This window comes from Triticum aestivum, chromosome 3A (assembly GCF_018294505.1).
Source record: "Triticum aestivum cultivar Chinese Spring chromosome 3A, IWGSC CS RefSeq v2.1, whole genome shotgun sequence".
Lineage (NCBI taxonomy): Eukaryota > Viridiplantae > Streptophyta > Magnoliopsida > Poales > Poaceae > Triticum > Triticum aestivum.
The window spans coordinates 96,697,694-96,769,782 of NC_057800.1; positions in this window are offsets into that span (position 1 = coordinate 96,697,694).

Genomic DNA, 72,089 nt, shown 5'->3' on the forward strand with positions numbered 1-72,089 from the left:
TACAAGGAGAATCCTTGTAATGATTTAGATGTATCTCCGTGATGATATAATTGCGAGAGCTTGGAACTCCAAAAAAAATATAAGATGAACAATCCGGATCAAGAATTTGGATGAACCTTCGGAATAAGGAATTAACCATATAGGTGAATCAAGAATAAGAATTACATTATGCTAATCCTTCACCAATTAAATTGAGGACAATCAACGGATTTGACATATCACTTATTCTCGTAAAAGATCAAGAGAGATATAACATAAACTTGGAAAGGTCTTCAACGCACCACCGACAGAATTGAAACAATGAATGAATTGATATGATAAACAAGGAAGAGAAATCTTGAACGAACCACCGTAAGAATTGAACAACGAATGAAGTACAAGGATGAATCGCCGTTAAGAATGAGCAAATGAACGAACATACTTGAGACAATCTAGATACATGAGAACGAAGAGATCACGAACTGATTAGAGATCACTTGAACGATGCACCGGTAAGATTTGAGAATGATAACTAAAAGTTGAGAATGAATAATATTTGAAAAGATGGCCTTCGGAGGAAAGAAATGGAAAACAACTCATGAAATGCTCCGGATGGGTGGAAAGAATTCTCACAATCAAAACAATTCTGAGAGGATGGCAACAAGCTAGCACCATGAATCTTGAAGAGAATGGAGCAAGATTAAAGAGAAACTCTTCTCCGGTCTTCAAAATCTGAGAATGACGACGAGAAACACCACCATGAATCGTTGAGACACTCTGGAATGATTAAAAGAGGAGAGGTTGAGCCAAAGATGAAAAGAATTTGAAAGATCTTGGAGAAAAACATATGACAGATGATGAATCATTCTTACGTCAAACTTTAAAAGAATTTGAGGATAGCTCCGGGAAAATAAGAAAAGTCAGGTAAGATCCTGGGAAAAGACCTGTGGGTTAGGGCCCACTCAAAAGAAACACCGTTGAATGATTTAAAAGATAGATTTCACCGGTTGAATTAAATGGCTTAAATGATATAACATCCTCAAAAGAGTTTGAACGAAAGCAGAGTGGTAACAAGAATCTTCGAAATATCTTGAGCACTCCGAAACAAATGAATAGCGAGGAGTAGATGATTTAGAGGTGCACCGGGATGAGAAGGTATTAAAATGAGGGGAAAAATATGATCAGCAAAGCTTGACTTGTAACCACCGGAGAAGATAAAAGAAAGAAGAAAGATGAACTTGAGGTTCCGTTAGAATCTTCATGAGAATCACCGGATACAGACATTGAAGGGAAAGAATGGAGAGCCTTCACATCAATAAGATGGATACTCGATTAAGAAGTCTGAGTCCTTAAAGAAAAACAAGGGAGGGAGGGCGGGAAAACAAAGGCAGCTTGGGACGAATGAAATGAACACCGTTGAGAGGACTTGAGTTGATATTGCGGATGTTGACAAAGATTGGAACCACTTGAAGAGAAACACGCCGGTTGAAAAGGATTGACAGCACAATCTCGATGATCAAGAAGGATTGGTATTCACATCGAAGTATGAGAACACCACTTAGACAAGGGATGGAATCAACATTTGACTTCGAAGCAACTCGAATAACACAACTCAAAACAAAAACAAAGGATTGGGTTGCAGAATAAGCCAGAACAAACATATGATAGAGATTTCGTCCGAAGTTTTCGTGGTGGGGCCTACACGAGCTCGATCGTACATCACCATCATGTACAAGGCAGTGCACATGACATACGAAGCGTCCCCGAGTCGGCATAGCCAAGGACTCATTAAGACACAACGAGACCACTGTAAAACCGACCGTGAATAGGCGGACCACTAGACGTCGAACCCCAATTTCATATCATACATCTATCGGAAATATATCCTAAGAGCTACTTGAATTCCCACCTATGAAACTCCCGAAATTTTCCGGTTATGCAATCAGGTGTTGGGGATACAGGGGAAGCATTATATCTCACCCAAACTAACAAATCCTACATCCAGCTGTATCCATCCTTCAACACATAACCAAGAAACCTTCGGAAATCATCTACCTCAACCTTCGAAAAGCATCCGTTATACAAGTTATGGCAATACTCCCGAACGCCCGCCCCAGTACTGGGTGGCGTCGAGGTTATCCCACCAACGAACTGTATAAAAGAGATTTTCGATGTCGGCGTACTAAACTCAGGTATTCCAGAACTGCAACGATAAAATTGTGACAACAACACCTCGGAGCTCAACTCCCCGGGACACTTCCACAAAACCACTGACAGGAGGCACCAAGACAATGTTCTCATCACAAAACCATCAGAACGATTCCAAGATACCCGCATGATCCTAAAAAAAATTTAGTGAAATTTGAGAAGAGAAGAGTCAAAACTCTACGTCAGGATGCCTTACCAGAGCGATGAGGAGACTGGGAAGTAAAAGAATTCCTAGACTCTCTGATATATAATTCCTAAAGGACTCAAAACATTTTCTAGACTCAACTCGTCCACTAATTCAATCAAGCAGTGGGGCTCCTAAGGTCGGGGAAGGCTCTGATACCAACTTGTAACGCCCTCGATGCGGCTATATCTCCCACGTGTCGAAGCACGACTTAGAGGCATAACCGCATTGAAAGCAATGTCACAAGTGAGGTAATCTTCACACAACCCATGTAATACACAAGGGAAAGAGATACATAGTTGGCTTACAATCGCCACTTCACACAATTACATGAATAAAGCATTACAACATCCAAATACAATCAAGGTCCGACTACGGAACCAAAATAAAAGAAGAACCCCAAATGCGACAAAGGTCCCCGATCAACCCCAACTGGGCTCCACTACTGATCAGCTAGAACGAAACCACACAAAGGACAAGATCTTCATCGAGCTCCTCCTGAGCTTGGTTACATCACCTGCTCGGTTCAACGGCACCTGCAAACTGGTTTTGGAAGTAACTGTGAGTCACGGGGACTCAGCAATCTCGCACCCTCACGATCAAGACTATTTAAGCTTATGGGTAAGGTAAAGGTATGAGGTGGAGCTGCAGCAAGCGACTAGCATATATGGTGGCTAACATACGCAAAAGAGAGCGAGAAGAGAAGGCAAAGCACGATCGATAAACTATGATCAAGAAGTGATCCTAGAACAACCTACGTTAAACACAACTCCAACACCGTGTTCACTTCCCGGACTCCACCGGAAAGAGACCATCACGGTTACACACGCAGTTGATTCATTTTAATTAAGGTCAAGTTCAGGTTTTCTACAACCGGACATTAACAAATTCCCATCTGCCCATAACCACGGGCACGGCTTTTGAAAGTTCAAAACCCTGCAGGGGTGTCCCAACTTAGCCCATGACAAGCTCTCACGGTCAACGAAGGAATAGACCTCCTCCCGAGACATTCCGATCAGACTCGGTATCCCGGTTCTTCAAGACACTTCGACAAGTTAAAACAAATCCAGCAACACCGCCCGAATGTGTCGACAAATCCCGATAGGAGCTGCACATATCTCGTTCTCAGGGCACACTTAGATGAGACATCCTACGAGTAAAACCAACCCTCAAGTTGCCCCGAGGTGGCCCTGCAGTCTGCTCGGTCGGACCAACACTCAGAGGAGCACTGGCCCCGGGGGGGGGGGGTAGAATAAAGATGACCCTTGAGTCTGCAGAACCCAAGGGAAGGTGGTAGGTTGTTAGTGCAAATGGTAAAACCAAGGTTGGGCATTGCTGGAGGAGTTTTATTCAAGGCAAACTGTCAAGGGGTTCCCATTATAGCCCAACCGCGTAAGGAACGCAAAATCCGGGAACATAACACCGATATGAAGGAAACTAGGGCGGCAAGAGTGGAACAAAACACCAGGCATAAGGCCGAGCCTTCCATCCTTTACCAAGTATATAGATGCATTAATTAAATAAGATATATAGTGATATACCAACAAGTAAACATGTTCCAACAAGGAACAACATCTCCATGTTCCAACAAGGAACAAACTTCAATCTTCACCTACAACTAACAATGCTATAAGAGGGGCTAAGCGAAGCGGTAACATAGCCAATCAACGGTTTGCTAGGACAAGGTGGGTTAGAGGCTTGGTTCAACAATATGGGAGGCATGATAAGCAAGTGGTAGGTATCGCAGCATAGGCATAGCAAAAGAGCGAGCATCTAGCAAGCGAAGATAGAAGTGATTTCGAGGGTATGGTCATCTTGCCTGAAATCCCGCAAGGAAGAAGAACGAGTCCATGAAGAAAACAAACGAACATAGTCGAACGGATCCTCACAAACACGACGTTATCGGAACCAACCCGAAGAAGCAAACACCGGAAAAGAAGCACACAACATAGTAAACCACCAACACATGAACATGGTATGATATGCGGGATGCAGTATGCGATGCATATGCATGATTTGACAAGGAATGCATGAACCTGGCCTCAACTTGGAAATCCAAGTGTGCCATTGGAAATGTGAGATGAAATTCGCTTGAAAATGATATAAAGATCGCCGGAATCGGAGTTACGGTTTGGAAATGGCAAGCGATTCAAAAATGACACCGGTCTGCGATTTACAGCAAGTAGCCATCTAAATGCAATGAGATGAACATACTACAGCACCCAAACATGACAACAAAATACATGACAGGGATGCATACAAGATGCTTAACAAAAGTCTAGCACTGAGCTACGGCCAATTCATCCATTAACAGGTTCAAACAAGCATGGCAAAAATGCATATGGTAAACAGATCTCAGACTTGGTGAAATTAACACTTGTCTGGAATTTCAGATCAGGTAGCACTCTTCGGAGCAACAAAACTACATGCTACAGGACCTGAACATGGCAAAGTAAAGCATGGCATGGAGCTACTCAAAGATCTTAACAAAAGTCCCTTAGTGACCTTGAGCCAAAAGGGATCAGAAAACACAGTTGCAAGCATGTGAACATAGCAAAAACATAATCAGTTCACAGACTTAGTGAAAACTGGAGCATGCTGAAAACAGATAGCAAGTAGGCATGTTTACGAGCTCGATGCACTCACCACAGAGCAAGTCATGGCAAACTAAGCATACATCCATTAAGAACACACAAAATGCAAGCTAGACATGGCAAGAACAATAACATAGCGTGCACGGATCAACTACAACATCATCGGCAAAATTGCAAACAAGTTGACAATCTGCCCAGATTCACAAAGTAGCAAAAGTAGAGCTCGATTAACTCAAGCTAGGGTGCTCCATAATTGCAAACAAAGACATGGATGGATAGAGCACTACAATATTAACAAAACATCCTTACTGATCATCCTCAAAATAGGCACAGATCACTAGGAAACAACATGAACATATGGCACCATGAGATAAACAGGTCAAGGACTTAGTGGAATTGCTAAGTCCCTGAAAACAGAATTACCGAGTGCACCACTTTGCAAGCTTGCACTAGTCACCACACACATTACAAAATTACATGGGTTGCACCTCTGGAAAGATGACAAAACCCTTAACGAAACATATGTTGAACATCAGGGCATATCATGCACACATTAATCATGGCAAAAATGACAAAAAGCTAAATGGAGCAGCAGATCTGACAAATAACTCAAGTAGCCCTCTTCTAACAGCATTTCGGGCATCAAGATGAACTCAAATGAAAAAGTTGCAATGGAATGAAATGATGTACTCTCTGGGATGAACATTTTGATATGCTATATGCATGAAGCGGAGCCACGGATGCAAAGTTACGATGCGATGAACAGAGGCACATGGATCTGGGAATTCTGAGGACTTAGAAGAAATTTATACCCTGTGCAAAAAGTCAACGGGACGAGGATATCCCGGGACGGAGGGATCTGGGCGGCGCGAGGTTGTTTGGTTCGGGACCGGGTGGATCTCATCCCACCCGGCCAGATCTGGGACGGGGCGGCGGCCGGGTCCGACGAGGTCGCTGGAGGACTCTGGCGAGGGCGGGGCGGCGCCGAGGTGGTGATGAAGCTCGGCCAGGGCGGTGGGGGGTCGCCGGAGGCGGCGGTTGAGGTCGGAGGAGGCGGCGGCCTGCTTGGGTGGCGCGGTGGTGGAGTCCGGCGAGGCGCGGGCTGGCGGCGAGCGGCGGCGGAGGCGCATGGCGGCGAGGCGGCCGGCGGCGATGCCGGTCGCGGGCGGGGCGGCGCCGCGGTTGAAGGCGGCGGGGCGACCGGCCGGGCGGCGGAGATCCCGAGCGGCGGTGGCCCGGTCTGGCCCGGGGCAGGCCCGATCTGGGCTCCCTCGGGCCGGCGGCGAGGAGAGAGAAGGGCAGGTGGCGCGCGGGATTGGCCTGTAGCGGCAGCGGGGCGACGTGGCGGCTCCCCATTGGTGGGAGTGAGGTGGCGGCGGGCGGTGGACACGTCCGGCGCGGTGTGGACACGTCCGGCGGCGCGAGAGGAGGAGTTTTTTAGGGTTCATCCGCGAAAATTTCGGGGATGGCCACATATTTATAGGTAGAGGGAGCTAGGAGAGTCCAAATGAGGTGCGGTTTTCGGCCACGCGATCGTGATCGAACACTCTAGATGATGGAGAAGGCTTAGGTGGGTTTTGGGCCAAATTGGAGGGGTGTTGGGCTGCAACACACACGAGGCCTTTTCGGTCCCTCGGTTAACCGTTGGAGTATCAAACGAAGTCCAAATGGTACGAAACTTGACAGGCGGTCTACCGGTAGTAAACCAAGGACACTTGGCAAGTCTCGGTCCAATCCGGAAATGTTTAATCCCCACACACGAAGAAAGGTAGAAATGACCACCGGAGGAGAACGAAGCGCCGGAATGCAAAACGGACAACGGGGAAAATGCTCGGATGCATGAGACGAACATGTATGCAAATGAAATGCACATGATGAGATGAAAAGATGCAACACGCAAGCAAATGACATGGCAACAACAGCGAATAACTAGAGGACACCTGGCACATCGGTCTCGGGGCGTTACACTTACATTGGGTTTCTTATCAGTGAGGAGTTCATAGGCAGTCTTCTTGAAGAATTTGTGAAGATATACTCTATTGATGATGTGGCACACAGTATCAATTGCCTCAATCCAGAAATGATGAGGCGTTTTGTATTCATCAAGCATAGTGCGAGCCATCTCAGCAAGAGTCCTGTTCTTGCACTCCATGACGCCATTCTGCCGAGGAGTATAAGGAGCAGATAACTCATGAGTGGTACCAAGTTCATCAAGATAGTCATCAAGACCAGAATTCTTGAACTCAGTTCCATTGTCACTTCTGATGTGCTTAATCTTCACACCAAAGTTGGTTGAAGCCCTCGAGGAAAATCGTTTGAAGACTTCCTACACTTCATGTTTGTAAGTGACAATGTGTACCCATGTGTAACGAGAGTAATCATCAACAATAACAAAGCCATATAGAGATGCATCTTTTGTAACAGCAGAATAATGATTAGGGCCAAAGAGATCCATATGAAGCAATTCGAATGGTCGAGTGGTAGTCATGATTGTCTTCGCTGGATGCTTGGCCTTGGTCATCTTTCCAGCTTCACAGGCTCCCCATAAGTGATCCTTGAGGATTTTGACATTCTCAATGCTAATGACATGCTTCTTCTTCGCAAGCGTGTGCAAATTCCTCATGCCTGCATGACCAAGTCGTCGATGCCAGAGCCAGCCTTCTGAAGCTTTTGCAAGTAGGCACACTGCTGGTTGTGGTCCTGTAGAGAAATCAACAATATACAAGTCTCCTCTCCTAAAGCCTTCGAATACTTTGGAATTGTCAACTTCCATGATCACAACACAATGATACTTGCCAAAGACAACTACCATATCAAGATCGCAAAGCATTGAGACAGATATGAGGTTGTATCCTAAGGACTCGACAAGCATGACTTTGTCCATGTGTCGATCCTTTGAAATCACAACCTTACCTAGACCCAATACCTGACTTTTGCCTTTGTCAGCGAAGATGATATGCTTCAGATGCGATGGTGATAAGGGAGCATCCATCAATAGATTCTTGTCACCAGTCATGTGATTTGTACATCCACTATCGAGGACCCACTCAGTGGCTTTGGGTTGATCATCGTGGAGATGAATTAGTGCAACTTACGAACTCATATACTTCACCAGTGAAGAATATGGCATAAATTCATCAGATCAATTTCATCAAGCAAGAGAACAGATAAAACATTATGAGGACGTGAGAAATGAAAGTTCATTTCTTCATGATTAGCCTGCGTCCTTTCAGGCACACTCAGGTCTCCAGCAAATTCTTCAGACGATTACGTACGTCTGGAGACCTGACCCTGCAGAAAAGATTAGTTCTTTTTCTTCACCACCCACATCTGAAGGGGTGGCAACGAGTTCATCACTCTGCGAGCTCCATACGAGAAAGGTGGCATAGAGGCCAGTCCATTTCGTTTCACATAAGAGGAGTTAGGATAAGCATATGAATAAGCAAAGAAATTCTCCAAGGACTTATGAACATAATGATTAGAAGAAGAATGCCTATATTCATAGCCCTTAGCTCTTCCCTACGAAACAGAGTTGTTAGCACGATGATATTCATATGAGGACTTTGATCCTTTTGAGGAATTTGGTCCATATGAAGAATTTGATCTAGGGTTCCTATTCTTCACAGGTGGTGTCCGGAGGACATTCACCTGAAGACTTTCAAGGCACCTTTTGGGAACCCAGATTTTCTTCATAGGAGGACCGTTCCTGCAGTTAGTGCCAACATATCTAGCAAATACTTCACCATTCTGATTTTTGAACAGTTCATAGTTGGAGTCAAATGACTCATCATCAGAACGAGGAGATTCACATGCAAAGCTAGATAAGTTAGATTGATCAACTGGAGGTCCCTTTGCAGCAACCCATGAGGTTTTGGGGTACTGCTCAGGCTTCCAATATGTACCATCAGCATTGAGTTTCCTCTCAAAGGCAATACCCTCTTTCCTAGGATTCCTGTTGAGGATCTGCTTTCTAAGCACATCACAAAGAGTCTGATGCCCTTTGAGGCTTTTGTACATGCCTGTCATGTACAATTCCTTCAGCCCTGCATCTTCAGTGATACTAGCAATGTCCTCAGATGAGGGATTAGTGATAGCAGAGGCAAGCGAAGAATTTGAAACATTAGCAACATTTGAACATTCAGGTGAAGAATTAGTAGATTCACGTTCAATGCACTTCAAGCATGGAGGAACAAATTCTTCCTGAGATGCGCTGATTTGTTGAGCAAGTAATGAATCACGCTCCTTCTGAAGATCTTCATAACTCACTGTTAGCTTTTCAAGATCTTGCTTTCTTTGAAGAAATTCATAAGAAAGCTTCTCATGATCAGATAAGAGAGTGTTATGTTGATCTTGAAGGGAGTCATACTTAGTATGAAGTCTTTGAAGACTTTCAGCCAAAGCTTTTGACTGATCCATTTCTTCACCCAACATATCATCACTCCTATTTAGCATGTATTGAACTTTTTCCAAAGCTCTTTGTTGTTTAGTGGAAAGGGAAGCAAGTTTGACATAGCTGGGTCCAAATTCATCACCAGATTCATCATCACTAGATTCAGATAGATAGCATTCAGTTACCTTAGCGTCTTTTGCCATAAGGCATGATGCAGAAGATGATGATTCTGGTTCGAATGTCATCGCTTTGAGAGATTCCTTAAAGTCCTCAAACCAAGGATCATGACGAGTTTGATGACCTTCATAGACCTCAGAGAGACGGTCCCAAATAAGCTTCGCATGATCGAGATGCATGATATTCCTAAACTAATTTTGAGACAAACAGGAGCAGATGACATCCTTCGCCATGAGGTTGAGAAGAGTGTACTTGCGAATGTCATCAGCTTCCGCCATCTTGCACAGATCTGTCAGACCAATCTCAGTGACGGTCCGCAGCTCGCTGTTCATCGCCATGAGGCGCTTCTTCATCATGGCCTTCCACTTGGGATACTCGTGACCGTCAAAGATGGGGCATGACACAGTCTTCATTCCCGTGGTCGACATAACTAAAACTCTAGGCGGTTAAACCAAAATCACACAGAACAAGGGAGTACCTTGCTCTAATCTAATATGCCCATTGGTGTTCCAAAAGTACCTTACCGGATTCCCGGAGATGAAGAAGCGACTTGGGTTGACTTATACAATGTTATGTATCGAGAAAGGACACTTTTTTTTAGTTCACTGCCCTATACATAGAAAGAAGTGCTTTTCCACCGGTATCAACATTACCAATTGAAAGTGCGTTATATCGACTAGAGAGGGGGGGGGGTGAATAGGCGATTTTTATGAATTCTTCACTGAGGAATTTGTAGGTGACTAAATTCCTTAACGAAGAACTACTAGCAGCGGAATAAGTACTCAAAAGTAAACATAACAGAACACAAGCATAGTCATCATGATGAAATGAAGACAAGCACTGAGTACATAAAGCATAAACACAGGATGAAGACAAATAGACTGAAGAAATTGAGAAAGTCTTCAGTCAAAGTCTTCAAACACAGATACGAACAAGCACTCAACACAGTTATGAGGAAATGAAAGAGTTGAGGAAATAGAACTAGTAAGCTTGGTGAAGACAATGATTTGGCACACCAGTTCCAGCTGCTGTCTCAGTTGTACATCTAGTTGGAGCGGCTAGGTATTTAAACCTGAGGACACACAGTCCCGGACACACAGTCCTCACCGTATTCTCCTTGAGCTAAGGTCACACAGACCTCACCCAATCACTCGTGGTAAGTCTTTAGGTGACTTCCGAACCTTCACAAACTTGGTCACTCGGCGATCCACAATTCCTCTTGGATGCTCTAGACCTTGACGCCTAACCATCTGGAAGAAGCACAATCTTCAAAGGTAACAAGTGTCGGATCCACGCAGGATCAATCTGTTCAGTGATGCTCAATCACTTGGGGTTTGTAGGTGTTTGGGTTTGGGTTTGGGTTTTCCTCACATGATGATTTTCGCTCAAAGTCCTCGGAGGATGGGATGCTCTCAAATGACAAGTGTCAGTTTCTCTCAGAGCAGCCGACCAGCTAGTGGTTGTAGGGGGTGGCTATTTATAGCCTAGGGAGTAGCCTGACATGATAAGACATAAATGCCCTTCAATGACATGACCGTTAGGTGGATAGATATTTTGGGACAGCTGGCACAAAGCACAGCAACGGTCGGAAATTTGAGTATCAAATTCCTCAGGGCTATCATGTTCCTCACTGTGTAGGCAATCCGCACTGGCGAATTCCTAACTCCTTAGTCAGAACAAATTCCTCAGAGACCAGAAGAACTTCGTCTCTATCACTGAAGAATATGACTGAACTGTACGAGATTTCCAATGGCTTCACTCGAAGGGATTGGTAGGTGTAGGATATTGAGTTGAGCATCACATGGAAATTTTTCCTTAGTATTTCCTCGACCCCCTTTAACAGCACGGTGTTTCCTATGACTCAAGAAAGAGAAAATGAAACTACGAAAACAAAAGTCTTCACGCTTCATGTTCCTCGAATGAATACCAAGTCTTCAGGATTGCACCAATTTCTTCACTTTCGAAGTCTTCAGAAAGTCTTCAGAAATCCGAAGTCTTCAGTCGAAGAACTTCATTTTTAGGGGCCGACTTTCTCTGTAAATATCAAACTCCTCATAGACTTATAGACCTGTGTACCCTCAAAAACACATTAGTCCCTTAACCTATAAGTCTTCAATACACCAAAATCACGAAGGGGCACTAGATGCACTTACAGATATTGATGTAATTCCTCTTGCATAGCTTGAGTCCACTCAGGCTCCAGAAATGCTTCATCTACCTTAGTGGGCTCTGTGATAGAGACGAAAGCAAAGTGCCCACAAAAGTTAGATAAATGTGAAGCTCTTGAGCGTGTGAGAGGACCTGGAATGTTGATGTCGTTGATGATTTTCTCAATTTGCACTTTATTTGCAACGTGAGGATGAGCGGGTTGTCGTTGAGGAATTTGATCTGCATTTTCTTCAGCACCATTTTCCTCAGGTGCATCAGCATGACGTTCTTCATGTTCTAGAATGACTTCTTCAGCAGATTCTTCGGTAGGAATGACATCCTCATTAGCTTTGAACTTAATAGATTCCTCGAGAGGTATTTCATCTGTCACAGGAGGTAGGTGCTCTCTTTGCGAGCCATTAGTTTCATCAAACCGCACATCTACAGTTTCAAGGTGTTGAAGACTCCGTAGGTGTGTGAGTCCTTACCTTGTGGCTTTGGGTTGATCATCCTGCAGATGAATTAGTGCAACTTACGAACTCATATACTTCATCAGTGAAGAATATGATATCAATTTCATAAGATCAATTTCATCAAGCAATAGAACATATAAAGCAGTATGAGGACATGAGAAATGAAAATTCATTTCGTCATGATGATCTTGTGTCCTTTCAAGCACATTCAGGTCTCCAGCAAATTCCTCAAACGATTAAGTTCGTCTAGAGACCTGACCCTGCATAAGAGATTAGTTCTTGTTCTTCACCACCCACATCTGAAGGGGTGGCAAAGAGTTCATCATTCTGCGAGCTCCATAAGAGAAAGGTGGCATAGATGCCAATCCACTTCGTTTCACATAACAAGGATTAGGGTAAGCATAGGAGTAAGCAGAGAAATTCTTCAAGGATTTATGAACATAATGATTTGAAGAATAATGCACATATCCATAATCCTTAGATCTTCCCTGCGAAACAGACGGGTTAGGATGATGATGCTTATATGAGGACTTTGATCCTTTTGAGGAATTTGGTCCGTATGAGGAATTGGATCCATATGAAGAATTTGATTCATATGAAGAATTTGATCTGGGGTTCCTATTATTCACAGGTGGGGTCATGATGACATTCACGTGAAGATTTTCAAGGCACCTTTTGGGAACCCAGATTTTCTTCATAGGAGGACCGTTCATGTAGTTAGTGCCAACATATCTAGCAAATACTTCACCATTCTGATTTTTGAACAGTTTATAATTGGAGTCAGATGACTCATCAGAAGAATATGAAGATTCACATGTAAAGCCAGATAAAGTAGATGGATCCACTGAAGGTCCCTTTGCAGCAACACATGAGGTTTTGGGATACTGCTCGGGTTTCCAGTAGGTCCCATCAGCATTGAGTTTCCTCTCAAAGGTAATACCCTATTTCCTAGGGTTCCTGTTGAGGATCTGCTTTTTAAGCACGTCACAAAGAGCCTGATGCCATTTGAGGCTTTTGTACATGCCTGTCATATACAATTCCTTCAGCCCTGCATCATTAGTGATACTTGCAATGTCCTCAGACGAGGAATTAGTGATAGCAGAGGTAGTTGAAGAATTTGCAGCAATGGAAGTATTTGAGCATTCTGGTGAAGAATTAGCAGTTTCACATTCAATGCACTTCAAACATGGAGAAACAAATTCATCCTGAGTAGCGCTGATATGTTGAGCAAGTAATGAATCACGCTCCTTCTGAAGATCTTCATAACTCACTCTTAACTGCTCAAGATCTTGCAATGACGACCTTTGTAAGTGCATCTAGTGCCCCTTAGTGATTTTGGTGCATTAAAGACTTATAGGTTAAGGGACCAATGCGTTTGTGAGTGTACACATGTCTATAAGTCTATGAGGAGTTTGATATTTACAGAGAAAGTCGACCCCTAAAAATAAAGTTCTTTGACTGAAGACTTTGTATTTCTGAAGACTTTCTGAAGACTTTGAAAGTGAAGAAATTGGTGTAATCCTGAAGACTTGGTATTCGTTCAAGGAACATGAAGCATGAAGACTTTTGTTTCCGTAGTTTCATTTTCTCTTTCTTGAGTCATAGGAAACACCGTACTGTTAAAGGGGGTCGAGGAAATACTAAGGAAAAAATTTCCAAGTGATGCTCAACTCAAATCTTACACCTACCAATCCCTTCGAGTGAAGCCATTGGAAATCTCACACAGTTCAGTCAATTTCTTCAGTGATAGAAACGAAGTTCTTCTGGTCTCTAAGGAATTTGTTCTGACTGAGGAGTTAGGAATTCGCCAGTGCGGATTTCCTACACAGTGAGGAACATGATAGCCCTGAGGAATTTGATACTCAAAATTCCGACCGTTGTTATGCTATGCGCTAGCTGTCCCAAAATATCTACCCACCTAACGGTCATATCATTGAAGGGCATTTATATCTTATCATGTTGGGCTGCTCCCTAGGCTATAAATAGCCGCCCCCTACAACCACTAGCTGGTTGGCTGCTCCAAGAGAAACTGACACTTGTCATTTGAGAGCATCCCATCCTCCGAGGACTTTGAGTGAAAATCATCAAGTGAGGAAAACCCAAACCCAAACACCTACAAACCCCAAGTGATTGAGCATCACTGAAGAGATCGATCCTGCATGGATCAGATGCTTGTTACCTTTGAAGAGTGTGCATCTTCCAGGCAGTTAGGCGTCATGGTCTAGAGCATCCAAGAGGAAATTGTGGATCACCGAGTGACCGAGTTTGTGAAGGTTTGGAAGTCACCTGAAGACTTACCACGAGTGATTGGGCGAGGTCTGTGTGACCTTAGCTCAAGGGGAATACGATGAGGACTGAGTGTTCTGGAACGCGTGTTCAGAACTGGGTGTCTGGGACTGTGTGTCCTCAGTTTTAAATACCTAGCCGCCCTAACCAGACATACAACTGTCACAACAGTTGGAACTGGTCTACCAAATCATTGTCTTCACCAAGCTACCTGGTTCCATTTCCTCAACCCTTTCATTTCCTCATTTATGTGTTGTGAGCTTGTTCATATCTGTTTGAAGACTTTGACTGAAGAATTTCTCAATTTCCTTAGTTCAATTTCTTCAGTATGTTTGTCTTCATCCTGTGTTATCCTGTGTTTACGCTTTCTGTACTCTGTGCTTGTTTTTCATTTCATCATGAAGACCATGCTCATGTTCTGTTATGTTTACTTCTGAGTACTTATTCCACTGCAAGTAGTTCTTCACTCAGGAATTTCCTCACCCTGAAATTCCTCACTGAAGATTTCATAAAAATCGCCTATTCACCCCCTCTAGTCGATATAACGCACTTTCAATTGGTATCAGAGCAAGGTACTCCCTTGTTCTGTGTGATTTTGGTTTAACTGCCTGGAGTTTTAGTTATGTCGACTGCAGGAATGATCAAGGTTTCTGTTGGGTGTCCTACCTTCGATGGGACATACTACCCCTACTGGAAGAATAAGATGCGCATGCATCTTGAGGCAATTGATAACAATCTTTGGTACGTTGTGGAGAATGGTGTTCCCTCTGTCACTCCCACCATCAACGTTGATGATGTGAAGAGATTCAAGTAACTCGACTCTCAAGCAAAGAATATCATATGTGGCCATCTGAGCAAAGGGCAGTATGGCAGAGTGAGTGCTTTGGAGACAGCTAAGCTTATCTGGGACAGGCTGTCCAAGGTCAATGAGGGAGTCTCAACACAGCATGACTCTCGAGTTGACGTTCTTCGGAATCTCTTCAACCACTTCAAAAGACTCGACAATGAAAATGTTCAACAGACCTTCGATCGCCTCAATGACATCTCAAATGAGCTTCAAGCACTTGGTGCCTCTGATATCACCGACCATGAGGTGGTGAAGAAATTGCTGAGATCGCTTGATTCCTCATTTGATACCTTGGCGTTGATGATACAAGAATGTGGAGACTACAAGTCACCTGATCCCGCCGATATCCTCGAGAGACTAAACACTCATGAGTTCCAGCTTGCTGAGAAGAGAGATCTCTATGGACCAAGCTATGGTAGATCACGGGATCTGAAGGCCAAGGCAGTGTCTGAATCTGATGGTGAAGATTCTGACAGCAGCCTTGGTGACCCTAAAGAACTGAGCCAGGAGCTAGCTATGCCCGTTAGGAAGTTCCAAAAGTTCTCAAGACGTGGTCGCTTTGGTATATCCTCAAGAAGTGGTGACTTGATAACATATTCCTCATCCCATGATTACAAGAAGAGACTCTGCCACAAATGTAAGAAGCCTGGACACTACATTCAAGGTTGTCCTCAGTGGGAAAAGGGATCAAAGAAGAAGAAGTACAAGGATTACAGTTCTGATGATTCAAAGAAGAAGAAGAAATCTTCAAAGTCCTCTTCATCAAAACCTTCAAGGTCCTCATCTCACAAGAAGAGCAGCTCCAAGAAGGCTCGGGCGTTAATTGGCAAGGAAATGGACTCTGAGGCTGAATCTGAGGAAAATGAGGAAGAGGAGGAATCTGAGGAGTCAGACTCTGGTGTGGCGAGCCTAGCCCTCGCTACCGCATTCGTCAGCAAGTCCATCTTCAACTATGAAGAAAAGGACCTCCCCAACACTACTAATGACGGCGATGAGGACTACGCTCCCACCTATTGCTTCATGGCAAAAGGCTTAAAGGTACTCAAATATCCCTCCTCTGAATCTAGTGAGGATGAATCTGATGAAAACCTCAAACCCAGCTATTCTAAACTTGCTAAGATTGTTGTGAAACTACGAAAGGCTCTTGAAAAGGTTCAAAACATGCTAGATAAAAGCGATGATATGTTGGGCGAGGAAATGGATCGCACTAAAATTTTGACTGAAAATCTTCAGAGACTTCAGTCCAAGTTTGACAATCTTCAAGGTCATCATAACACTCTCCTATCTGATGATGAGAAGCTTTCTTATGAATTTCTTCAAAGAAAGCAAGATCTTGAGCAGTTAAGAGTGAGTTATGAAGATTTTCAGAAGGAGCGTGATTCATTACTTGCTCAACAGATCAGCGCTACTCAGGATGAATTTGTTCCTCCATGTTTGAAGTGCATTGAACGTGAAACTGCTAATTCTTCACCTGAATGCTCAAATACTTCCATTGCTACAAATTCTTCAACTACCTTTGCTATCACTAATTCCTCATCTGAGGACATTGCTAGTATCACTGATGATGCATGGCTGAAGGAATTGTATATGACAGGCATGTACAAAAGCCTCAAAGGGCATCAGGCTCTTTGTGACGTGCTTAAAAAGTAGATCCTCAACAAGAACCCTAGGAAAGAGGGTATTGCCTTTGAGAGGAAACTCAATGCTGATGGGACCTACTAGAAACCTGAGCAGTATCCCAAAACCTCATGGGTTGCTGCAAAGGGACCTTCAGTGGATCCATCTACTTTATCTGGCTTTACATGTGAATCTTCATATTCTTCTAATGAGTCATTTGACTCCAATTATAAACTATTCAAAACACAGAATGGTGAAGTATTTGCTACATATGTTGGCACTAACTGCATGAACGGTCCTCCTATGAAGAAAATCTGGGTTCCCAAAAGGTGCCTTGAAAATCTTCAGGTGAATGTCATCATGACACCACCTGTGAAGAGTAGGAACCCTAGATTAAATTCTTCATATGGACCAAATTCTTCATATGGATCCATGTCCTCATACGGACCAAACTTCTCACATGGATCAAATTCCTCAAAAGGATCAAAGTCCTCATATGAACATCATTGTGCTAATCCGTCTGTTTCATAGGGAAGATCTAAGGATTATGGATATGTGCATTATTCTTCAAATCATTATGTTCATAAGTCCTCGAAGAATTTCTCTGCTTACTCTTATGCTTACCCTAACCCCTCTTATGTGAAACAAAGTGGATTGGCATCTATGCCACCTTTCTCTTATGGAGCCCGCAGAATGATGAACTCTTTGTCACCCCTTCAGATGTGGGTGGTGAAGAAAAAGAACTAACCTCTTATGCAGGATCCGGTCTCCAAACGAACTTAATCGTCTGAAGAATTTGCTGGAGACCTGAATGTGCTTGAAAGGACGCAAGCTAATCAAGAAGAAATGAATTTTCATTTCTCACGTCCTCATACTGCTTTATCTGTTCTATTCCTTGATGAAATTGATCTGATGAAATTGATACCATATTCTTCACTGCTGAAGTATATGAGTTCGTAAGTTGCACTAATTCATCTGCAGGATGATCAACCCAAAGCCATTGAGTGGGTCCTCGATAGTGGATGTACAAATCACATGATTGGTGACATGAGCTTATTGATGGAGTTTGCTTTATCTCCATCACATCTGAAGCATATCACCTATGCTGACAAAGGCAAAAGCAAGGTATTGGGTCTAGGTAAGGTTGCAATCTCAAAGGATCGACACATGGACAAAGTCATGCTTGTCGAGTCCTTAGGGTTCAACCTCATGTCCATCTCAATGCTTTGTGATCTTGATATGGTTGTTGTCTTTGGCAAGTATCGTTGTGTTGTGATCATGGAAGCTGACAATTCCAAAGTCTTTGAAGGCTTTAGGAGAAGAGATTTGTATATTGTTGATTTCTCTATAGGACCACAACCTGCTACATGTCTACCTGCAAAAGCTTCAGAAGGCTGGCTATGGCATCGTCAACTTGGTCATGCTGGCATGAGGAATTTGCACACGCTCGCAAAGAAGAAGCATGTCATTGGCATTGAAAATGTCAAATTCCTCAAGGATCACTTGTGTGGAGCCTGTGAAGCTGGAAAGATGACCAAGGCCAAGCATCCAGCGAAGACTATCATGATTACTTATCGAGCATTTGAATTACTTCACATGGATCTCTTTGGCCCTACTCACTATGCCACATTTACTAATGCTGCATCCTTATATGGCTTTGTTATTGTTGATGATTATTCTCGATATACATGGGTCAATATCATCACTTACAAAACTGAAGTGCAGGAAGTTTTCAAATGATTTTCATTGAGGGCTTCAACCAACTTTGGTGTGAAGATCAAGCACATCAGAAGTGATAATGGAATTGAGTTCAAGAACACTGGTCTTGATGACTATCTTGATGAACTCGGTATTACTCATGAGTTATCTGCTCCTTATACTCCTCAGCAAAATGGCATCATGGAGCACAAGAACATGACTCTTGTTGAGATGGCCTGCACTATGCTTGATGAGTACAAGACGCCTCCTCGCTTTTGGCCTGAGGCAATCGATACTGCGTGCCACATCATCAACAGGGTATATCTTCACAAATTCTTCAAGAAGACTGCATATGAACTCCTTACTGACAAGAAACCCAATGTGAGTTATTTCAAAGTCTTCGGTGCTAAATGTTGGATTAGAGATCCTCATCACAGTTCTAAATTTGCACCGAAAGCACATGGAGGTTTTATGCTCGGTTATGGTAAGGACTCGCACACCTACAGAGTCTTCAACATCTATCACCACAAGGTTGTTGAAACTGTAGATGTGCGGTTCGATGAAACTAATGGCTCACAAAGAGAGCACCTACCTCCCGTGACAGATGAAATACCTCCTGAGGAATCTATTAAGTTCGAGGCTACCGAGGATGTCATTCCTACTGAAGAATCTGCTGAAGAAGTCATTCCATAACATGAAGAACGTCATGCTGATGCACCTGAGGAAAATGGTGCTGAAGAAAATGCTGATCAAATTCCTCAACGTCAACCTGCTCATCCTCGCATTGCAAATGAAGTGCAAATTGAGAAAATCATCAGCGACATCAACATCCAGGTCCTCTCACACGCTCAAGAGCTTCACATTTATCTAACTTTTGTGGGCACTTTGCTTTCGTCTCCATCACAAAGCCCACTAAGGTAGATGAAGCATTTCTAGAACCTAAGTGGATTCAAGCTATGCAAGAGGAATTACATCAATTCAAGCTCAACAACGTCTGGGAACTAGTCAAACGTCCAGATCCTCGCAAGCACAATATCATCGGCACAAAATGGATCTACCGCAACAAGCAAGATGAAAATCACCTTGTGGTGAGGAATAAGGCATGGCTTGTAGCTCAAGGCTACACACAGGTTGAAGGAATTGATTTCGATGAAACTTTTACACCTGTTGCTAGACTTGAAGCTATTCACATATTACTTGCTTATGCTAACCATCATGATATCACTTTATATCAAACGGATGTGAAAAGTGCATTCCTCAATGGTAAGCTTGAGGAAGAAGTATATGTTGCTCAACCCCCAGGTTTTGAATATCCAAAGCATCCTGACAAAGTCTTCAGACTCAATAAGGCCCTCTATGGCCTCAAGCAGGCCCCGCGGGCGTGGTATGATACTTTGAAGGAATTCCTTATGAAGAAAGGCTTCAAACCCGGTTCACTTGATCCAACTCTTTTCAATAAATCTTATGATGGTGAACTATTTGTGTGCCAAATTTATGTTGATGATATCATTTTCGGCTGTACTAACCAACATTACGGTGATGAATTTGCCTATATGATGAGTGAAGAATATCAAATGTCTATGATGGGAGAATTGAAATTCTTCTTAGGTCTTCAGATTCGTCAACAGCGCAATGGCATATTCATATCTCAGGAGAAATACCTCAAGGACGTACTGAGGAAATTCGACATGCAAGATTGCAAAGGAGTCAAAATCAATATGCCCACAAATGGTCATCTATGCACTGATGAAAATGGTATTGACTTCGATCAAAAGGTATACCGCTCCATGATTGGTTCTTTATTGTACTTATGTGCATCTAGGCCAGATATTATGCTTAGTGTTTGCATGTGTGCCCGATTTCAAGCTACACCGAAGGAATCACACCATAAGGCTGTGAAGCATATTCTTCGATATCAAGCTCACATACCAACACTTGGATTATGGTACCCCAAGGGCTCAACTTTTGATCTCATTGGATTTTCAGACTCTGACTATGCTGGTGATCGTGTGGACCGCAAGTCAACATCTGGCACATGCCATTTCTTCGGACGATCTTTGGTCTGTTGGTCCTCGAAGAAATAGAAATGCATATCACTTTTTACTGCTGAAGCTGAGTACATTGCTGCTGGTTCTTGCTGTGATCAACTACTATGGATGAAGCAAACACTCGAGGACTACGGCGTCAACGTGAAGAATGTGCCACTCTACTGTGACAATGAGAGTGCCATCAAGATTGCTCATAACCCAGTTCAGCACTCGAAGACAAAGCACATTCAGATTCGTCATCATTTTCTTCGCGATCATGTGTTGAAGGGCGACATCTCTATTGAGCATGTGAAGACTGAAGAACAACTAGCCGATATTTTTACTAAGCCCTTGGATGAGAAGAGATTTAGCAAGTTGCGGTGTGAGCTAAATATCCTAGAATCTTCGAATGTTCTTTGAAAATGGCACTCATCCTAACACTTATGCAAAATTGATGACTTAGATGTGCAACACATGAAGAAATGTTTTTCTTTAATCAATGAAGAATAACACTCTAAGTGTGAAGAAATTAACGAAGAATTTGATTCTCAAAACCCTACGACAATTGTACGCGGTGTATGAAATCATCATTCTTATACGGTGGGTCATGCCACCACAAAATGTTGAAAATCTTCAATTGAGTTTTTCCTCAGTTCTTTGAAATTCCTCAGTTGTTTTTCAACTTGCATTGTCTTTACCATTTCCATCATTTTTCTTCATTGGCTATATATGTGAGTTTATGTCATCTACATCATTCACTTATTGCTATTTCTTCAAGTTGCTTGTTCTGCTAAGTGAATGTGATCGGACCCTTCCCCCTCTATGCTAAACTCAACCCAGTCTATTCACAAATTCTTTATGTGCGTTCTATTTGAATCTCGTTCAAAATCTTCACTGTGTTCTTGTCAGCTAAAGAAATCGTGAACGGTACTTTAAAACCTATCTTATCTAAATTTTCGGCTTTGCCGCTCAAACCGTTCCGCATTCTATGCGATGTTTATCTATTCACCCACGATCGCACATGATCGTCACCTCTCTATACGTGGGTGACACATATATGTCAAGGGAATGAGAAAGGTTAAGGGCATGTTCGTCCTATTTCCTCAGGCGAGCGGTTTTTTCACTTCGGCTATAAATACCCCTCTCCCTTCCTCACTTCACTTTTACTCCGCTCGATCTCACTCCCTCGCTTGAGCTACCCAACCCTAGCGCCGCCGCTACCTCCATCATCGCCGGTGAGGAAGAGCTTCACTGCCTCGACCTCGTCACCGCCGTACTCACGTCGGAGGCGGATTTCTTCACTCCGCCGCCACCGTAGCTGTCTTCCTCGCCCAAGTTAGGGCGTGGAAGATCTGAACCGACAAGCTTCAAATCTACACTTTCTAGTTCGTCGTGTTCTTCGTCAAGGGTAATTAAAAGTTACTTTTACTGCCCTTGTTGATTCTGATGTTTTCTTCAAATCTTCAAAAGGTGTTTATTCCTCAACTCTTCACACACTAAACACCTCACATATCATGTGTTCTTGATCTGTTTCTCTAAGCAACATTTTTCTTCAAGATTCCTCAATTGTGTGGATTTTCAAATCTGTACAACTCTGGAACCTAATTGAAAGTGCTAGTTATCGACTAGAGGGGGGGGGGGTGGATAGGCAATTTTTATGAAAGTCTTCAAAACATGGATGTTTCGAAGACAAACGATAGAAATGAACCTATAAACATGCAGCGGAAGGTAGACTACACTAGGCAAGCCATAGTCAAGTATACAATGAAACGAAAGCACGAAGACTAATAGCAACTAGGCAGTATGGATCAGGATGGAAGATAGTATGACGCCAATCAGAACAAGCAGTAACACAGTGAAGATAAACAGATAATGCAAACAGACAATGACTTCACAAGTACCAACTGTAAATAAAGAGAAGGGATGGATAGAACCAGTTGCTTGTTGAAGACAATGATTTGTTGGACCAGTTCCAGTTGCTGTGACAACTGTACGTCTCGTTAGGGAGGCTGAGATTTAACTCAGAAGATCGTGTCTTTGCTACCTCGTGAGCACTGCGTTGGTTTTCCCCGAAGAGGAAGGGATGATGCAGCAAGTAGCGTAAGTATTTCCCTCAGTTTTTGAGAACCAAGGTATCAATCCAGTAGGAGGCTGCGCGCGAAGTCCCTAGTACCTGCACAAGACAAATAACTCCTCGCAACCAACGCGATAAGGGGTTGTCAATCCCTTCACGGTCACTTACGAGAGTGAGATCTGATAGATATGATAAGATAATATTTTTGGTATTTTTTTGATAAAGATGCAAAGTAAAATAAAAAGCAAAGTAAAAAAACAAAGGAAATAACTAAGTATTGGAAGATTAAGATGATGAAGATAGACCCGGGGGCCATAGGTTTCACTAGTGGCTTCTCTCAAGAGCATAAGTATTTTACGGTGGGTGAACGAATTACTGTTGAGCAATTGACAGAATTGAGCATAGTTATGAGAGTATCTAGGTATGATCATGTATATAGGCATCACGTCCGAGACAAGTAGACCGACTCCTGCCTGCATCTACTACTATTACTCCACTCATCGACCGCTATCCAGCATGCATCTAGAGTATTAAGTTCATGAAAACAGAGTAACGCCTTAAGCAAGATGACATGATGTAGAGGGATAAATTCATGCAATATGATAAAAAAACCCATCTTGTTATCCTCGATGGCAACAATACAATACGTGCCTTGCTGCCCCTGCTGTCACTGGGAAAGGACACCGCAAGATTGAACCCAAAGCTAAGCACTTCTCTCATTGCAAGAAAGATCAGTCTAGTATGCCAAACCAAACTGATAATTCGAAGAGACTTGCAAAGATAACCAATCATACATAAAAGAAATCAGAGAAGATTCAAATATTATTCATAGATAGTCTTGATCATAAACCCACAATTCATCGGTCTCAACAAACACACCGCAAAAAGAAGATTACATCGAATAGATCTCCACAAGAGAGGGGGAGAACATTGTATTGAGATCCAAAAAGAGAGAAGAAGCCATCTAGCTAATAACTATGGACCCGAAGGTCTGAGGTAAACTACTCACACTTCATCGGAGGGGCTATGGTGTTGATGTAGAAGCCCTCCGTGATGGATGCCCCCTCCGGCGGAGCTCCGGAACAGGCCCCAAGATGGGATATCGTGGATACAGAAAGTTACGTCGGTGGAATTAGGGTATTGGCTCCGTATCTGATCGTTTGGGGGTACGTAGGTATATATAGGAGGAAGGAGTACGTCGGTGGAGCAATAGGGGACCCACGAGGGTGGAGGGCGCGCCTAGGGGGGGGGGGTAGGCGCGCCCCCTACCTCGTGGCCTCCTCTTTTGTTTCTTGATGTAGGGTCTAAGTCTCCTGGGTCTTGTTCGTTGATAAAATCATGATCCCGAAAGGTTTCATTCCGTTTGGACTCCGTTTGATATTCCTTTTCTTCGAAACCCTAAAATAGGCAAAAACAACAATTCTGGGCTGGGCCTCCGGTTAGTAGGTTAGTCCCAAAAATAATATAAAACTGGATAATAAAGCCCAATAATGTCCAAAACAGTAGATAATATAGCATGGAGCAATAAAAAAATTATAGATACGTTGGAGACGTATCAGTCTTCACCTTATTCCCCTTGAGCTAAGGACACACAGTCCTCGCCCAATCACTCAGGTAAGTCTTCAAGGTAGACTTCCAAACCTTCACAGAATTCGTTCACCGGCGATCCACAATGACTCTTGGATGCTCAGAACGCGACGCCTAACCGGCTGGAGGATTCACAGTCCTCAAGTGTAACAAGTCTTCAGATCACACAGACAGGAAGACTTCAGTGATGCCTAACACTCTTTGGCTCTGGGTGTTTAGGTCTTTGTCCTCGCAAGGATTTCTCTCTTAAAGGCTTCGGAGGTGGGTTGCTCTCAAACGACAAAAGCCGTGCACTAACTCTGAGCAGACACCAATTTATAGTGTAGGGGGTGGGCTATTTATAGCCACTAGGCAACCCGACCTGATTTGTCCGAAATGACCCTGGGTCACTAAGGAACTGACACGTTTTCCAACGGTCAGATTTCAAACACACGTGACAGCTTAACTTGGGCTACACGTAAAGCTGAGTTATCCAACTCTGGATAAGATTTGCTCTCATTGTCTTCGCTCGAAGACTTAGGATTTGGTTGAGCATCACTTTTGTCATTCTGACTATGTTCACTTGGACCCCACTTAACAGTACGGTGGTTCCTATGACTCAACAAAGAAGAATATGAAACTACGAAACAATTATGTCTTCGTGCTCCAAAGTCTTCATGCGATGTCTTCTCATGTCATAGTCTTCAATGTGAATATCTTCACATACCACCATTGTCTTAAATGTATTCACACATTTTTAGGGGTCATCTCCGGTAGGTAAACCGAATCAATGAGGGACTACTACCTGTGTTATCCTGCAATTCTCACAAACACATTAGTCCCTCAACCAGGTTTGTCATCAATAATCCAAAACCAACTAGGGGTGGCACTAGATGCACTTACAATCTCCCCCTTTTTGGTGATTGATGACAAACTGGTTGAAGTTTTCAACGGGGATAAAAGAATGTGAAATTGTGAAGGATTGAGGTATTGTCTTCATAGGTAGTAGAAAGGCTCCCCCTGAAGATGTGCATATAAGTATTTTGCTTTTGAATACAAATGCACATGGCAGGTTGTACTTGCGGAGCTCCTCTTCTACTTATGAAGACAATTCATCATGCATGAAGGGATATAACAAAGATAGTGATATGCATAATGAAAAATGGACGTCTGCAAAATGACTTTGTGCAGAATTTATCGTCGCACATGCGGAATTTATCATCGCATCACATAGTTGTCGAAAAGGTAGCAGACGACCATCAAGTTTAAGTGTTACAACTCAAAAGAACCAAATGTATCAAAAGCAAGAGTTGTAAGCACTTGGCAAATGTAGCAAAAGTATAGCAACCACCCATATGGACCCGCTTGAAGACTATCAACTCATATGTTTCTCCCCCTTTTGTTAGTAATGACCAAAAAGGTTTGAAGACATAGAGCTTGCTACTCGTTCCCATGAGGAGTAGGCGAAGCAGCAGGGTCGTCATTGAGGTTTGGTGGTGCAGACGAACTTGGTGCAGTGTCGATACGTGTTGAAGTTGGAGGTGGTGAGGTAGCATCATCTTGGTCATCAATGACTCTAGCATTAACAGTTGCAGCTGACGAAGAATAGTCAGAGTCTTCGAGTGAGGGAGTCCGACGCAAGTGAGCATTTCGGGGAGGAGTTGAATCAAACTTAAATCTCTCAGCGAAGCCATCCTGGTGAAGATCATCTTCAGAGCTCAGCAGAGTCAGACTCTTCCATGATCGGCGAAAGGTTTCATGTGTAACAAAGGCATTCTTGGTGGCAAGGTTGCGAATGCGATTGACATCCACCAAAAGGCTTTGCATTTGACGCTTAAGCCAGTCATGATGCTTATCTTGTTTCTGATGTAGAGCGACGAGAAGCTCTCGGTCATTGAGAACACGAGATCGCTTCCGAGGCCTTTGGGCAATGGTGCTTTCAGTGGCTTCAGTTTGGGTGCGAGGGGCACGTGTATTGCCAGCCAAGGGATAAACACGAGAAACTACCTAAACTCCTTCAATGGGCTGTGAGAAGCTTTGGTGATCAGCATTGTGAAGAGTAACAGGCTCTTTGGCAGGCTCTGGGTAGATGGCTTCAACAGACAGATCAACCTCTGGCAAGAATATGAGATGATTGCGTGCAGAAGGCTGATAGTTGATTGCAGAGTGAAGCTTTATAAGGCGCATTACCCATGGAGCTAGAATTCCAGACCAATGATGTCGGAGCCAGATGCAGCCAACTGCCTGATGAAAAAGTCTTGAGCATTGAAGCTGATGCCATTGAAGATATAGAAAACCAAAGTCTTCATTGCTCCTTCAAACTTCGCTGTAGAGGAATGTCCTTTGACAGGCCATAGAGTTCGCCTGATGATGTGATAAATGGTGCAGGGCAGATACTCTAGGTCTTCAACAAAGAATTCCGTTGGGTTTTCAGCGTTGCATGGCAGAGGCTTCATCATGCTCAGCATTTGGCACAAATTAGGCTCTGGCTTCTGGAATATGCTCTCCAAAGCATTCTGGTGTAGTTGACAACCTGGTTCATAATGTTCGCCAGGAGTGGGCAGGGCTGTAAGCTCAATGATGTCTTGGGCTTTAGCTTCATGATGTACATCGCCCGTCATCCACTCAAGGATCCATGTCTTCGGTGTTGGGGAACGTAGTAATTTCAAAATTTTCCTACGCACACGCAAGATCATGGTGATGCACAGCAATGAGAGGGGAGAGTGTTCTTTATGTACCCTCGTAGACCATTCGCGGAAGCGTTATATCAACGCGGTTGATGTAGTCGTACGTCTTCACGTCCGACCGATCCAAGTACCGAAAGCACGACACCTCCGAGTTATGCACACGTTCAGCTCGGTGACATCCTCGCCTTCTCGATCCAGCAAGAGGGGCGAAGTAGTAGATGAGTTCTGGCAGCACGACGGCGTGGTGACGATGTTGGTGAAGAACAATCTCCGCAGGGCTTCGCCTAAGCACTATGAAAACTATGATGGAGGATAAACTAGAGGGGACGGGGTTGCCGGAACACGGCTTGGTGTTTCTTGATGTGTCTTTGGTGCTAGCCCAACCCCTCTATTTATATGTTGAGCCTTGGAGTCGAAACTTGGAGTAAAAGCCTCCTCAAAGTCGGTTTCACCCGAAAGGCAAGAGTCCTTCTCGGACTCTAGGGCTAGATGCCAGGGTTCCCGGCGTCTACCCCCTAGACGCCAGGGTTCCTGGCGTCTAGCCTCTGGTCTCCACAAAACTTCCTTTTGCACTTTCCAAAAGCCTCGTGGGCTTTCCCCTTTGGCCTAGATAAAGTGTTCTCGTGCCCAAACATTTCGGGAAACATCCGGAACCCCTTCTGGTGAATTCCGGAACCCTTTCCGGAGATCAAACACTACTATCCTATATATCAAACTTTATCTCCAGACCATTCCAGAGTTCCTCGTCATGTCCGTGATCTAATCTCGGACTCCGAATAACATTCGGTCATCAACATACATAACTCATATAGTACTATATCGTCAACGAATGTTAAGCGTGCGGACCCTACGGGTTCGAGAACTATGTAGACATGACTGAGACACCTCTCTGGTCAATAACCAATAGCGGGACCTGGATGCCCATATTGGCTCCTACATATTCTACGAAGATCTTTATCGGTCAGACCGCATAACAACATACGTTTTTCCCTTTGTCATCGGTATGTTACTTGCCCGAGATTCGATCGTCGGTATCTCAATACCTAGTTCAATATCAGTACCGGCAAGTCTCTTTACTCGTTCCATAATACATCATCCCGCAACTAACTCATTAGTTGCAATGCTTGCAAGGCTTATAGTGATGTGCATTACCGAGTGGGCCCAGAGATACCTCTCTGACAATCGGAGTGACAAATCCTAATCTCGGAATACGCCAACCCAACAAGTACCTTCGGAGACACCTGTAGAGCACCTTTATAATCACCCAATTACGTTGTGACGTTTGGTGGCACACAAAGTGTTCCTCCGGTAAACGGGAGTTGCATAATCTCATAGTCATAGGAACATGTATAAGTCATGAAGAAAGCAATAGCAACAAACTAAACGATCGTGTTCTAAGCTAATGGAATGGGTCAAGTCAATCACATCATTCTAGTAATGATGTGATCCCGTTAATCAAATGACAACTCATGTCTATGGTTAGGAAACATAACCATCTTTGATCAATGAGCTAGTCAAGTAGAGGCATACTAGTGACACTCTATTTGTCTATGTATTCACACATGTATTATGTTTCCGGTTAATACAATTCTAGCATGAATAATAAACATTTATCATGATATAAGGAAATAAATAATAACTTTATTATTGCCTCTAGGGCATATTTCCTTCAGTCTCCCAGTTGCACTAGAGTCAATAATCTAGTTCACATCGCCATGTGATTTAATACCAATAGTTCACATCACCATGTGATTAACACCCATAGGGTTTACTAGAGTCAATAATCTAGTTCACATCGCTATGTGATTAACACCCAAAGAGTACTAAGGTGTGATCATGTTTTGTTTGTGAGATAAGTTTAGTCAACGGTTCTGCCACATTCAGATCCGTAAGTATTTTGCAAATTTCTATGTCAACAATGCTCTGCACGGAGCTACTCTAGCTAATTGCTCCCACTTTCAATATGTATCCAGATTGAGATTTAGAGTCATCTGGATCAGTGTCAAAATCCGCATCAATGTAACCCTTTACGACGATCCTTTTTGTCACCTCCATAATCGAGAAACATATCCTTATTCCACTAAGGATAATTTTGACCAATGTCCAATGATCTACTCCTAGATCACTATTGTACTCCCTTGCCAAACTCAAGGCAGGCTATACAATAGGTCTGGTACACAACATGGCATACTTTATAGAACCTATGGCTGAGGCATAGGGAATGACTTTCATTCTCTCTCTATCTTCTGCCGAGGTCGGGTTTTGAGTCTTACTCAACTTCATACCTTGTAACACATGCAAGAACTCCTTTTTGATTGTTCCATTTTGTACTACTTCAAAATCTTGTCAAGGTATGTACTCATTGAAAAAACTTATCAAGCGTCTTGATCTATCTTTATAGATCTTGATGCTCAATATGTAAGCAGCTTCACCGAGGTCTTTCTTTGAAAAACTCCTTTCAAATATTCCTTTATGCTTTGTAGAATAATTCTACATTATCTCCGATCAACAATATGTCATTCACATATACTTATCAGAAATGATGTAGTGCTCCCACTCACTTTCTTGTAAATACAGGATTCACCGCAAGTCTGTATAAAACTATATGCTTTGATCAACTTATCAAAGCGTATATTCCAACTCCGAGATGTTTGCACCAGTCCATAGATGGATCGCTGGAGCTTGCATATTTTGTTAGTACCTTTAGGATTGACAAAACCTTCTGGTTGCATCATATACAACTCTTCTTTAATAAGTCCATTAAGTAATGCAGTTTTGTTTATCCATTTGCCAGATTTCATAAAATACGGTAATTGCTAACATGATTCGGACAGACTTAAGCATAGATACGAGTGAGAAACTCTCATCGTAGTCAACACCTTGAACTTGTCGAAAACCTTTTTGCGACAATTCTAGCTTTGTAGATAGTAACACTACTATCAGCGTCCGTCTTCCTCTTGAAGATCCATTTAATCTCAATGGCTCACCAATCAATGGGCAAGTCAATCAAAGTCCATACTTAGTTCTTATACATGGATCCCATCTCGGATTTCATGGCCTCAAGACATTTCGCGGAATCTAGGCTCATCATCGCTTCCTCATAGTTCGTAGGTTCGTCATGGTCAAGTAACATGACCTCCGGAACAGGATTACCGTACCACTCTGGTGCGGATCTCACTTTATTTTACCTACGAGGTTTGGTAGTAACTTGATCTGAAGTTACATGATCATCATCATTAGCTTCCTCACTAATTGGTGTAGTAGTCATAGGAACAGATTTCTGTGACGAACTACTTTCCAATAAGGGAGCAGGTACAGTTACCTCATCAAGTTCTACTTTCCTCCCACTCACTTCTTTTGAGAGAAACTCCTTCTCTAGAAAGGATCCATTCTCAGCAATGAATAACTTGCCTTCGGATCTGTGATAGAAGGTGTACCCAACAGTTTCCTTTGGGTATCCTATGAAGATTTACTTCTTCGATTTGGGTTCGAGCTTATCATGTTGAAACTTTTTCACATAAGCATCGTAGTCCCAAACTTTAAGAAACAACAGCTTAGGTTTCTCGCCAAACCATAGTTCATACGGTGTCATCTCGATGGATTTAGATGGTGCCCTATTTAACGTGAATGTAGCTGTCTCTAATGCATAACCCCAAAACGATAGTGGTAGATCGGTAGGAGACATCATAGATCGTACTATATCTAATAAAGTATGGTTATGACATTCGGACACACCATTACACTGTGGTGTTCCAGGTGGCATGAGTATTGAAACTATTTCACATTGTTTTAACTGAAGGCCAAACTCGTAAATCAAATATTTTACTTTTGCGATCATATCGTAGAAACTTTTAGTTTTTGTTACGATGATTCTCCACTTCACTCTGAAATTCTTTGAACTTTTCAAATGTTTCAGACTTGTGTTTCATCAAGTAGATATACTCATATCTGCTCAAATCAACTATGAAGATCAGAAAATAATGATACCTGCCGCGAGCCTCAGTATTCATCGGACCACATACATCAGTATGTATGATTTCCAACAAATCTTTTGCTCGCTCCATTGTTCCGGAGAACAGAGTCTTAGTCATCTTGCCCATGAGGCATGGTTCGCAAGCATCAACTGATTCATAATCAAGTGATTCCAAAAGCCCATCAGCATGGATTTTCTTCATGCGCTTTACACCAATATGACCTAAACGGCAGTGCCATAAATAAGTTGCACTATCATTATTAACTTTGCATCTTTTGGCTTCAATATTATGAAAATGTGTATCACTACGATCGAGATCCAACAAACCATTTTCATTGGGTGTATGACCATAGAAGGTTTTATTCATGTAAACAGAACAACAATTATTCTCTAACTTACATGAATAACCGTATTGCAATAAACATGATCCAATCATATTTATGCTCAACGCAAACACTAAATAACATTTATATTAGGTTTAACACTAATACCGAAAGTATAGGGAGTGTGCGATGATGATCATATCAATCTTGGAACCATTTCCAATACACATCGTCACTTCACCCTTAACTAGTCTCTGTTCATCCTACAACTCCCGTTTCGAGTTACTATTCTTAGCAACTGAACCAGTATCAAATATCGAGGGGTTGCTATGAACACTATTAAAGTACACATCAATAATCTGTATATCAAATATACCATTGTTCACTTTGCCATCCTTCTTATCCGCCAACTACTTGGGGTAGTTCCGCTTCCAGTGACCAGTCCCTTTGTAGTAGAAGCACTTAGTCTCATGCTTAGGACAAGACTTGGGCTTCTTCACTTGAGCAGCAACTTTCTTGCCGTTCTTCTTGAAGTTCCCTTTCTTTCCCTTTGCCCTTTTCTTGAAACTAGTGGTCTTGTTAATCATCAACACTTGATGCTCTTTCTTGATTTCTACCTTCATCGATTTCATCATCATGAAAAGCTCGGGAATCGTTTTCATCATCCCTTGCATATCATAGTTCATCACGAAGTTCTACTAACTTGGTGATGGTGACTAGAGAATTCTGTCAATCACTATTTTATCTGGAAGATTAACTCCCACTTGATTCAAGCGATTGTAGTACCCAGACAATCTGAACACATGCTCACTGCTTGAGCTATTCTCCTCCATCTTTTAGCTATAGAACTTGTTGGAGACTTCATATCTCTCAACTCGGGTATTTGCTTGAAATATTAACTTCAACTCCTGGAACATCCATATGATCCATGACGTTCAAAACGTCTTTGAAGTCCCGATTCTAAGCTGTTAAGCATGGTGCATTAAACTATCAAGTAGTCATCATATTGATCTAGCCAAACATTCATGACGTCTGCATCTGCTCATGCAATAGGTCTGTCACCTAGCGGTGCATTAAGGACATAATTCTTCTGTGCAGCAATGAGGATAAACCTCAGATCACGGATCCAATCCGCATCATTGCTACTAACATCTTTCAACTTAGTTTTCTCCAGGAACATATCAAAAATAAAACACGGGAGCTAAACGCGAGCTATTGATCTACAACATAGATATGCTAATACTACCAGAACTAAGTTCATGATAAATTTAAGTTCAATTAATCATATTACTTAAGAACTCCCACTTAGAAAGACATCCCTCTAATCTTCTAAGTGATCACGTGATCCAAATCAACTAAACCATAACTGATCATCACGTGATGGAGTAGCTTTCAATGGTGAACATCAATATGTTGATCATATCTACTATATGATTCACGCTCGACCTTTCGGTCTTAGTGTTCCGAGGCCATATCTGCATATGCTAGGCTCGTCAAGTTTAAATTGAGTATTCTGCGTGTGCAAAACTGGCTTGCACCCGTTGTAGATGGACGTAGAGCTTATCACACCCGATCATCATGTGGTGTCTGGGCATGACGAACTTTGGCAACGGTGCATACTCAGGGAGAACACTTTTTTCTTGAAATTTAGTGAGAGATCATCTTATAATGCTACCGTCAATCAAAGCAAGATAAGATGCATAAAAGATAAACATCACATGCAATCAATATAAGTGATATGATATGGCCATCATCATCTTGTGCTTGTGATCTCCATCTCCGAAGCACCGTCATGATCACCATCGTCACCGGCTCGACACCTTGATCACCATCGTAGCATCGTTGTCATCTCGTCAATCTTATGCTTCCACGACTATCGCTACCGCTTAGTGATAAAGTAAAGCATTACAGCGCAATTGCATTGCATACAATAAAGCGACAACCATATGGCTCCTGCCAGTTGCCGATAACTCGGTTACAAAACATGATCAACTCATACAATAAAATTTAGCATCATGTCTTGACCATATCACATCAGAACATGCACTGCAAAAACAAGTTAGACGTCCTCTACTTTATTGTTGCAAGTTTTACGTGGCTGCTACGGGCTTAGCAAGAACCGTTCTTACCTACGCATCAAAACCACAACGATAGTTTGTCAAGTTGGTGCTGTTTTAACCTTCGCAAGGATCGGGCGTAGCCACACTTGGTTCAACTAAAGTTGGAGAAACTGACACTCGCCAGCCACCTGTGTGCAAAGCACGTCGATAGAACCAGTCTCGCGTAAGCGTACGCATAATGTCGGTCCAGGCGGCTTCATCCAACAATACCGTCGAACCAAAGTATGACATGCTGGTAAGCACTATGACTTATATCGCCCACAACTCACTTGTGTTCTACTCGTGCACAACATCAGTGCATAAACCTAGGCTCGGATGGCACTGTTGGGGAATGTAGTAATTTCAAAATTTTCCTACGCACACGCAAGATCATGGTGATGCATAGCAAGATCATGGCTCTTGCTAAGCCCGTAGGAGCCACGTAAAACTTGCAACAACAAAGTAGAGGACGTCTAACTTATTTTTGCAGGGCATGTTGCGATGTGATATGGTCAAGACATGATGCTAAATTTTATTGTATGAGATGATCATGTTTTGTAACCGAGTTATCGGCAACTGGCAGGAGCCATATGGTTGTCACTTTATTGTATGCAATGCAATCGCGCTGTAATGCTTTACTTTATCACTAAGCGGTAACGATAGTCGTGGAAGCATAAGATTGGCGAGACGACAACGATGCTACGATGGAGATCAAGGTGTCGCGCCGGTGACGATGGTGATCATGACGGTACTTCAAAGATGGAGATCACAAGTACAAGATGATGATGGCCATATCATATCACTTATATTGATTACATGTGATGTTTATCGTTTATGCATCTTATCTTGCTTTGATTGACCGTAGCATTATAAGATGATCCCTCACTAAATTATCAAAGTATAAGTGTTCTCCCTGAGCATGCACCGTTGCGAAAGTTCTTCGTGCTGAGACACCACGTGATGATCGGGTGTGATAGGCTCTATGTTCAAATACAACGGGTGCAAAACAGTTGCACACGCGGAATACTCAGGTTAAACTTGACGAACCTAGCATATAACAGATATGGCCTCGGAACACGGAGGCTGAAAGGTCGAGCGTGAATCATATAGTAGATATGATCAACATAGTGATGTTCACCATTGATACTACTCCATCTCACGTGATGACCGAACATGGTTTAGTTGATTTGGATCACGTGATCACTTGGAGGATTAGAGGGATATCTTTCTAAGTGGGAGTTCTTAAGTAATATGATTAATTGAATTTAAATTTATCATGAACTTTGTACCTGATAGTATCTTGCTTGTCTATGTTTGATTGTAGATAGATGGCTCATGATGTTGTTCCATTGAATTTTAATGTGTTCCTTGAGAAAGCAAAGTTGAAAGATGATGGTAGCAATTACACGGACTGGGTCCGTAACTTGAGGATTATCCTCATTGCTGCAGAAAAGAATTACGTCCTGGAAGCACCGCTAAGTGCCAAGCCTGCTGCAGGAGCAACACCAGATGTTATGAACGTCTGGCAGAGCAAAGCTGATGACTACTCGATAGTTCAGTGTGCCATGCTTTACGGCTTAGAACCGGGTCTTCAACGATGTTTTGAACATCATGGAGCATATGAGATGTTCCAGGAGTTGAAGTTAATATTTCAAGCAAATGCCCGGATTGAGAGATATGAAGTCTCCAATAAGTTCTATAGCTGCAAGATGGAGGAGAATAGTTCTGTCAGTGAACATATACTCAAAATGTCTGGGTATCATAATCACTTGACTCAACTGGGGGTTAATCTTCCTGTTGATAGTGTCATTGACAGAGTTCTTCAATCACTGCCACCAAGCTACAAAAGCTTCATGATGAACTATAATATGCAAGGGATGAATAAGACTATTTCTGAGCTCTTCGCGATGCTAAAAGCCGCGGAGGTAGAAATCAAGAAGGAGCATCAAGTGTTGATAGTCAATAAGACCACCAGTTTCAAGAAAAAGGGCAAAGGGAAGAAGAAAGGGAACTTCAAAAGAAGAACAGCAAACAAGTTGCTGCTCAGGAGAAGAAACCCAAGTCTGAACCTAAGCCTAAGACTGAGTGCTTCTACTGCAAGCAGACTGGTCACTGGAAGCGGAACTTCCCCAAGTATTTGGCAGATAAGAAGGATGGCAAAGTGAACAAAGGTATATGTGATATACATGTTATTGATGTGTACCTTACTAATGCTCACAATAGCACCTGGGTATTTGATACAGGTTCTGTTGCTAACATTTGCAACTCAAAATAGGGGCTACGGATTAAGCAAAGATTGGCTAAGGACGAGGTGACGATGCGCGTGGGAAATGGTTCCAAAGTCGATGTGATCGCGGTCGGCACGCTACCTCTACATCTACCTTCGGGATTAGTATTAGACCTAAATAATTGTTATTTGGTGCTAGCGTTGAGCATGAACATTATATCTGGATCTTGTTTGATGCGAGACGGTTATTCATTTAAATCAGAGAATAATGGTTGTTCTGTTTATATGAGTAATATCTTTTATGGTCATGCACCCTTGAAGAGTGGTCTATTTTTGATGAATCTCGATAGTAGTGATACACATGTTCATAATGTTGAAATCAAAAGATGCAGAGTTGATAATGATAGTGCAACTTATTTGTGGCACTGCCGTTTAGGTCATATCGGTGTAAAGCGCATGAAGAAACTCCATACTGATGGACTTTTGGAACCACTTGATTATGAATCACCTCGTACTTGCGAACCGTGCCTCATGGGTAAGATGACTAAAAGGCCGTTCTTCGGTACTATGGAGAGAGCAACAGATTTGTTGGAAATCATACATACAGATGTATGTGGTCTAATGAATGTTGAGGCTCATGGCGGATATCGTTATTTTCTCACCTTCATAGATGATTTAAGCATATATGGGTATATCTACTTAATGAAACATAAATCTGAAACATTTGAAAAGTTTAAAGAATTTCAGAGTGAAGTTGAAAATCATCGTAACAAGAAAATAAAGTTTCTATGATCTGATCGTGGAGGAGAATATTTGAGTTATGAGTTTGGTCTACATTTGAAACAATGTGGAATAGTTTCACAACTCACACCACCCGGAACACCACAGCGTAATGGTGTGTCCGAACGTCGTAATCGTACTTTATTAGATATGGTGCGATCTATGATGTCTCTTATTGATTTACCGCTATTGTTTTGGGTTTATGCTTTAGAGACGGCTGCATTCACGTTAAATAGGACACCATCGAAATCCGTTGAGACGACGCCTTATGAACTGTGGTTTGGCAAGAAACCAAAGTTGTCATTTCTGAAAGTTTGGGGCTGCGATGCTTATGTGAAAAAGCTTCAACCTGATAAGATCGAACCCAAATCGGAGAAATGTGTCTTCACAGGATACCCAAAGGAGACTCTTGGGTACACCTTCTACACAGATCCGAAGGCAAGACTTTTGTTGCTAAATTCAGAGTTTTTCTAGAGAAGGAGTTTCTCTCGAAAGAAGTGAGTGGGAGAAAAGTAGAACTTGATGAGGTATCTATACCTGCTCCCTTATTGGAAAGTAGTACATCACAGAAACCGGTTTCTGTGACACCTACACCAATTAGTGAGGAAGCTAATGATAATGATCATGAAACTTCAGATCAAGTTACTACCGAACCTCATAGATCAACCAGAGTAAGATCCGCACCAGAGTGGTACGATAATCCTGTTCTGGATGTCATGCTACTAGATCATGATGAACCTACGAACTATGAAGAAGCGATGGTGAGCCCACATTCCGCAAAATGGCTAGAAGCCATGAAATCTGAGATGGGATCCATGTATGAGAACAAAGTGTGGACTTTGGTTGACTTGCCCGTTGATCGGCAAGCAATTGAGTATAAATGGATCTTCAAGAAGAAGACTGACACTGATGGTAATGTTACTGTCTATAAAGCTCGACTTGTTGCGAAAGATTCTCGACAAGTTCAAGGGATTGACTACGATGAGACCTTCTCACCCGTAGCGATGCTTAAGTCTATCCAAATCATGTTAGCAATTGCCGCATTTTATGATTATGAAATTTGGCAAATGGATGTCAAAACTGCATTCTTGAATGGATTTCTGGAAGAAGAGTTGTATATGATGCAACCAGAAGGTTTTGTCAATCCAAAGGGAGCTAACAAAGTGTGCAAGCTCTAGCGATCCATTTATGGACTGGTGCAAGCCTCTCGGAGTTGGAATAAACACTTTGATAGTGTGATCAAAGCATTTGGTCTTATACAGACTTTTGGAGAAGCCTGTATTTACAAGAAAGTGAGTGGGAGCTCTGTAGCATTTCTGATATTATATGTGGATGACATATTATTGATTGGAAATAATATAGAATTTCTGGATAGCATAAAGGGATACTTGAATAAGAGTTTTTCAATGAAAGACCTCGGTGAAGCTGCTTACATATTGGGCATTAAGATCTATAGAGATAGATCAGGACGCTTAATTGGACTTTCACAAAGCACATACCTTGACAAAGTTTTGAAGAAGTTCAAAATGGATCAAGCAAAGAAAGGGTTCTTGCCTGTGTTACAAGGTGCGAAGTTGAGTAAGACTCAATGTCCGACCACTGCAGAAGATAGAGAGAAAATGAAAGATGTTCCCTATGCTTCAGCCATAGGCTCTATCATGTATGCAATGATGTGTACCATACCTGATGTGTGCCTTGTTATAAGTCTAGCAGGGAGGTACCAAAGTAATCCAGGAGTGGATCACTGGACAGTGGTCAAGAACATCCTGAAGTACCTGAAAAGAACTAAGGATATGTTTCTCGTATATGGAGGTGACAAAGAGCTCATCGTAAATGGTTATGTTGATGCAAGCTTTGACACTGATCCGGATGATTCTAAATCACAAACCGGATACGTATTTACATTAAACAGTGGAGCTGTCAGTTGGTGCAGTTCTAAACAAAGCGTCGTGGCGGGATCTACATGTGAAGCGGAGTACATAGCTGCTTCGGAAGCAGCAAATGAAGGAGTCCGGATGAAGGAGTTCATATCCGATCTAGGTGTCATACCTAGTGCATCGGGTCCAATGAAAATCTTTTGTGACAATACTGGTGCAATTGCCTTGGCAAAGGAATCCAGATTTCACAAGAGAACCAAGCACATCAAGAGACGCTTCAATTCCATTCGGGATTTAGTCCAAGTGGGAGACATATAAATTTGCAAGATACATACGGATCTGAATGTTGCAGACCCGCTGACTAAGCCTCTTCCACGAGCAAAACATGATCAGCACCAAGACTCCATGGGTGTTAGAATCATTACTGTATAATCTAGATTATTGACTCTAGTGCAAGTGGTTGACTGAAGGAAATATGCCCTAGAGGCAATAATAAAGTTATTATTTATTTCCTTGTATCATGATAAATGTTTATTATTCATGCTAGAATTGTATTAACCGGAAACATAATACATGTGTGAATACATAGACAAACAGAGTGTCACTAGTATGCCTCTACTTGACTAGCTCGTTGATCAAAGATGGTTATGTTTCCTAACCATAGACATGAGTTGTCATTTGATTAACGGGATCACATCATTAGGAGAATGATGTGATTGACTTGACCCATTCCGTTAGCATAGCACTTGATCGTTTAGTTTGTTGCTATTGCTTTCTTCATGACTTATACATGTTCCTATGACTATGAGATTATGCAACTCCCGTTTACCGGAGGAACACTTTGTGTGATACCAAACTTCACAATGTAACTGGGTGATTATAAAGGTGCTCTGCAGGTGTCTCCGAAGGTACTTGTTGGGTTGGCGTATTTCGAGATTAGGATTTGTCACTCCGATTGTCGGAGAGGTATCTCTGGGCCCTCTCGGTAATGCACATCACTTAAAGCCTTGCAAGCATTGCAGCTAATGAGTTATTTGCGGGATGATGTATTACATAACGAGTAAAGAGACTTGCTGGTAACGATATTGAACTAGGAATTAAGATACCGACGATCGAATCTCGGGCAAGTAACATACCGATGACAAAGGGAACAACGTATGTTGTTATGCGGTCTGACCGATAAAGATCTTCGTAGAATATGTAAGAGCCAATTTGAGCATCCAGGTTCCACTATTGGTTATTGAACGGAGACGTGTCTCGGTCATGTCTACATTGTTCTCGAACCCATAGGGTCCGCATGCTTAACGTTACGATGACAGTTTCATTATGAGTTTATATGTTTTGATGTACCGAATGTTGTTCAGAGCCCCGTATGTGATCACGGACATGACGAGGATTCTCAAAATGGTCGAGACATAAAGATTGATATATTGGAAGCCTATGTTTGGACATCGGAAGTGTTCCGGGTGAAATCGGCATTTTACCGGAGTACCGGGAGGTTACTGGAACCCCCCGGTAACCTAATGGGCCTTAATGGGCCTGGTGGAGGAAGTAGAGAGGAGGCCAAGGGGCAGCCGTGCACTCCTCCCCCCAAGTCCTAATTGGACAAGGAGGGGGGCGGCACCCCCCTTTTCCTTTCCCCTCTTTCTCTCCTTCCCCCCAAGTCCTGGTCCAACATGGAAACGGAGGGAGTCCTACTCCCAGTGGGAGTAGGACTCCTCCTAGCGCGCCCCTTGCCTGGCCGCACCTCCTCCCCCTTTCTCCTTTATATACGGGGGCAGGGGGGCACCCCATAGACACAACAATTGATCATTGATCTCTTAGCCGTGTGCGGTGCCCCCCTCCACCATAATCCTCGATAATATTGTAGCGGTGCTTAGGCGAAGCCCTGCGACGGTAGAACATCAAGATCGTCACCACACCGTTGTGTTGACGGAACTCTTCCCCAATATTCTTCTGGATCGGAGTCCGGGGATCGTCATCGAGCTGAACGTGTGCTAGAACTCGGAGGTGCCGTAGTTTCGGTGCTTGATCGGTCGGGCCGTGAAGACGTACGACTACATCAACCACGTTGTGCTAATGCTTCCGCTTTCGGTCTACGAGGGTACGTAGACAACACTCTCCTCTCTTGTTGCTATGCATCACCATGATCTTGCATGTGCGTAGGAATTTTTTTGAAATTACTATGTTCCCCAACAGTAGCAACACGTTCTTCTTTAGCTCTTGGCTCTTCTTGTTCATCGGCTGATGCAGCCGGAATGTCTTCAGCAACTTTGGCTTTAGACTCATGGATGTTCGCAGTAGGAGAGGCTTCAGGAAATACTTCGCGTGATACCGAGTGGTGTTATTCTCCTTCTGGAACGCTTGACAGAGGGATTTGTGGCCTTGGTCCTTTGCGAAGCCTGCAGAGTGCGGGCAACGCCTTTGGAGAGGGAGTTGGCTGGGCCACAAAGTCATCGTCTTCAAGCACCGAAGTGGTGACTTGATGTGGGGGAGTACTTGGTGATTCTTCTTGGCAGGGGGAGTCTTGAGGGTGATCATCCCATGAATCATCCTAAGCAATTGGCGTCAAAGGACGACCAATGCTGATGAGTTTGCTGTTCGTCAGAACAGCCGATGATACCATATTGTGCTCGATCTGAGGAAGGACGTCATCCTCTTCAACACTGTCGTGGTGACCAATGTCTTCAGCTGCGGTGGGGTCAACAACTGGATCTTATTTAGCTTCACTAGCCTCTTTGGTAGCAGGCTCATGAACTATCAACTGATGCTCATGCTGTTCAGACACAGGACAAGCCAGTGAGATCGGCTCGACGACAAGGGGCTCTGTGGGAGTAGCCCGATCTTTCTTCTTGGTTTTTCTCTTCTTCGTGAGTGGAGCGTCGTCAGTGGTGTGCTTGGTCTTGCGCTTGCTGGCTTCGGCTTCAGCTGCCCTTGTTTTCTTGAGCTCCGAAGCCACTGCAGGGACCTTAGGATTTGAGCCTGTCATACTGGCAGGGAAGACAATGCGAGGTTCCTCCTGCCTGGATGCTTCAGCTTGGGCCACAACAGGCTTCTTCTTCTTCTTGGCAGCCATTCTGGGGTCAATGCCAGGTCGCCCCAGAGCCTTGCGCTTTTCAGCTTCATTGTAGCCTTGAATACATTTGGCAGCCAGATATTTCATGCACTCTCGAGAACCTTTAGCTTCTTCACGTTTCTTGTGAAATGCCTCCTTGAGCTCATGCATCATTTGCTTGAAGTTTTGGACGTCTGTTACGCTGAGTTGGGCCATGTGCTTCTTGAACTGAGCCTTTTCATAGTCAATCTTGTGCTTCAGCTCAACAATTCTCTGTGTAAGAGCCAGCTCAGGAGCAATGGCTCCATGGAAGGAGACGCTGAGGCCAATTGGGAGTTGAAGATCATCAAAACTGAGGTCTGGGCTGTCGAACCACTCATCAATTAACTTGTACAGGATCTCCACATCAAAGAGGGGAAGATCATTGAAGATTTCCGCCTCTTGCTTGCTCTTTATAAGCAGATCAAGAGCATCATCGCCAAGATCGTCGTTGCTAGACAGATCAATGGCTTCGTTCTCATTCCTCAGAACAGCAGCAGGGGTCAATGCTTGACCAGTAGGTTGCATGGGCTTCTTTATCTTGTCAGACTTGATGATGCGAGAGAGATCTTCAGACTGCACACTGGCTTCAGGAGTTGCAGTGGCCAGAGGCTTCGCACGCGAAAATTTTGGTGCAGAGGAGGGCTTTGAAGCCTTTGGTTTGTTCTGCTTCACAGGCTTCGGTGGTGCAGGCGCTTCGTCAGAATCAGCGTCATCTGCAGAGTGATCCACGGCTGCCCCTTGAACCTGAATGTGAGTGATGAGACCTTCAAGGTTGTAGAAGGGCCCAACAATATTGGGTTCAGCATCGCGTGTGCCGTCGGCATGAGGAGCAGAGGGACCGGGGTTGAAGTCTAACCCAAGTGACTTCTTGTTCTCTTTGGCAGAAGTTTTGGCAAACTGGAAGTTGCGCTTAAAGAGATTGTCTTCACGACACCATAACAGAGAGGATGGGTCGGCATTAGTAGGCTGAGGTCCACGGATCATGCACGGGTAGAAGCCTTGAGCAATGTCTTCAGACTTCGACTTGGGCTGAAGAACTTTGTATGTAATATCTCCCCAGGGGCCCTTGATGGCATTCTGTAACACCCACGATGCGGCTATATCTCCCACGTGTCGGAACACGACTTAGAGGCATAACCGCATTGTAGGCATGTCGCAGGAGGGGTAATCTTTACACATCCCATGTACTGAATAAGAAAAAGGTAAAGACTTGGCTTACAATCGCCACTTCACACAATACATAAGTATAGCATTACATAATCCAGAATACAATCAAGGTCCGACTACAGAACCAAAATAATAGAAGACTACCCCTAATTCTATAGATCCCCGATTGCCCCAACTGGGCTCCACTACTGATCAACTGGAAATGGAACAACATAACGAACACGATCTTCATTGCGCTCCTCCTTGAGCTCGGTTGCGTCACCTGCATGGTATCATCGGCACCTGCAATCTAGTTTTGGAAGTAATCTGTGAGTCACGGGGACTCAGCAATCTCACACCCTCGCGATCAAGACTATTTAAGCTTGTGGGTAGGGAAAAGGTAGGTGAGGTGGAGCTGCAACAAGCACTAGCATATATGGTGCTAACTTACGCTAAAGAGAGCGAGAAGAGAAGCAAAGCACATTCGTGAACTAGAAGTGATCAAGAAGTGATCCTAAAACTACTTACGTTCAAGCATAACTCCAACACCGTGTTCACTTCCCGGACTCCGCCGAGAAGAGACCATCACGGCTACACACGCGGTTGATGCATTTTAATTAAGTTTAGTGTCAAGTTTTCTACAACCGGACATTAACAAATTCCCATCTGCCCATAACCGCGGGCACGGTTTTCGGAAGTTCAAATCCCTGCAGGGGTGTTCCAACTTAGCCCATAACAAGCTCTCACGGTCAATGAAGGATATTCCTTCTCCCAGGAAGATCCGATCAGACTCGGAATCCCGGTTACAAGACATTTCGACAATGGAAAAACAAGACCAGCAAAGCCACCCAGATGTGCCGACAAATCCCGATAGGAGCTGCACATATCTGATTCTCAGGGCACACCGGATGAGCAAGACGTCGGTTTGGCATAAACCCTGGTTGCCCAGGGGGCACCGGACATCGCTCAGTCTGGACCAACTCTTAGAGAAGCTCCGACCCCCGGGGGGGTTAAAATAAAGATGACCCTTGGGTTGGCCAACCCAAGGGAAAAAGGCTAGGTGGCAAATGGTAAAACCAAGGCTGGGCCTTGCTGGAGGAGTTTGATTCAAGGCGAACTGTCAAGGGGTTCCCATTATAACCCAACCGCATAAGGAACGCAAAATCAAGGAACATAACACCGGTATGACGGAAACTAGGGTGGCAAGAGTGGAACAAAACACCAGGCATAAGGCCGAGCCTTCCACCCTTTACCAAGTATATAGATGCATTAATATAATAAAAGATATTGTGATATCCCAACAAATATCCATGTTCCAACATGGAACAAACTCCATCTTCACCTGCAACTAACAACGCTATAAGAGGGGCTGAGCAAAGCGGTAACATAGCCAAACAACGGTTTGCTAGACAAGGTGGGTTAGAGGTTTGACATGGCAATATGGGAGGCATGATATAGCAAGTGGTAGGTATCACTGTTGGGGAACGTAGTAATTTCAAAAAATTTCCTACGCACACGCAAGATCATGGTGATGCATAGCAACGAGAGGGGAGAGTGTTGTCTATGTACCCTCATAGACCGGCAACGGAAGCGTTGACACAACGTAGAGGAAGTAGTCGTACGTCTTCCCGATCCGACCGATCCAAGTACCGAACGTACGGCACCTCCGAGTTCTGCACACGTTCAACTCGGTGACGTCCCTCGAGCTCCGATCCAGCAAAACGTCGAGGGAGAGTTTCGTCAGCACGATGGCGTGATGACGGTGATGATGTTCTACCGATGCAGGGCTTCGCCTAAGCACCGCTATGATATGACCGAGGTGGAATATGGTGGAAGGGGGTACCGCACACGGCTAAGGAACGATCACAAAGATCAACTTGTGTGTCATGGGGTGCCCCCTTGCCCCCGTATATAAAGGAGGGAGAGGGGGAGGTGCAGCCGGCCCTAGGGGTGCGCCTGGAGGAGTCCTACTCCCACCGGGAGTAGGACTCCCCCCTCTTGCCTTGTTGGAAAAGGAAGGGGGAAGGGAGAAAGAGGAAAGGGGGGCGCCGCCCCCCCTTCCTTATCCTATTCGGACTAGGGGGGAGGGGGCGCGTGGCCTGCCCTGGCCGGCCCTCCTCTTCTCCCTTATGGCCCATGTAGGCCCAATAACCCCCGGGGGGTTCCGGTAACCCCCCGATACTCCGGTAAAATCCTGATTTCACCCGGAACGTTTCCGATATCCAAATATAGGCTTCCAATATATCAATCTTTATGTCTCGACCATTTCGAGACTCCTCGTCATGTCCATGATCACATACGGGACTCCGAACAACCTTCGGTACATCAAAACACAAAAACCCTAATTACGATCGTCACCGAACTTTAAGCGTGCGGACCCTAGAGTCAATAATCTAGTTCACATCGCCATGTGATTTAATACCAATAGTTCACATCACCATCTGATTAACACCCATAGTTCACATCGACATGTGACCAACACCCAAAGGGTTTACTAGAATCAATAATCTAGTTCACATTGCTATGTGATTAACACCCAAAGAGTACTAAGGTGTGATCATGTTTTGCTTATGAGAGAAGTTCAGTCACCGGGTCTGCCACATTCAGATCCGTAAGTATTTTGCAAATTTCTTTGTCAACAATGCTCTGCATGGAGCTACTCTAGCTAATTGCTCCCACTTTCAATATGTATCCAGATTGAGATTTAGATCATCTGGATCAGTGTCAAAATTTGCATCGACGTAACCCTTTACGACGAACCTTTTTGTCACCTCCATAATCGAGAAACATATCCTTATTCCACTAAGGATAATTTTGACCAATGTCCAGTGATCTACTCCTAGATCATTGTAGTCCCTTGCCAAAAACAGTGTAGGGTATACAATAGATCTGGTACACATCATGGCATATTTTATATAACCTATGGCCAAGGCATCGGGAATGACTTTCATTCTCTTTCTATCTTCTACCGTGGTCGGGCTTTGAGTCTTACTCAGTTTCACACCTTGTAACACAGGCAATAACTCTTTCTTTGACTGTTCCATTTTGAACTACTTCAAAATCATGTCAAGGTATGTACTCATTGAAAAACTTATCGAGCATCTTGATCTATCTCTATAGATCTTGATGCTCAATATGTAAGCAGCTTCACCGAGGTCTTTCTTTGAAAAACTCCTTTCAAACACTCCTTTATGCTTCGCAGAATAATCCTACATTATCTTCGATCAACAATATGTCATTCACATATACTTATCAGAAATGATGTAGTGCTCCCACTCACTTTCTTGCAAATACAGGCTTCACCGCAAGTCTGTATAAAACTATATGCTTTGATCAACTTATCAAAGCGTATATTCCAACTTCGAGATGCTTGCACCAGTCCATAGATGGATCGCTGGAGCTTGCATATTTTGTTAGTACCTTTAGGATTGACAAAACCTTCTGGTTGCATCATATGCAACTCTTCTTTAATAAATCTAATAAGGAATGCAATTTTGTTTATCCATTTGCCAGATTTCATAAAATGCGGCAATTGCTAACATGATTCGGACAGACTTAAGCATAGATACGAGTGAGAAACTCTCATCGTAGTCAACACCTTGAACTTGTCGAAAACCTTTTTGCGACAATTCTAGCTTTGTGGATAGTAACACTACTATCAGTGTCCATCTTCCTCTTGAAGATCCATTTAATCTCAATGGCTCGCCGATCGTTGGTCAAGTCAATCAAAGTCCATACTTTGTTCTCATACATGGATCTCATCTCAGATTTCATGGCCTCAAGCCATTTCGCGGAATCTGGGCTCATCATCGCTTCCTCATAGTTCGTAGGCTCATTATGGTCAAGTAACATGACCTCCAGAACAGGATTACCGTACCACTCTCGTGCGAATCTCACTCTGGTTTACCTACGAGGTTTCGATAGTAACTTGATCTGAAGTTACATGATCTTCATCATTAGCTTCCTCACTAATTGGTGTAGTAGTCACAGGAACAGATTTCTGTGGTGAACTCCTTTCCAATAAGGGAGCAGGCACAGTTACCTCATCAAGTTCTACTTTCCTCCCACTCACTTCTTTCGAGAGAAACTCCTTCTCTAGAAAGACTCCGAATTTAGCAACAAAAGCCTTGCCTTTGGATCTGTGATAGAAGGTGTACCCAATAGTCTCCTTTGGGTATCCTATGAAGACACATTTCTCCGATTTGGGTTTGAGCTTATCAGGATGAAACTTTTTCATATAAGCATCGCAGCCCCAAACTTTAAGAAATGACAGCTTAGGTTTCTTGCCAAACCATAGTGCATACAGTGTCATCTCAACGGATTTAGATGGTGCCCTATTTAACGTGAATGCAGTTGTCTCTAATGCATAACCCCGAAACGATAGTGGTAGATCGGTAAGAGACATCATAGATCGTACCATATCTAATAAAGTATGGTTATGACGTTCGGACACATCATTACACTGTGGTGTTCCAGGTGGCGTGAGTAGTGAAACTATTTCACATTGTTTTAACTGAAGGCCAAACTCGTTAACTCAAATATTTTACTTCTGCGATCATATCGTAGAAACTTTTATTTTCTTGTTACGATGATTCTCCACTTTACTCTGAAATACTTTGAACTTTTCAAATGTTTTAGACTTGTGTTTCATCAAGTAGATATACCCATATCTGCTCAAATCATCTGTGAAGGTTAGAAAATAATGATATCCGCCGCGAGCCTCAACACTCATCGGACCGCATACATCAGTATGTATTATTTCCAATAAGTCAATTGCTCGCTCCATTGTTCTGGAGAACGGAGTATTAGTCATCTTGCCCATGAGGCATGGTTCGCAAGCATCAAGTGATTCATAACCAAGTGATTCCAAAAGTCCATCGGCATAGAGTTTCTTCATGCGCTTTACACCAATATGACCTAAACGGCAGTGCCACAAATAAGTTGCACTATCATTATTAAATTTGCATCTTTTGGTTTCAATATTATGAATATGTGTATCACTACGATCGAGATCCAACGAACCATTTTCATTGGGTGTGTAACCATATAAGGTTTTATTCATGTAAACAGAACAACAATTTATTCTCTTACTTAAATGAATAACCGTATTACAATAAACATGATCAAATCATATTCATGCTCAACGCAAACACCAAATAACACTTATTTAGGTTTGCCGGTGTCAAAACCGGTGGATCTCGGGTAGGGGGTCCCGATCTGTGCGTCTAGGCCGGATGGTAACAGGAGACAAGGGACACGAAGTTTTACCCAGGTTCGGGCCCTCTCGATGGAGGTAAAACCCTACGTCCTGCTTGATTAATACTGATGATATGGGTAGTACAAGAGTAGATCTACCACGAGATCGAGGAGGCTACACCCTAGAAGCTAGCTTATGGTATGATTGTTGATGTGTCTGTTGTCCTACGGACTAAAACCCCCCGGTTTATATAGACACCGGATAGGGTTAGGGTTACATAGAGTCGGTTACAATGGTAGGAGATCTGCATATCCGTATGGCCAAGCTTGCCTTCCACGCCAAGGAAAAGTCCCTTCCAGACACGGGACAAAGTCTTCAATCTTGTATCTTCATAGTCCGGGAGTCCGGCTGAAGGTATAGTCCAGCTATCCGAACACCCCCTAATCCAGGACTCCCTTAGTAGCCCCTGAACCAGGCTTCAATGACAACGAGTCCGCCGCGCAGATTGTCTTCGGCATTGCAAGGCAGGTTCCTCCTGCAAGTACCTCATAGAAGATTTTGAACACAAAGATAGTGTCCAACTCTGCAAAATAAGTTTCCACATATTGCCATAGAGAGAATAATATTTACACAAATCTAATCTGCTGACGTATTCCGTAGTGTGACATCACACCACGGCCAAGCTTTTATTCGAACCGTTTTACTGTCCCATCTGAGCGCGTTATGCGAGGCAGTTTCCTTGGCATGTCTTGTTAAAGCAGAGGTCGTCTCCCCTTATTCTGGGATTCTCATCAATACGGGCGTGCGTAACCCAACCGCTTCTACGACTCCTAGATTATAGGCAAGTCCAAGCGGACACGGAGAGGACGCTTGATATTCACCCTCTTTATAAAGGGGACAAGGCTTTTATTTTTCCCTCCTGTGCTCAATCGAATCCTTCCCCCACCTCAAGCTCAAATGCCCGAAGTTCAGGTCAGGTGCTCCGAACCTCCAGTCATGTCCGGATCTAGCCTTCAAGGCCGATGGATGCCTTCCTCCGTCACGGAAGTGGACATCAAGAAGTTGAGGGAGGCCAGATATCTGACCGCCGAGATTTTGCATCGGCTGCCTCCTTGAGGGCAGGCCGTGCCCACCCCCGAACCCAACGAGAACGTCGTGTTCGTTCCCCACTTCCTCCGAGGTCTAGGTCTTGCCCTGGATCCTTTCGTCAGGGGTTTGATGTTTTACTATGGGCTAGATTTTCATGATCTAGATCCGGGCTCCTTTCTTCATATCACGACATTTATTATCGTGTGCGAGGCCTTCCTCCGGGTTACCCCTCACTTTGGCCTATGGCTCAAGACCTTTGAAGTGAAGCCGAAGCTGGTCGAGGGGGAGCATGCAGTGTGTGGAGGTGCCTTAATACGCAAGATGATGGGAGCTCCGTGGCCCAAAGGTTCCATCCCAGAGGTGTCTGAATTGTGGCAACAGGAGTGGTTCTACATCACGGCTCCTAGAAGTGCCAAGTGGGCGGCCCCCCTGTTTTCCGCTCGGGCCCCCCACCACAAATGATGTCATGGATCAGCAGAGGTCTGAGCTGGGGGCTAGCTAAGGACGTGCCTATACTGCAAGGCTGCATTCAAGATCTCTTCAATGGAGATTTCAGTTTGGTTGCGGTGATACAGGTTATGCTGGTTCGTCAAGTCCAGCCTTGCAAACGCCAGCGTCTTCGCCTGTGGGAGTTCAATCTTGAGGGACCGCGTGCCATTCAAAATTTTCTCGGCCTGACGCACGAGGAGACGTACAAGTCATTCTTCGGACCTCAGACGGAGTGTCCGGAAATCACCGAGGATGTGGGCCTGAGTAGCAACCACACCGCCGAACAGGTAAGGCATCTTCCGGCCGAACATACTTTCTCTACTTTGTTACGAAGTTATCTCTGAGAGTTTGCTTTTTGACCAGGACTGGCTAACAAAGGCGAAGTTGATTCGGTGTTCGGCCCCCCTCCCTAAGGGTTTGGAAAATCCGGTATTGGAAAAGATGCTCCAGACCGCACCTTGCCCGGAGCCTTCGAAGGAAGATACTGTGGAGGATATTGCGGGCGGACACGGGCCCCCAATGCTGCCCACTCTAACCGAGGGAGCGAGCGTCTCCATGAAGGAAGGCGACCAGAAGAGGAAAAGGACTGCACCCGGGGATTCAGAAGCCGAAGCTTCCAAACGGGAGAAGAAGTCTCCCACGGAGGGTCCTACCTCGGGGGACGCTATTGCCGCACAAAGTCCGCATGGGGATCAATTCTCCCACGAGTCGTAAGTGACCCGAAATACCTTTAATAGTATAGATATGCCATTTTTCGTCTGAGAAAATAACCACCGCATATATTTTGCAGTTCGGGCCTTAGCCCCTCTCAAATGAGCTCATGTTTGGGGGATCTTCTTCCAGAGATGATGGAGAGCGAGATGCCTCCTCCGGACTCCTCCGCTCCAGAAGCGGGCGACCCTGAAGTGTCGTCGCGTAGGGCCTCTCCGAGCCTGGTGAGGCCAGAAGATAATCCCATTGACCCCCGAAGCTCCCAATGTCCGGCTCCCGAAGAGAGCAGACAAAAGAGTCCGGTACCGTCTAGTGTGCGATCGGATGTTCCGAGGGAGTTGGTGGGGCGAGCGGCCATCTCAGATGAACACCATGTGCTGATGAACACGATGATGGAGAGAATATCGTCCGCCGAAAGCGGATTGCATGAAGCTTTTATGAGTCTACTGACAGGCTTTGAGGTACGTAAAAGAATGTATGATAAACCTGCACATGTTAGGTGTGCCCTGTGTAGATAGTAGCCCCTGAGACTCTGGTTGTCGTCGGAAACGACGACAAACAGAGGATCATATTCCCAGGAAATAACCATACTGCCTTTATGTGCAGGTGATGGAAGCTCCGGTGGCTAGCCGGACTAGCGAGTTTGCCCATTTAGAACGGCAGTTGGATGCTGTCGGTGTTCTGGGAACGGGGGTCCCCAGACTTGCCTGCATGCGGCCTGCGGCGTGGCTCGAGGAGGGGCCCAACACGGCCCATCTTCATCAACACAAACCCAAGACCCTCGCGAGGGGTCAAGCCTCGTGGGGCGGACGACATAGATCTTCCTCAGGCACGGCCTCATCAGGCTGGCTTGCAAGGAAGCGGAGAGATCAAGGCGGGGTACCTCATGATGTGCCCGTGACGCAAGCCATGACGACCAAGGGTGCCAGGCGGGCGTCAGCCCGTGCAGTGTCCTCCTTTCCTCTTTCGTGGAAAGGGAGCAAGCGCAGGCGAGAGCATCAAGCAAAGGCACCCGTTTCGGTGCAATGAGACCAAGACCAGCCCAACGGCAGGGAGGAAGTCATTGTGGAGCCCAAGCCATCGTCACCACCAGAGCCTTTGGCAGGCGAGGACCAACTTTAGTCAGGATAAGTGTACCAGATGTCCCCCTTCAAAATGGCCAATTGTTGGCGCCCTTCCCGCTCAATATTTGGGAAGAGGCCCAGGGCCTTTGCCTATAAATAGGACTAGCCACCCCCAGGGTAGGAGGGGAAAAATGGGAGAGAGAATCGAGAAGAGAGAGAGAGATAGAAGGGTGACTGAACTCCTCCTAGCAGTTCGTCGCCCCAGCCAAGAACAGACCCTCGCGAGGCTGTTCTTCCTTGTATTGCTCATCATCATTAGCCCAAGAGGCAATCCACCACACTACACACTGGAGTAGGGTATTACACCACAACGGTGGCCCGAACCAGTATAAACCCTATGTCTCTTGTGCTGTTCTTTCCATAGCTTAGATCTTAGCGAGGCGGAGGGGTGCAGGTAAGTAGAAGGCGAAATCTCCGCGTGCACCCCAGTGTTCGAACCTCAAGGGTCTGCCAGAACCCGAAATCCGACATTTGGCGTGCCAGGTAGGGGTGCACCGGAGTTTTCCCTTCCGCCACCGCCACGACCTGCCTTGCGATGAGTAGCGCGTCACCCGCTCCGGCCGCCGGCGCCAGCACGGGGGCCAGGGGGCTCCGAGCCCTGGCCCCAGCCCTGCAACGGGTACAGTGGCCGGACAAGTTCAAGCCAACGATGCCGCCGTGCTACAGCGGCGCGACTGATCCGCTGGCCTTCTTGCTGGTGTACGAGGAGGCCATCCTCAAAGCGGGAGGTGACGATAGGGTCATGGCCAACTAGCTCCCCACGACCCTCACCGGCGCTCCGCGCGCATGGCTGCTTCACCTGCCGGCAGCCTCCGTGGCCTCTTGGGAAGAGCTCCGCAGCCTCTTCCCCGCCCACCATGCTACACCAACACCCCCGGTCGTCGCGGCCCTCCTGGGCGGCTCGCAGGCGCCGCCTACAAGTCACCATGTCAAGCCGTTCATCCGCCGGGTTAGCGCCGCTTCCACGCGGCAGGGGGCTCTCCCGGACCGGGCGGCGCCCAAGGCCGGCCTAACCTTCAGCTCGGAGGACCACCCCTCCAACTCGGCCTGCTCGGGTGCGCTCCCCATGCTGTGCACCCCCACCATCTGCCAGGTAGCCGTCACCAGAACTATCATCGATGGCGGTGCGGGCCTCAGCGTGCTCTCGGTTGAGGCCTTCAACCTCCTCTGCATACCCCTGGAACGGCTGCAACCCAGCCGGCCCTTCTCAGGCGTTGGGGGCGGATCATCCAGCTCCTTGGGACAGATCCGGCTCCCAGTAACCTTCGGCACATACAACAACTTCCGCACGGAACTGGTCGACTTTGACATCGCCCCCATCGGCCTCCCCTACAACACCATCCTCGGCTACCCAGCGCTGGCCCAGTTCATGGTCGCGACGCACCCGGCGTACAACCTCATGAAGATAGCCGGGAGCAGCGGTGTCCTCACCGTGCACGGGGACACCAGAGACGCGATGCGAGTGCTCAAGCTCGCCTTCAAGACGGCGGCATCGGCACAGCCCGCCGACTCAGAGACCCCCGAGCCCAAGGGGGCCGCACCCGCCAAGAAGAAACAGTTGTTCACCCAAGACAAGGCAGAAACCAAGCAGATACCCGTCGATGAGGACGGGTCCACCCATGCCACTTTCACCATAGGCGCCAACCTTGAGCCCGGGCAGGAGGAGGCCCTGGTCAGGTTCCTGCGCGCAAACAAGAGGGTATTCGCTTGGGAGCTTGACCAGTTAGCGGGGATCCCAAGGAGTGTAATCGAGCATCACCTCAACGTGTGCCCCAACGTGCGCCCTGTGAAGCAGAAGGCAAGGCGACAGTCCACAGAAAAGCAGGCCTTCATCATCCAAGAGACCCGCAAACTAGAAGCCGCTGGGGTCATTCGCGAGGTCCGATACCCGGATTGGTTGGCCAACCCTGTCGTCGTGCCAAAGAAGGGAGGGAAGGAGCGCATGTGTGTCGACTTCATCAACCTCAACAAGGCATGCCCGCAAGATCCGTTCCCGCTCCCCCGCATCGACCAGATCGTTGATTCCACCGCAGAATGCGACCTGCTATGCTTCTTGGATGCCTTCTCTGGGTATCACCAGATCAAGATGGCGGTAGAAGATGTCGAAAAGACAACCTTCCTAACCCCGTGTGGGGTGTACTGCTACACGTGCATGCATTCGGGCTGCGTAACGCAGGGGCGACCTTTCAGCGGCTGATGCACATCACCTTGGGCCCGCAGCTCGGGAAGAATGTTGAGGCTTACATCGATGACATTGTGGTGAAGTCTCGGGAGGCCAGGACCCTGATACAAGACCTGGAGGAAACCTTCGCGAGCCTCAACGCAGTGAACCTGCGGCTCAACCCAGAGAAGTGTGTGTTCGGAGTCCCCTCGGGCAAGCTCTTGGGTTTCCTCGTGTCCCACCGAGGCGTCGAGGCTAACCCGGAAAATGTCAAGGCGGTCGAGGACATGAGCCCGCCAAAGACCCTCAGAGAAATGCAGAAGCTCACTGGGCGTGTGACCGCGCTGGGGCGCTTCATCTCCAAGTTGGGGGAGCGAGCGCTGCCTTTCTTCCAGCTAATGAAGAAAAAGGGGCCCTTTGAATGGACTGAAGAGGCCGACAAGGCGTTCCAGGATCTCAAGAGATACCTGACCAGCCCTCTGGTCATGGTGGCCCCGCGCCCTCAAGAGCCCCTGGTGCTTTACCTCGCCGCCACTCCCTACTCCGCCAGCGTAGCCCTGGTGGCGGTTAGGGAGGATCGTCGAATCAAAACCACAGCAGCAGCCCGGGACAAGGCAAAATAGGAACAAGGAAGGCCCACAGAAACCGTCACCACGGCTGAGGAGGATTAGCCGCCGCAGAGGAGTGCACCGGAGGCGGAAGAGGCCCCTCTCCCAGATGGCCAGCCTCAGGAGGCCTCATCGCCTCAGGAGGCTCCATGGTCTCCGGAGGGCGCCACCAGCACTGACGCACCCAACCTCGTTGAGCACCCAGTGTACTTCGTCAGCACGGTGTTGCGGGACGCGAGGGAACGGTACCCCATGCCTCAGAAGCTCCTCCTCGCGCTACTTGTGGCCTCGCGCAAGCTGCGGTGCTATTTTCAGGGTCACCCCATCAAGGTCGTCTCGTCATGCCCCCTGAAGAGAGTGCTCAGGATCCCTAACTCAGCAGGAAGGGTCGCTGAGTGGAACATAGAACTGCAAGCGTTTCAGCTCGAATTCAGCATGACCAGAGTCATCAAGGGAGCAGCATTAGTGGATTTTGTGGCAGAATGGACGGAGGCACCAGGCCTCAAGGCCGACGAGGATCGGTCCCTCTCCTCGGGAAGCGAGGTGCTAGAAGGCTGGGTCATGTACTTCGATGGGGCATTCTCCAGGCATGGCGCTGGGGCTGGGGCGGTGCTTATATCGCCCACTCAGGACAAGCTCTACTATGCTGTACAGCTCTGCTTCCAGCAAGGTGAAAAGGTCTCCAACAACATAGCGGAGTATGAAGGTTTAATAGCGGGCTTGAAGGCCGCAGCTGCCCTGGGGGTGAAACGCCTCACCATCAAGGGCGATTCGCAGCTCCTTGTCAATTTCTCCAACAAGGTGTACGAGCCGAAAGATGAGCACATGGAAGCCTACCTTGCGGAGATCCGCAGGATGGAGAAGCAGTTCTGGGGGTTGGAGTTGCAGCATGTGCCCCGTGGCACCAATCAGGAGGCCGACGACATCGCCAAACGGGCGTCCAGGCGGCTACCTCAGGAGCCTGGCATCTTCGAGGAGCAGCTCTTCAAGCCCTCAACCCTGCCGCCATTGTCAAACACGGCTCAGACTCGGGAGGAGCTCCCCCAGCCACCTGCCTCAGGAGCCTTGGTTTGTGGCCCGGCCTCAGGAGCACGCCTGCTCCTAACAATGGAACCTCAGGAGGGGTGCTGGATCATGGAGCTCCGGAGTTACTTAACACAAGGGACCCTGCCGGAGAAGGAGGAGGAAGCGGAGCGTGTGGCATGGCAGGCCACGACATACTGCATCAAGGATGGAGAGCTCTACCGGAAGCGACCAAACGATGTATCCCTGCGCTGCATCTCCAGGGAGCAAGGAAAGGAACTACTAGAAGATATACACGGCGGAGACCGTGGACATCATTCATCATCACGGACCCTCGTCGGCAAGGCGTTCCGCAGTGGTTTTTATTGGCCCACCGCACTCAATGACGCCGTCGAACTGGTGAATGCTTGTGAGGTCTGCCAGTTCCACGCCAAGCAAATCCATCAGCCGGCAGGAGGCCTGCAGACTATACCCCTTTCGTGGCAATTCGCAGTCTGGGGGCTGAACATCCTGGGCCTGTTTCCTCGGGCGCCAGGGGGCTACCGCTACCTCTACGTCGCCGTGGACAAGTTCACCAAGTGGGCTGAAGTAGAGGCCGTCCGCACCATCCCCGCGTGTTCCGCGGTCAAGTTCATCAGGGGCATCGTGAGCCGGTTCGGGGTGCCAAACCGCATCATCACAGACAACGGTTCGCAGTTCACCAGTAACCTCTTCAAAACATACTGTGCTAACCTTGGAACGCAGATATGCTACGCTTCGGTGGCGCACCCCCGAAGCAATGGCCAGGCCGAGCGAGCCAACGCAGAGGTCCCGAGGGGCCTCAAGACCAGGACGTTCAAGAAGAAGCTGGAGGCCTGTGGCAGAGGTTGGTACGACGAGCTTCAGTCCGTGTTGTGGTCCATCCGCATAACCGCGACCAAGCCGACTGGAGAGACCCCGTTCTTCCTGGTCTACGGAGCCAAAGCAGTCCTCCCTCACGAGGTCAGACGTTGCTCCGCGCGGGTCCTGGCGTTCGACGAGGCGCAGCAGGATGCCATGCGGGGGATGGACCTCGTGCTGGGGGAGGAACGTCGCCGAGAAGCCGCGCTGTGAGCAGCGAGGTACCAACAAGCACTGCGACGATATCACTGCCGCAACATCCGCCCCAGAACTCTCGAGGTAGGAGACCTCGTGTTCAGGCAGGTTCTCTCCAGGGAGGGACTACACAAGCTCTCTCCCATGTGGGAGGGCCCGTTCAAGGTTGTTCATGTTTCCAGGCCCGGCTCCGCGCGCTTGGAGACTCAGGAGGGGGTGCCGGTCCATAACGCATGGAACATCCAGCACCTCCGGAGGTTCTACCCCTAAAAAGGCCTAGAGCCTGTGAAGAAGGCGAATGCCTGTGAAGCTGTCGCGTTTTGGAAAAGGCCCAGAGCCTGTGAAGAAGGCGAATGCCTATGAAGCTGTCGCGTTTTGGAAAAGGCCCAGAGCCTGTGAAGAAGGCGAATGCCTGTGAAGTTGTCGCATTTTGGAAAAGGCCCAGAGCCTGTGAAGAAGGCGAATGCCTGTGAAGCTATCGCGTTTTGGAAAAGGCCCAGAGCCTGTGAAGAAGGCGAATTCCTGTGAAGCTGTCGCGTTTTGGAAAAGGCCCGGAGCCTGTGAAAAAGGCGAATGCCTGTGAAGCTGTCGCGTTTTGGCAAAGGCCCAGAGCCTGTGAAGAAGGCGAATGCCTGTGAAGCTGTCGCGTTTTGGAAAAGGCCCAGAGCCTGTGAAGAGGGCAAATGCCCGTGAAGCTTGCTTCCCCCAAGAAAGGCCCGGAGCCTGTGAAGAAGGCCAACGCCTGTGAAGCTCGCCGCCCGTGACACTCTCACGTAATAATGAGTTGGGGCTGTACACGCCCTGGAGTCTCAGGAGCGCCGGCCTCAGGCCCTGGGGCTCCCTCCCACGCCCAGTGGTAGCACTTAGCTCCGCGCTGGTGAGAAGACATCGAAGACTAGATTAGGTGCCGGACGCGCCTTTTTCATTTGCTTTCCGCAGTTGGCTTGTTCATTCTCATTCGAAGTTTTATTGAAGCTGTTGCCGTCTTTGGCTTGTGGTTCTTCGACTTTTCATTCTCCTGCCTCGATTTATCTTATGCAAGGCCTCGCAAGGGGGGCAGCAGAGCGCCCTCGCGAGTGTTGCTGTCCTAGTCGTTCAAAGGTTTCGCGACCTGGGTCCATTACAGGAGCATCCCTCCAGTCCGTGCCCCACGGGCACCGCGACACGAACACAAGGCCTGGGCCGGTCGCCCCCCACGGGTGGGGCCGGAAACTATCCACGCTTGGGCACGTAGCCGGAAGGCACGATAACGGAAGCAAAGCGATGATTAACAGCAATAACCCAAACACGCCCCCGCGGGGCTCCACGCTACTGTCTTTTTACGCAGGAAAAAGGAAAAGAAAGAACAAATCAGGCGCAGCTCGCGTCACACCGGCCCGCAGGGAAGGCTCGAGCTGCCTCCGGGGCTCAAGCGGACTCCCTCTCGCGCTTCACCGAAGCGCGACGGCGGGCAGACACGCTACCACCCCCCAAGCAGGTACGACGGCGTGGAGGCTGACCGCGGCCATCGCTAGAAGAGTCGCCGCCTGAAGAAGAACCGGTGGAGCTTGGGGAACCCTGAGCGCCTGTCGGATTTCGGGTTCCGGCAGACCCTTGAGGTTCGAACACTGGGGTGCGCGCGGAGATTTTTGCCTCCTACCTACCTGCACCCCTCCGCCTTGCTAGGATCTGAACTAAGGAAATAACAATGCAAGACACAGGGTTTATACTGGTTCGGGCCACCGTTGTGGTGTAATACCCTACTCCAGTGTGTGGTGTGGTGGATTGCCTCTTGGGCTGATGATGATGAACAATACAAGGAAGAACAACATTGCGAGGGTCTGCTCTTGGCTGGGGTGATGAACTACTAGGAGGAGCTCAGTCACCTTTCTCTCTCTCTCTCTCTCTCTTTTTGATCTTCTCTCTCTTCCCTCTCCTTTTCTCTCTCCCTCTGCCCCCTTTGCTCTGTGGGTGGCTGGTCCTATTTATAGAGGCCCTGGTCCTCTTCCCAAATATTGAGCGGGAAGGGAGCCAACAATGGCGGGCTAATTTGAAGGGGGACAACTAGTATCAACTATCCTGACAAAAGTAGTCTTCGCCTGCGCAAAGCTCTGGTGATGACACCGTCTTGGGCTCCATGATGACCTCCGTCTCGTAGTCCTCCTGGTCTTTGTCTCGTTGCACTGAAATGGCAACCTTTGCCTGATGCCTTGGTACTCCGCGGCTGCGCTTGCCCCCTTTGCACCAAAGAGGAAGGGAGGACGCTACGCGGGCTGGCACCCGCCTGGCGCCCCCGGTCGTCATGGCTTGCATCACGGGCACCTCGTGAGGTACCCCGCCTTTATCTCTCCGCCTCCTCATGAGCCAGCCTGATGAGGCCGCGCTTGAGGAAGCTCCGCGTCGTCCGCCCCGCGAGGCTTGGCCCCTCACGAGGGTCTTGGGTTTGTGTTGGTGAAGATGGGCCGCGCTGGGCCCCCCTTTGAGCCACGCCGCAAGCCGCAGGCAGGCAAGTCTGGGGACCCCCGTTCCCAGAACGCGGATAGTAGCCCCCGGGCCCAAGGCGCGCCCGGACTTGGCCATGCAGGGAGGCGGAAGGGCAAGAGCGAAGTGCCGCGGGCCCTAACAGCCTATGGCCTTAGGCGCCGCGTGGCGGTTGATTGGTCGTGGGCGCCTTAGCAACCGCGCGAGTTGATAAGGGAGCAGCATCCACCTAGGCTTTGCTTCTTGCTTTCCCCGGTTGCTGCTCAGATCCCCTTTCTTGCGCCTCTCCTTCCTTCCTCCAAAATTTCCGGATCCACTCCGACCGTGTGACCTAGGAAGCCATGGCGCCCCGTCAGCCCCGGCCGTAGCTTGGTACTCGTCTGCCCTGGATCCGCCGAACGTGTCGAAGGCGAGCCTCGCCCGGTTGCGCCGGATGGCGACGGCGCGGGGCATCAACGGGGCGAAGGTGTTTAAAGCCAGCTCTGCCACCCTTGAGGGTCAAGGGAGCACCTTCTATCCGCTCTTCGTAAGTGCCATTGCTGCTGGCTTGGTGCCTCCCTTCTCCGAGTTCTTCTTCTCTGTCCTCCGCCACTATAAGCTACAAGCCCTGCATCTCCACCCCAACTTCGTCCTTCTCCTGGCAATCTTCGCCTATTACTGCGAGGCTCACGTAGGGGTGCAGCCCTCAGTGGCCTTGCTGCGCCACTACTTCTACCTCCGGACCTCTCGTGGTACTTCTTCCGCGTGCGCGAGCTTCGTCGCGTACGCTGGTGCCATTGCCATTTTGAACCCCGGGAAAAGGATTGAGGGCTTCAGGAGCAAGTGGGTCTTGGTGGATGCTGGGCGCATCCACCCTCGGTAGATCTTGCCCATGGAGCAGCCCACGAGCTCCAGCGATTGGGGTCGAGCGGAGCTCGCGGACCCCCGCGTGAAGCTGATGTTGGAGAATATGGACGCGGATCTAAGGCCGGCCAACATGGCGGCAGCGAAGCTGACTGGCGCGTTGCTGCTGAGGGAATTCCTGGAGCACCAGCTGGCTCCGCTTCGGCAGTACTCACTTCCAATGTGGAGGCCCCGTCCGAGCCCCGCGGCCTTAGCCGACGGAGATCTGACTGCGGTCCTCCAATCTCTGGTCGGGGGCGATGTGGTGAGGTTGGCGGGCGCTCCTACGCCCTTGTTCCTCTACGACGACTGGGAGAAGGTAGTGGAGTCCATGCCCGTCTTCAACGGGGATGGGCCCGTGCCCATGGACACTCCCGAGGAACCGGTGGACGTGCCCTCCGACGACTCCAGCGAAGAGGTGGAAGGAGGGGAGCGGGGAAAAGGGCCTGACTCCGAGGCGACTGACAGAGAGTCGAGGGCTCCCCTCCCCCGGCGCCGGTCCCGCGTTCTCCACCTCCCTCCGAGCGATGGCGACGAGGATGACGACGAAGACGACGATGAGGATAACGAGGAGCAGGACGGCAGGAGCTCACCCCCGATCCCTAAGAAGGACAGGACCGGGCTGATCTCCCGCGGGTCTGCCCCGGCCCCAGGGCGGACCGCAGATGCGCCTTGCGCCTCCAAGCTTCCCAAGGTTGACCCTTCTAGTCGGCTTTCAGGCTTCAAATTTGGCCGGAGGCCGCTTGAGCTCACTAGCGACGACCCGTAAGCGTTCAATTCTTGTCTTTATCTCTTGCTCTGCTTCTGAAGCTTGACGTCCGCATCTCTTGGATAGGCTGGCGCCCGACGCAAAGAAGCCGAAGGGGGCTCCCGAGGTTCCATCTGTGGCAGCACTTCTGCCTGCGAAGGAGGGTGACCGCGACGCACAGGCTTCTCCCGCCCGGTCGTCCTTGCGAGGCCTGGCTGAGCCGGCTGGGGCTAGCTCAGCCCCCATGGCCCAAGTGGCTCCCGAGGTGCTCTTGCCTGCCGCCGCCACTTCGGCTGTCGGGGTGCGGCAGACTCCGCCTCAGGATGCTGTGGCCGCGCTGCCGTCTTCTCCCCCTACTCCACCGACTGCTATCTCTCCGACTCCTTCTGCCGTTTTGGATCGTGCTGTTGCTGAGCTGGACCGACTGCGTCAGGATCTTCTTGGCGCCGACCCCCGCTTGGTGGCCGGGCGCTTGGAGCTGGCTTCAGGATGGGTTCGCTCCGATGCTTCGATTCGGGCGGCGCTGGTCCAGGCCTCGACGACATGCGACGAGGAGAAGCAGGCCGTCCTTGAGGCGAAGGCTGCTCGTGATGTAGCCCTAGGGGAGGTGGTTGACGTCCATGGTCGTTGCAAGGCGCTGGAGGGCTTGCTGCAAGGTCTGCGGGACCAGCTTGCGAACGAGGTCCGCCTTCGCCAAGAGCAGGAAGAAGGCGTAAAGGCTCCCGAGGCGGCTCTCAAGGAGAGGGAGGTCAAGCTCAAGAAACGCCGCGACCGCCTAGGCGCGCTAGAGCAGGAGTTGGGGGTGAGGAAGGCCAAGCTGGACGACGAGGCCCTGGTTCTTGCCGAGGACCGCATGGCCTTCGCGGAGATGGAGGCGAGGGCTCGCTCCTCACTGAGGACGCTTTACGACAGCGGCCTGGAGAGCCCACTGGCTGGCACAGAGGACGGCCCCGCCAAGCTGTTTCCCTTCCTGGTTCACGCTCTTGAAGATGTCACCCTTGGCCTTGGCCCCGCGGCCGAGGCCGAGGCGTGTGTCCTGTCTTCTGCAGCAATGACGCGGGTCCTCACCCACATCTACCTTCGCGATCCCAGTGTCGACCTCGACAGCCTGCTGGAGCCAGTGAGCGGCAAGCGTGCCGCTGCCGCTGCCGAGGCCGTGAAGGGTCGTGCAGAGGCCCTGCTGGGGAAGTTCTGGGCCTTCAGCACCAAGCCGAAGCAAGGCATTGCCGACCCCACCGCTCCATGAGGCGTACCCAATCCGCGCTGCTCCATCGCCGGCAAGTGACTCCGTCGCGGCTCCTGTCCTGCCTTTAATTCCTGCACATGTATCATGCCTCAAGGAGGCGTTTAAACTTGCGTTTGGCATTGAGATAACAGTGTGGACTGTAATATTTGCTTTTGAATTCCTTGAAATTTGTGCCTTTCCTTCCTACTTGCTTATGTTCTACACCGGCAGAGCCCGGCCCCGCGCATACCTCACCCAGCATTGGTCCCGACCGAAAACCAGGACGGGGCCAAGGAGTGAGGGGCCACGTGACAAGTTAGGCTCCTGAGTCGCGATGCTCAGGAGTCCTCCTTGGCGCACGAACAGCAAGTAGGGAGGTGTGATGCGGGTGGATCTATCGTTCTACGTCCACAGAGCCCGGCCGCGCGCGTACCTCACCCAGCGTTGGTCCCGACCGGAAACCAGGACGGGGCCACAGAGTGAGGGCTACGTGACCAGTTAGGCTCCTGAGTCGCGATGCTCAGGAGTCCCCCTTGATGCATGAACAACAAGTAAGGAGGCGTGATGCGGGTGGATCTACCGTTCTACGTCTGCAGAGCCCGGCCGCGCGCGTACCTCACCCAGCGTTGGTCCCGACCGGAAACCAGGACGGGGCCACGGAGTGAGGGGCTACGTGACCAGTTAGGCTCCTGAGTCGCGATGCTCAGGAGTCCCCCTTGACGCTCAAATGGCATTCGTACCTTGGCTTCGCTCGGGGAGAGACGCGTGACGAACCAAGCCCGGGGGGACCTGGCTGAGCGGCGTGCGTCTGGGTGTGACCCAGGTGCAGCCCCCGTGCCCAGCCCCCTCGCGCAGCACTCCCAACGGGAGGCGCTATGATGAGTCTAGACACTGAGCTCTGGGCTCCCTGAGGTTGGTGCGGCCCGGGGGCCACCCTCAGTTGTTTATCACCAGCGCGGAGCATAGCGCTACCGTATGTGTACGGGCATAGCCGCTCCTCGGCAGTGTCGTCAGCCAGCGCGGAGCATGGTGCTTCCACTGGTACGTGGGAGGGGCCCCCCCTCCGGGAGGAGCCCCCGGGGCGTGTACAGCCCCGCCCTGACACGTGGCTGGCACGGTAGGGCCTGGTGAGGTGTATCGAGGCACCCGTGAGCCAGCGCGGGACTCACAGGGCCCTACCTCTAGGCGGGTTGCGCCTGGCACTGGGCCTTATCTTGTGATGTGTCCCTGCAAATTTGGTTATATGTCGGCACTCTATGTCCTCGGGTCCCGGCCCTCGAGCTGGTCTCAGCCGTCGCTGGTATGCCAGGTCGCGATGCCATGGACAAGGCCAGAGGGTGAGGGCTGGAAAGCCAGTAAGAGCCCTGAGTCGCGATGCTCAGGTACCCCCCTTTAACGTGCAAGTGGTCGACATGGAGAAGAAGAGGTGCCGTGGACCGGCATCAAATAATCAAGCATGGTGGGTCTAACACATGATCGGAAATAAACGCAAATGGGATACATGCTGCTGGGCCTGGCCCGAGCGGCTTGGGGATCATGCAGCCCGAGGGGCGCCCCCAACAGGGTAAGCTAACAACATGGAATAAAAAGGGATACACGCCGCAGGGACGGACCCACGCGGCCTGGGAATAATGCAGCCCTGGGGGGCGCTCCCAGCTGGAAATAAAACTTGAAAGATGTCACCTGATGATGTTGAGGACGAAGGAGCGTTGGTGTAGCAGGCTCGGTGGGCTGCGGGAGCCGATCCTCACGAGCCCCCAGGCCCAGGGGCCTCGGGGGGCTCCGGAGGCGCTGGCGGCTCCTCACGGGCTATCTCCATCCCTGCCAGGGCTGCGGAGCGCCCTGCCTCTCGTGCCTCCGTGGTGCCCCTCATGAGGCGCTGGTATGTGTCAGCCGCGTTCGGCAAGCCGTAAGGCATGCGAACGTAGCTATGGGGTGGGCCTCCACAGCGCCCCACTCGCGAGGGCCAGAGGCGCTCCAGAGAGGCGACTCGGTTGAGCCCTGGTATGTCGATGCAAACGCGCAGCCCACCATCCTCGCCTGGATGGGGAGCCACTGCTGGTAGGCGGCGGCCACCTTTCATGACTCTTGACTCCTGTAGCTCCTGAATGGCCTTGCCGACAAACTCCTGAGGGTCTGGATCTCCTTGCCTTGCTCCTTCTTGAGGGAAACGTGCTTCAAAACACGCCTCCATGTGGTGCCCAAGCGCCTCCCTCGTGACCCTGGTTAGGTCGGTGGCCCTCCAGGGGAGAGCCCCCGAGCCCTGCCTGAGGAGGGCACCGGGCGCGCTTTCCTATGCGATGGAAGGAGGTTCCCCCTGGGCAGGCGCAGGCCTAGAGGGGCCTGCCTCCTGAGTGGTCGGGCCGGATGATGTCTTCTTCTTCTTAGGGGCGGTCTCGGGAGGCCTCCTGCTTCCATGATCCGGGTCTTCCAGTGACGCGGCCTGAAAGGCTCGTTCCAGGGAACACACCGCGTCCTTCTCTTCACATGGCACCGTGATGACTCCGCCGCTTCCTGGCATCTTGAGGACGTTGTAGCCGTGGTGAGTTACGGCCATGAACTTGGCCAGCGCTTGGTACCCAAGGATGGCGTTGTACGGCAGGCGAATGTGAGCGACGTCGAAGTCGATAAGCTCGGTGCGGTAGTTGTCGCGTGCCCCGAAGGTGACAGGGAGGCGGACCTGCCCAATCGGGACCGTGGAGCCGTCGGTGATACCGGAGAAAGGCTTGGTTGGCTGAAGTTAGCTGTAGGGCACTTGGAGGTTGTTGAATGTTTCCACGGACAGGAGGTTGAGCCCTGCCCCGCCATCGATGAGGGTCTTGGTGACCACCACGTTGCTGATGATTGGGGAACCAAGCATCGGGAGGACTCTGGCTAGAGCCGCACAGTTGAGCTGATCTGCTGAGCTGAACGTGATGGTGCATGCCGCCGACCTGAGAGGGCGCGTGGCTTCGAGCCTGGGGAGGACTGCGTTCACTTCGCGGGCGAACTGCTTGAAGATGCACTGAGAGGCTGGGGCTTGTGCCCCGCCCAGGATGTAGGCGATCGCGCGCGGCTCCTGGAAGCCCCCAGCCCCCTCGTCCTGGTGGCGGTCTTCGTTTCTCCTTGGGTGCGGTGGCAGCGGTGGGAGGCCTGCGTTGCCTTGCGGGCGATCCTCGCGAGGCGGGTCTTGCCAGCGATCCTTGCGAGGTTGATCACGCCACCCTTGGCGCGGGCCACGATCTTCCCAGCGTCCTGCGTTCCTTCCTCCTCCTCGGCCGTAGCCCCGGTCATTGCGGTTAGGGCGACGGCCGATCCTTCCTTCTCGCATGGCTTGGAGCTCTTGACATTCGTTGGTGTTGTGGGTGTGGAGGTCGTGGTACACACAGTACCGGCTGCCCTTGGGAGGTTCGGGCTGATCTCTGCCCCGCTTGGTGTCTGGTTCTGCCACGAGCACAGCAGCCCCCTTGCGCTTCACATCCTTGGCCTTGGGCTTCTTCTCTTCTGGGTCTGCGGCAGGCAGCTCGAGGAGGGAGAGACGCCCCTCCTCGGCCCTGGCGCACTTGGTTGCCAGGTTGAATAGTTCCAAGGAAGTGCACAGGTCTTCATGCATCGCCAGCTCCTCCTTCATCTTGACGTCGCGCATGCCGTCGGAGAAGGCTGAGATGATGGCCTCCTCAGTCACCTTGGGAATCTTGAGGCGCGCATTGTTGAAGCGCTGGATGTACTTCTGCAGGGTCTCCCCGGGCTGTTGCTTGATGCGGTGCATGTCGCTCACGACGGATGGCCGGTCGCGAGTGCCTTGGAAGTTGGTGATGAAGCGGGTGCGCATCTCGTCCCAGGAGGAGATTGTGCCTGGAGCCAGGTTCAGGAGCCAGGTGCGGGCCCCGTCCTTGAGTGCCATGGGGAACCATTTCGCCATGACCTTCTCGTCTCCGTTGGCAGCTTCGATGCCCAGCTCGTAGAGCTGGAGGAACTCCGCAGGGTCAGCCGTGCCGTTGTAGCGAGGAGGCAGGTCTGGGTTGAACTTGCCGGGCCACGCGACGTTGCGTAGCTCAGCGGTGAAGGCACAACAATCTGTTGTGGCCACGGGAGGCCTTGGATGATGGGGAACTTGGTCTTGCATGTCCCCACGCGCTGCAGCTGGGAGCAGCACGGGGTCTTGACACGCGGGAGCAGGAGCATGGTCGCGACGTGCTGGAGCAGCGAGCGCCTGGGCAGCTTCCTGCGGGCGAGGGACTTCCTGACAGCTCTACTCTTGCTGCGCTGGCGCCTGACGGAGCGGGTTCCGCCCAGGGGCCACGCGCCTTGGAGCCATGGCGCCTTCCTGAGGAGGAGGTGGCCGGGGCGCCGCCGGGGCTTCACTGCCCGCGCGGGGCGGGGTGCGATGCAGCGGAACGGACGGCGCAGGAGAGCCCCCTACAATGCGGAAGAGCTCGGCGACGCGGTCGAGCCATTCTTCATAGACGTCGTCGACGGGACGGTAGCGCAGGAGCTCGTTCGCCGCAAGGAGTGCAGCCCAAGCCTCCACGGGCGCGGGGAGCGCGCGGGACGAAGAAGCAGCTGGGGTGAGCGAGGGAGTTGCGGTGCGGCCGTCTTGCCGCACGGACGGATGCTGGGACGATGCTTGATGCTCGTCCCCCGCCGGGCCGGTGGTGGCGTTGAGGGCAGGTTATGGGGAACGGCGAGGACGCCCGCCGACAGGGGCCGTCTGGGCGACGCGGGAAGCGAGCGCGGCCCGGCGCTCGGCGCGGGCCCGACGAGCATCAGACATGGGCATGATGGTCGGAGGAGAATGGGGTGGTGGAAGACGAATCCTGGCGCACCCCTACCTGGCGCGCCAAATGTCGGATTTTGGGTTCCGGCAGACCCTTGAGGTTCGAACACTAGGGTGCGCGCGGAGATTTTCGCCTCCTACCTACCTGCACCCCTCCGCCTTGCTAGGATCTGAACTAAGGAAAGAACAACGCAAGAGACACAGGGTTTATACTAGTTCGGGCCACCGTTGTGGTGTAATACCCTACTCCAGTGTGTGGTGTGGTGGATTGCCTCTTGGGCTGATGATGATGAACAATACAAGGAAGAACAACCTCGTGAGGGTCTGCTCTTGGCTGGGGTGATGAACTGCTGGGAGGAGCTCAGTCACCTTTCTCTCTCTCTTTCCGATCTTCTCTCTCTGACCTCTCCTTTTCTCTCTCCCTCTGCCCCCTTTGCTCTGTGGGTGGCTGGTCCTATTTATAGAGGCCCTGGTCCTCTTCCCAAATATCGAGCGGGAAGGGAGCCAACAATGGAGGGCTAATTTGAGGGGGGACAACTAGTATCAACTATCCTGACAAAAGTAGTCTTCGCCTGCGCAAAGCTCTGGTGATGACGCCGTCTTGGACTCCACGGTGACCTCCATCTCGTAGTCCTCCTGGTCTTGGCCTCGTTGCACCGAAATGGCAACCTTTGCCTGATGCCTCGGTACTCCGCGGCTGCGCTTGCCCCCTTTGCACGAAAGAGGAAGGGAGGATGTTGCGCGGGCTGGCACCCGCCTGGCGCCCCCGGTCGTCATGGCTTGCGTCACGGGCACCTCGTGAGGTACCCCGCCTTGATCTCTCCGCCTCCTCGTGAGCCAGCCTGACGAGGCCGCGCCTGAGGAAGCTCCGCGTCGTCCGCCCCGCGAGGCTTGGCCCCTCGCGAGGGTCTTGGGTTTGTGTTGGTGAAGATGGGCCGCGCTGGGCCCCCCTTTGAGCCACGCCGCATGCCGCAGTCAGGCAAGTCCGGGGACCCCCGTTCCCAGAACGCTGATAGCGCCGCCAATCACGTGAGCGCTGTCCTCTCCATCAACGCCGGGGCTGCATTCCTGGCCGCGGTCGTCGTCCTCAGGGCAGCACCCTGCGCGGTGACCATCTTCCCCAAACACCCTCACGTAGAGGGTGGCATCGCCGTCAAACTTGAAGTGCAGGGTGCACCGACGGCTCAGGCCACGCGCGCGGGCAAACGTCTGCCAACCGCGGGTCAAGGCCAGGCTCCCGGCTGCGGAGACTTCCAGCGAAGCCCATGAGGCCCGGCTGCAGTAGCCGTCTGCCTGAAGCCAGAGGCCGCCCAGGGCGCCGACCGGGAGCTCGCCGAGGAGGAAGCGAGGAAGTTGAAGCCGGGTGCTAGTAGGCTCCGCCGACCACACAACGAACTTCGGCAGCACCTCTGCATCGCGAAAGCGCGGCCTAGGGGGACGCGCAACCGAAGTGCGCCCCCCGGCCGCAGCAGTCCGCCCGTCACCGTGCTGGAAATCGTCTCCATGGCCGCGGGGAGCTGCCCTGGTGGCCACAGGATGTTTGCGAGGGCGCCCTCGGCCGCGCTTGGGCGGGGGAGAGGCAGGCTCAACCTGGCAAGCCTTCCCCTTCTCCGCAGCAGAGAACCTCCTCGACAGGGCCATGAAGAAGAAGGAGAAGCAAGGGGGAATGAACTGGAAGGGCACGCGCCGATCCATACTTATAACCGGCGAGGGCCAACCGTCGCCCCCCACGATCGCAGGTAATCATGACCCGCTTTGCATGCAGGGACTTGACCAATCCGTGCAGTTGCCGAGGCGCCATGGGGAAGTGGAGACGCCCACGTCCAATCAACCGCCACGCGGAGCGCAAGGCTGCAGGCTGTTAGGGCCCGCGGCGCTTCGCACTTGCCCTTTCGCCTCCCTGCACGGCCAAGTCCGGGCGCGCCTTGGGCCCGGGGGCTACTGTCGGCGTTTTGGGAACGAGGGTCCCCAGACTTGCCTGCCTGCGGCCTGTGGCGTGGCTCGAGGAGGGGCCCAGCATGGCCCATGTTCATCAACACAGACCCAAGACCCTCGCGAGGGGTCAAGCCTCACGGGTCGGACGACACAGAGCTTCCTCAGGCACGACCTCATCAGGCTGGCTCGCAAGGAGGCGGAGAGATCAAGGCGAGGTACCTCACGATGTGCCCGTGACGCAAGCCATGACGACCAAGGGTGCCAGGCGGGCGTCAGCCTGCGCAGTGTCCGCCTTTCCTCTTTGGTGCAAAGGGAGAAAGCGTAGGCGAGAGCATCAAGCAAAGGCACCCATTTCGGTGCAACGAGACCAAGACCAGCCCAACGGCAGGGAGGAACTCATCGTGGAGCCCAAGCCATCGTCACCACCAGAGCCTTTGGCAGGCGAGGACCAACTTTAGTCAGGATAAGTTTACCAGATGTCCCCCTTCAAAATGGCCAATTGTTGGCGCCCTTACCGCTCAATATTTGGGAAGAGGCCCAGGGCCTTTGCCTATAAATAGGACTAGCCACCCCCAGGGTAGGAGGGGGGAAAATGGGAGAGAGAATCGAGAAGAGAGAGAGAGAGAGAGAGAGAAGGGTGACTGAACTCCTCCTAGCAGTTCGTCGCCCCAGCCAAGAACAGACCCTCGCGAGGTTGTTCTTCCTTGTATTGCTCATCATCATTAGCCCAAGAGGAAATCTGCCACACTACACACTGGAGTAGGGTATTACACCACAACGGTGGCCCGAACTAGTATAAACCCTGTGTCTCTTGTGCTGTTCTTTCCATAGCTTAGATCTTAGCGAGGCGGAGGGGTGCAGGTAGGTAGAAGGCAAAATCTTTGCGTGCACCCCAGTGTTCGAACCTCAAGGGTCTGCCGAAACCCAAAATCCGACAGATGCGGCAGACGCCGACATTGAGCTTGTTAACAAAAGGCTTGATGAGGCACAGGGTAAGTACCAATATCTGGTAAACGCCACATAGGAAGAGCAGCATGATGGAGCTGCCACTGTTGAAGCCTTGCGGGCAGAACTTGCCCGAGCCAAGGAACAAGCGAGGTTAGGTAATGCGGCTGGTGTGAAGGCGGCCGAAGAGTTGCAAGCCGAGAAGGCCGTGCATGGCGAGACCCGAGACAAGATGGCCAAGATGGCTGTGCAATTAAAAGCCGCCGTCAACCAGTGCCGGGTTCTTGAAGAGGAAAACCAAGCGAAGGCATCGGACCTTGAGAAGGCTGCTGCGACGAAAAAGGATCTCCGCTCTGCTATGAGGGCAAAGAAGGAGGAGCTGCAGGAAGCCGGGGATATTGTAGATGGGAAATCCTTTATGTTGCGAAGGAAATTCGGAGATCCACGGTATGCTCCTCTGGATCGGCTGTGGAGTTCGGAGGATGTGTATATGGATTTGGCGGCGAGCGCTGCCGATGCGGCCAAGTACTTCCAGGGTCAGACAGACCATGGAGTAGACCAGCTGTTTTGGAGACAATTCCATTCTCCCGAGCGTCCACTTTCATTGACTGACCAATTAGCCGAATGGGCCGAACTAAACAGGTTGTCCGGACACTCTATGAGGTCTATTGTGGATCAGCTGTGGCCGGGAAGGTCAAAACCGAACAGCTATTTCAGCTTGGTGCAGCAGGTCCTTGATGTGGTGCCACGCATTAATGTGATGAGGAGGTCGGCGTGCATAGAGGGCGCACGGATGGCATTTGCCCGTGTTAAAGCATACTGGGCGAAGATGGATGCTACCACTGTTGCAGCGCAGGATTCGGCCATAGGTCGAAGGGCTGCTGAGCACTACTTTGAAGAAGTTCTTGAGGGTACCCGTTTGATAGAGACCCAGTGCTCAAAAAATATTATGTTTGAGTGATATGTAATCTCATTGTAAGCGAAATGCTTTTATAAATTTTTATAAGGCTATTTTTATACTTTTGCCTGAAAGTAATATGATGCCTCCTGGGCGGCCGTTTATGTATACATGTGTATAACCTGAAAGATTGCAGTCGTTGGCTTCAGCCCCCACGCATATAATGCGGAGGTGCTCGCAAAGACACACATTCACACTTAAACCAATGTCTTGGTCCTATTAAGGAGGTGATAGCGGAGCGAGCGAGGCAACCGGACTATAATGCTTTAGCACTTTCACTTAGCCATAGGAGTTTGACAGTGGGGCTACTAGATAGCCCCTGGTGGCTCCGCACTCTCCCGGTTCTGGGGTGCGTACATGCCTGGCCGGAAAACGGCCCTTCGTTAAGGCGGAGGAATTCTAACATTCCCACAGGTCATCGAGTGGTTGACCAGTCTCACGCTATATCATGACAGTCAGTTTTCGGCTTTCTCTACTGAGGTGCTCGTCCGGATGAACCAGGGCACAATCGCAGTAGTTCTCCTGGTGCTACCTTAGCTGGTAAAGCGGAACATAAGGCACCAAAACACAGGAGCCGGGCAAACCCAACATTTGACCAAAGACAATGATTCGGAGCTGATGCATATAGGGCCAAACTCGCGATGCCGAACACTCCCTAAGGTATTTGGTCTTTGTGGTATAAACCGGGCCTAAATAATGGCCTTTGTAAGAAGCCCCTTGTGTCCAGTTACGTGCATTGTTCTGGCGTGGCCACATGCCAAGACGTCAGCATCCTTCTCAACGGTGGATATGTATCAACAAGAGACAGTAAAAAAGGCTTACGCAGGGTCTTAATCTAAAAAGAATCCTTAGAGTGGGTCCCTGCTGCATGTCTGCGCCTGTGTCTCCGTTGTGCCGTATCCTGGACGGGTGTAGCACGATGATCGTCTGTAAAAGAGAGGAAGTTTAAGTGAAAAAGTTGTCGTGCAAAAAAGATAGTTTTTAAAGAAACCATGTGTAATTCAAGATGATAAGAAATTGCCACTTGTCTGCGCGCGTTGAGCCCCTTGTATTGACAAATAGGGGTGTGACCACTTACTTCCGTATAAATAGCAGCGCCGGACTTGATTAGTTGTATCTGAGGTCTTGACGACCTATTGGATGCTTTCGTTTGTCCGGGCGCCTTTAGTGTGCGGCGGCCAAGGCAGCCTCACTCTTTTCGGGGCGCAGAGATCGCTTGATATTTCCGTGCACTGTAATGATGCCATGTGGACCGGGCATCTTGAGTGTGAGGGAGGCGTAGTGCGGTATTGAATTAAAGCGAGCGAAAGCTTCACGTCCGAGCAGTGCTTGATAGCCACTTTGAAATGGAGCGATGTGGAAAATTAAATGCTCACGACGGACGTTATCGGGGGAGCCGAATATAACTTGTAGTAAGAGGGAGCCCGTACAATGAGCCCCTGGGCCTGGTGTTACTCCTTTAAAGGTAGTATTGCTATGGAGAATTTGTGTTGGGTCTAACCCCATCCTGCGGATTGTATCCTGATATATTAGGTTTAAGCTACTGCCGCCGTCCATCAAGACCCTTGTGAAGTGATATCCGCCAATTATTGGGTCTAATACTAGGGCAGCCCATCCTGCGTGTCGGATACTTGCTGAGTAATCGCGATGGTCGAAAGTGATCGGTTGAGATGACCAGTGGCAGGACTTCATAGTGATAGGCACTTGGGTATACTTCCCTGGGAGTGCCATATTGTTTTTTCCCTTGATTATGTGTAACATGTTTACTGTTTTGACTTCTGGTGGAAATTTATTTTGTTCCGTCGTGTCTTGCTTGGGAGGCTCGTCCTCGTCTTCACTTGGTTTATCCTCCCCCTTATGTACGGCGTTGAGCTTGCCGGACTGCTTGAAGACCCAACATTCTCTGTGGGTATGATTAGCAGGTTTACCAGGGGTACTATGGATCTGACATATTTGGTCCAGAATTTTGTTGAGGCTGGACAGTTCATCCCTGGTGCCTTTAGGCAGCTTTTGACCTGGCCGAGAGCTTTTGAATCCGGCGTTTACTGCCGCGCCCTCCATGCCGTCTTCTTTATTCCGGCATTTGTTATTGCTGTTGCGCCGTGATTTCCTATTTCCATCTCTAACTTCAGATGTACTGGGGTCGCTGGTGCTGCATCTGGCTAGCTAGCTGTCCTCCCCCGCGCAAAAGTGGTTCATGAGGTTTGTTAATGCGGCCATCGTTCTC